We start from the raw sequence: 70,346 nt of genomic DNA, 5'->3' as shown, positions 1-70,346 counted from the left end.
ACACACACACACACACACACACACACATACACACACACACACACACACACACACACACACACACACACACGCATACACACACACACACACACATACACACACACACACACACACACACACACGCATACACACACACACACACACACACGCATACACACACGCACACACACACACACACACACACACACACACACACACGCATACACACACACACACACACACACACACACACACATACACACACACACACACACACACACACACACACACACACACACACGCATACACACACACACACACACATACACACACACACACACAAACACACACACACACACGCATACATATACATACACACACACACACACACACACACACACACACACACATACACATACACACACACACACATACATACACATGCACACACACATACACATACATATACACACACTGACACAAACACACACACACACACACACACACACGTACATATACATACACACACACACACACACACACACACACACACACACACACTGACACAAACACACACACACACACACACACACTCAGGCTTTTCGATTTGACCAAAATCTCATATCCTGATATAGGTCAATTCATGTCCCGATAACGATACTTATCACGATATAGCACATTTTCTGTAAATTCAATGAATAGTTTATATAAAATGACCACACAGAAAGGCCTATTTCTTATTACATTTAAAGTCTATACTGAGAAAAAACATTCTGAGATTTCGAGAATAAGGTCATAATATTATGAGAATAAAGTCGTAATTTTACAAGGAAAAAGTCATAATATTATGAGAATAAAGTTGTAATTTAGGCTACGTGTTATTTTAGAGGGGAAATATCAGTAGACCAGCTTGCCGCAATGTGGTGCTGATGTGCCAAAAGATGAAGTATTTCGTTATTTGTGAACTTTTCATACCTAAACCACGCCCACGTGACAGAAGTAGCAGAGGGAGCTCCTTGTTTTGTTTTGGCTGGTTGGAGTCTTTCTCCTGTTTGGAATTATCCCGTTCTGTGTCCTATTCACTCTCCTCTATGTTTGTTTGTGTTGCATTCATGCAAATGTCCTGCCTGCATCCATGCAGTGTGAAAGAACGCAGAGCGTCGTCCAAAGATGAAAAATATTGCCGTAAAGAGTGTGATTTGCAACACAGCAAAATAAACGATAATATGAAACGATAAGATGTTTTTCTATCGTCACACGATATTTCGTCATATCGCACAGCCCTAACACACACACACACACACACTCACACACACATACGCACACACACACACACTCACATACACACACACACATATATACACACACACACACACACACACACACACTCACACACACACACACACTCACACATACACATACACACTCTTTGAGGTCTACAAAACTTTAAATGTAGAAATATGAAGTGCCAGACTTCGGGCTTCTCCAGACTTTACATTATGTTTCTTCTGGACTGCCAAACATTGACTCGCTGTAATGGTGTCAGGGGAGTTACTGAGTTAAAGACAATCTTGTTGGTTAGGCCAGCTCAATGTGTGGAGCTGCTGTGTTGCAACTGTTGGAAATGATGGAGAACTGTTGGAAATGATGGAGAACTCCTGAGAATATAACTGTGACTGAGCTGAGAATATAACAGCTTGACTGTGTTGATTTTTAGGTCTAAGTTCTGAGCGTGCATTCTGAGATGTAAGTTGTGAGTATTGATTTTTTGAGGTGTCAGTTGGCTTTATGAGGTGTAAGTTGTGAATGTGAATTCTTAGGTGTAAGTTGTGAGTGTTGATTTTGAGGTGTAAGTTGTGAGGGTTGATTTTTTTTGAGGTGTAACGCTAGGCTTCCACACAGTGAAACACCCTGTGAATTTCACCCTACAAAATTTCACCCTACAAAATTTCGCTCTGGGGGCATGGTTGCAAAACAGCAAGCAAGTCACCTTGCTCAAAAGCTCAAGTGCTTAAATCAAGGTCTACAGTGGTGTATTTGCCGCAACCAGAGCCGTTGAGAGAGTTTTTTCTACTGCTCTGGCCCTGACTAAGTTCATGTAACATAGACAACACCCCGTGTTGATGTAGACACAAATGGTTGCCCATACATCTTTTAATCATATACATGTTTTCATGCTACATGTAGCCTTTAGCCTCCACCATCTTGGTCAGACTTCTTTTGTTACTCCTGCCTCTGTAGAGAACGTCATGTACCAAACACACGCTGAACTGATTGGTTCTCGCTCGGTTCTTTTTGCATAGAGTTGAGAATTCGCCATCTCAATGTGTAAGTGGTGAGTGTTGATTTTTTGAGGTGTAAGTTGTGAGTGTGAGTTCTGAGGTGTAGGTTCTGAGTCGGAGTTCTTACCTTTGCAGACAATAATGAGTGTGCCACAGACCCAGGCCTCTGTGGGCCAAATGGTGTCTGCCAGAACAGTCCTGGAAGCTTCAACTGTGAGTGCCAGCGCGGCTTTTCACTGGATCCAAGCAGCCAACACTGTGAAGGTCAGTGAGTCACAGCCTGATTACTCTGAGCCACCTCATATACATTGACGCTTCCTTTTCAAATGTGCTCAAAGTCACACCATGCGTCATGTCCGCAGTGACCATACAGACTGCATAACATTTGTGACACGTTAGAAAAGGAGTGCTTTGTTTTAAGTAAACCTCTAACCTTAAAATCCTCCTCAGCTTTAATGCACTTATATGATGTGATAGTTTGGCTACTTGATGAGCAATTGATTGGTTCATTAAAACAATTCCACTCTAGTTCCGTCTGGGATCAGCTGAAGGTAGTGATTGTTTAACCTTTGTTTGTGTGTGGCCATCACTTCCCTTCAGATATGGATGAATGTGACGGGAATCATCGGTGTCAGCACGGCTGTCAGAATCTGGTGGGTGGGTACAGGTGCAGTTGCCCCCAGGGTTACCTACAGCACTACCAGTGGAATCAGTGTGTCGGTGAGGACCTCCACGAGTCTACATCACTTTCAGTTCATCCCTTGATGAATCTGTGTGCCCATTATTGAGTTTCTCACTGAGCTCTGCCATCAGAGCCTCTCTCAGAGAAGATCAGCTTTTGATTACTTTCCTTCTCTCAGAAGAACAACACTTTTCTGTCCAGATTAATTTGAACAAAAAGGAGCTGTATCTAACGACATGTCACTCAAATTGCACATAGACATATAGGCCAACCAACCAACTCAAACTGCATAGAAATATAGGCCAACCAACCAACTCAAACTGCATAGACATATAGGCCAACCAACCAACTCAAACTGCATAGACATATAGGCCAACCAACCAACTCAAACTGCATAGACATATAGGCCAACCAACCAACTCAAACTGCATAGACATATAGGCCAGCCAACCAACTCAAACTGCATAGACATATAGGCCAGCCAACCAACTCAAACTGCATAGAAATATAGGCCAACCAACCAACTCAAACTGCATAGACATATAGGCCAACCAACCAACTCAAACTGCATAGACATATAGGCCAACCAACCAACTCAAACTGCATAGAAATATAGGCTACCCAACCAACTAAAACTGCATAGAAATATAGGCCAACCAACCAACTAACACTGCATAGACATATAGGCCAACCAACCAACTCAAACTGATGTGGTGAAGTTCTATGACATTTTGAAAGGAGTAAACATCACTGATGTGGAAAGTCTCACATGTTTGAGTGATGGTGACTCGTGTGTGAGGAGTCGTGACTCTGGTGTGTCTTTGTTTTGCTGTGCAGATGAGAACGAATGTCAGAACAGTCAGATCTGTGGCAGTGCGTCCTGTCACAACACTCTGGGGAGCTTCCGCTGCCTGTGTCCCACCGGCTTCAGCTATGAGCAGATGAGTGGAGGCTGCCAGGACGTCAATGAGTGCTCCTCATCCCAGAACCCCTGTAACTACGGCTGCTCCAACACTGAGGGCGGATACCTGTGTGGATGCCCTCCAGGCTACTTCAGGGCAGGACAAGGGTGAGCTCCACTCCCAGCCCAGCCCAACAACACTCCTCAGGAGCCATGTGTGGGAGATGTTGAGACATCTGAGAACTGATAGCGTGACAAGGAGCTAATGAAATGAGTGGTAGAAGAAGTACAAATACTTTATTTGTCACACACATTGAGCAGTGAGCACACACACACACACACACACACACACACACAAACTGAGCAGTGAGCACATGCACACATACACACACACACACACACACTAGAGCAGTGAGCACACACACACACACACATACACACACACACACACACACACTATGAGCTAGGAGCAGTGGGCAGCAGCCAGCACCGGCGGGGGCCAACTCCAGGTCTTTTTGCCAGTGCCTTGCATGCATGTCTTTGTGGTGGGAGGAAACCAGAGCACCCGGAGCAAACACGGGGAGAACTGGGATGGCTGGGATTCGAACCCAGGGCTCTTGCTGTGAAGCAACAGTGCTAAACACTGAGCCCAGATGAAATCATTGATAGCACACTTTTCAGGAGGCTCCACTGAAATTACATCTCACTTAAAGGTTTTAGAAACTTTGGGACTTTGACAATGGCTAATCTGACTAATGTCTCTTCCTCAGGCACTTTAGGCTTCTCACCAGTATCGTAGGTTAAACAGAAGGTAGACCTCTGGATATACATGTCAGTGAACACAGATGAAACTCTGTGCAGATTAGGGGGAGTTTTCTGTGAAGTCGGGGGAGTCTGATTAGTGGTGTTCCTTTGGCTCTGTTTCAGGCACTGTGTCTCTGGGGTGGGCTTTGGCAGCGCAGCCCCCACCAGCCTCCAGCCAGGAGACAGTGATGACAACTCTCTCTCACCAGAGGCCTGCTATGAGTGTAAAATCAATGGCTATCCTAAAAAGGGCAGGAGGCGCAGAAGTGCGAACGGAACCGCGGAAGAGCCTTTCGGAGATCTACAGGTAACATGTACACTTAACGCACAGACTGGTTCAGACTAAAAGCTGTGACTCAAAACTAGGAGATGGCAGTGGTTTGCTGATAAGGGAAATGGCTGAGTAACCAGAGGGCAGTGAGATTAAAACTCAAATCAGATGGCGCTGTATAAACTGTGTCCTTGAGCTAGGCTCTACTAAAGCACGTGATTTCCTCTAAAGCACGTGACATTTAATATTGTCGCTCTGGCTTACATTGTTAACTCAGTGAATAAATGTCAATGAACTGCTGTTTTATGATTATTCAGTCTATGCCTCTATATCTCTGGGAGGTACGGTCTGCTGTCCTGTCAGGACAAATGTCGAAATTATTTCTAGATTTGGCTTTTATATGTTTTACAGGATGTTCAGGACACCATCAGCCTGGCGAGTGTTGACACGGAGGACACAATTCAGTTCAGTTTGAACATCAGTGAACTGAGTAGCAAACAGCACATACTCGAGCTCACCCCTGCCCTGTCCACACTCACCAACCACGTGCGTTATATGATCGACTTCGGCAATGATGACGGCCTGTTCAAAATCAACCAGAGAGATGGTATAAGCTATCTCCACTTCGCCAAGAAAAAAGCTCTCCTGCCTGGAGCGTATTATTTACAAATCAGCAGCGTGCCTCTGTATAGGAAGAAAGAACTGGCCCATCTGGAGGACAACTATGACAAAGACTACCTCACTGGACAGCTGGGAGACACACTGAGAATCAAAGTTCAGATTGTTCTCCATTAGCTTGGACAACAGCGGAATGGTTTGGCACCAAAGAGACAGCGGGGAATACACTGGTGATTCCCAAAGATGATTCCGCATATCATAGATACAATCTCATAACATTGGGGATTTTTTTTAATCATTTAAGTATGGAAAGAAATCCTTTCAATGACTCACTTGACAATAACCAATTTGTAAGGCATTGTCCAGGAAGGCTTTGAATGAGGTTTTGTATGATGATATGTTGAATCCTAAAACACTTATTGGGGCATGTAGACTGTAAGAAGGCACTGATGCTGAGACTCTTAACTGCTTAGCAGAGGTTGAAGTTTTTGTTTAAGCTTGACAGACACCGCTTCATTACTGCTTTCTCCCATCTTTTCTGCAGATTAGATCAGTGTTAATCATATTTACTGGTGCTAATAATATGTCAACATAGATTTATGAATTCACTGTAATTTTCTACTAGAGCAAAATTCTTACTAGGAGCCAGAATGCATTTTCGGCAACTGTTTGACAATTTCAGGTGTCTTAGCAACCAGCCGAACTGAGCTCATTAGCCTCTCTGTCCCCAGTTACGCCTATGCTACATGTAAATGGAGTGTGTCTATACTGTAATCATGCCACTTTTAATCTCGGAAACATTTGTAAACAAGATAAAGCCCAAAATCTGAGGGTTTTGTAATGGTGCTTATTATGACCAACTACTTTTTAAAACTGTGTACACCATGTTGAAAAGTATCTGTGACTCCAAAATCTATGCACTGAGGTCATCATGGCCACACACGTTTTCTCAAGAAATATCAGTGCTGTCGTTCACGATGTCATGAATACCATCCTTAAGCATAAGTTCTGTGTTCACATCAGTGAAGGGTTAAATTGTAAATTCACAATAAAAACATATTTTTGGTTTTAATGTGTCTGCCTGTGTAGTATTTCATTTCTTACGTCCAAGTTTGGAGACAGTTGCCGCGTCCAAAATCACTCAGCACTCACTATGCAGTCCACCATATAGTGAGTTCACTCAGCACTCACTATGCAGTCCACCATATAGTGAGTTCACTCAGCACTCACTATGCAGTCCACCATATAGTGAGTTCACTCACTACTCACTATGCAGTCCACCATATAGTGAGTTCACTCACTACTCACTATGCAGTCCACCATATAGTGAGTTCACTCAGCACTCACTATGCAGTCCACCATATAGTGAGTTCACTCACTACTCACTATGCAGTCCACCATATAGTGAGTTCACTCACTACTCACTATGCAGTCCACCATATAGTGAGTTCACTCAGCACTCACTATGCAGTCCACCATATAGTGAGTTCACTCAGCACTCACTATGCAGTGCACCATATAGTGAGTTCACTCAGCACTCACTATGCAGTCCACCATATAGTGAGTTCACTCAGCACTCACTATGCAGTGCACCATATAGTGAGTTCACTCAGCACTCACTATGCAGTCCACCATATAGTGAGTTCACTATGCAGTCCACCATATAGTGAGTTCGCCATTTAGTAGTGCTGTCCGAATGTATACTGAGGATAATTATGCCCTATATAGTGGACCCAAAGTATCTTTGTGGAAAGTAGAGTTTCTACTAAATAGAAAACTTCCACTCTCAGAGCTTCCTTTTTCAAGTTCAAGTTCAAGTTCAAGTTCAAGTTTATTTAGAGCCCAATATCACTGTTTACAGTCTCAAAGGGCTTTACAGGCCACAGCAGTCAAATCAAAATATGACGGCACCCCCTGACTTAATCCTCATGGCGGGCAAGAAAAAACTCCCCAAAAACCCAAGAGGGAAATGGGAAAATGGGAGAAATCTTGAGGAGGACCACAGAGAGAGGAGACCCCTCCTTAGTCAGACAGGTGTGCAATAGGTGCCGACCACGTGGGCAGTTACAGCTGAAAGTAAATTGGGGCATGAACAAAGGGGATGGTGATGTAGACAGGAGGCTGACGAGGGATGGAAGATGATAACACCAGGATAGATCAGTCCAGAGGGCGGGAGGAGTCAGGATCACTGGTGTCTCAGGAGTAGCATGTGTGGCTCGACAGAGAGAGAGAGAGAGAGAGAGAGCGAGAGAGAGAGGCACATTGTTAGATGTTCATTTCCACATAATGGTTCATAGGGGGCGCTCTACGTATCATGGCAAATACGGGGAATATGGGATTCCCAAAGCTAACCCGATCTCTGCTAGCTACAGGTTCCACACGTAGATGCAACAGGTGGGCGAGTCTTTTGAGCATTTCGAAACTGAGCTAAAATTACTTGTTAAAGACTGCAACAATGCTAATAGTGATAAAATGGTCTGGGATAAAATTGTTTTTGCAACCAGTTCACCAAAAGTGCATGAAAAGTTACTTACCCACAGACCAGATTTGAGAGAAAGCCGTTGAAATTGCTAGATCACACGGATTAGCCCAGGAACAGAACGATGGGTGGCAGCCACGCCAGTGATGATTCAGCTGAACATGCCATAAATACGTTGCCCAACAGAAACGAAACAGTAAGCTACAGACACAAAACACAGTAATAAGACGTGGACATGCATGGGAGCACAATGACGAGGTCTGCTCAGCAAAAGGGAAGCAGTGCAGTACTCACTCACTCACTATCTAAGCCGCTTATCATAATTAAGGTCGCGGGGGGTGCTGGAGCCTATCCAAGTGCTCATAGGGCGAAAGGCAGGGAAACACCCTGGACAGGTTGCCAGTCCATCGCAGGGCAGACACACACTCACACACATGCATACCTAGGGGGCAATTTAGTGTCTCCAATTCGCCTAACCCGCACGTCTTTGGACTGTGGGAGGAAACCGGAGCTCCCGGAGGAAGCCCATGCAGACACGGGGAGAACATGCAAACTCCACACAGAAAGGACCCTGGAATCAAACCCAGGCCAGAGCAGAAAGGAATGATCCATTCCTCAGCTTGCTGGAAACACTCCAGTCAACGTTCCGAAGTCACCAGCCCAGCTGCTAATGAGGCGACGACTGATATAAGTACTTCCCACTGCAGGTAAACAAGTTGAGCCACAGGTCGTTTGTAGAGAGGCTGTGCATACCAGGAGAGTGCAGTGCCAGTGCAGACAGAAGCAATATTATGACCTCAGTGCAAGATCACTGTCAACATTGCTGTATGGTGCTAAAGTCAACGTCCAACAGCCAAACGGATGTTAGAAACCTGCCACTGTGACAGAGCCAGCAAGCACAGAGAGATCCTACAACATCCGCACTGATGAGGGTCAAACCTATCACCGCAATCGCCATCACCTGCTGCAGACTAAAGACAAAACTACACACACAGGGTGACCTCAGGTGGTGAGAGTAGAGAACACATCATCCTCCTCAGTCACCCTGAGCACAGGAGCCCCTCAGGGCTATGTTCTCAGCCCACCGCTGCACTCCCTGTATGCCAGCGCTTGTGTGACCACCAGCAGCTCCAACAGGCTGGTAAAGTTTGCAGACGACACGGTGGCGGTGGGCCTGATCAGTGACAATGACTAGAGGCCCTGCCTGCATGAGGTGGAGAACCTGGCCTAATAGTGTCAGGCCAACAACCTCTCCCTGAAGGTCGAAAAGACAAAGGAGCTGGTTGTGGACTTCAGCAGGATGCAGACCGGTGGCCACAGCCCCCTAACCATCAGCGGGGCTCCGGTGGAGAGGGTGAGGAGCTTCAAATATCTTGGTGTCCAGCTCACTGAGGACCTCTCATGGACAAACCACACAAACATTCTGACAGCGAAGGCAGAGCAGTGCTTGTGCTTCCCGTGTCGCCTGGCCAGGTTCAGGTTCTGCCCGTATAGAGCGTTCTGAGCACCTGTGGGGAGAGCCTTGGAGGGCTCAGGATGCTAGAGCATCCTACCTGGTAACATCACTGCATGGTTTGGCAACGCCATGGAACAGAACTGCAAAGCGATGTCCAGGGTGGTGTGCTCAGCTGAGTGTGTCACTAAGTGTCACTAAGGGAGGATAGTTAAGGACCCCCCCGTCACCCATACCACAGCCTGTTCTCAGTGCTGAGGTCAGGCAAAAGATACCGCAGCCTGAGAACCGACACTGAGAGCCTCAGGAGGAGCTTCTTCCCCCAGCTGTCCGGGTGCTAAACGAGGACGCTTCTTAGGGGCTGCACCCCCAAATCACCTCAAACTCACCTCTAGGAGGAAAATATTTCACTGCCATTGTATCGACATTGTGTATGTGACAAATAAACACTTGAAACACACGAGCTGTGAAGTGCAGCCAGGACCAAACAATGACAGAACCAGAGACATCAACAGCGAACACCCTCACACGCATACGCTACCAGGTTTGGACGCACAGTTAACCCAAGGAAGATCCTTGACCTGTAAATTTAAAGGGTGTAGGCAGAATCGCTGCCCTACGGACATTTGTAAAAAAAAAAAAAAAAAAAGAAAAAGAAAAAAGAAATCATTCCCTTGAGTCATTCTGTTAAATGTAACATTTTGAATTGCACTGAACATATTCTGAATGTAATATTTAAAGTTTATTTAGATTCTTACCTGTTCATCTTATTTGCTTGAAGGATATACCTTATTTGAATAATACTGTTTATCATGCTAAAAGAAATGGCATTGTTATGCTTACATTGTTGCCGTAACATATTGGCAGCGTTTAGAATAACATGTGCTTATGTCGACGTGTTGTTTACTTACTGGGGCAGGTGAAATTGATTGATTTAATGCCAGCGTTTTGTTATTTCACATGGGAACTTAATTTTAAGAAAGGAGATAGTATTCCTGTAACCAATTACGTTACAGTTCATCTGACAAGATATGACGTGTAAAGTATTTACGTGGGTAATGCAAAAAATCGATTTAGAGATGTCCGGAGTGAGGCAAATAAAATGAGTTTCTTGATTAAACACGTTTCAGAGATTTATTGATAGAACAGTATCAACGAATATTACTAGATGTACACAACATACGAGGGTATTAAGGAAGAGGACAGTTCCAGATTGTGTGGGGTGATAGTGCACAGGTTGATTGTAACTGCCTTACATATAATTATTTGTAGGCTCTTCATTATTGGACGGTGAGGTATGGTTTCACCGAGAGCCATGCTACACGGCTCTGGTTTCACCTTGCCGACGAAATGTAAACAGTCTTGAATAAAATGACTAAATCAGTGCCTGCAGCATCCTCGTGTGGCGATTCATTGTACTGCTACCTCATGTAATTATAAACGTAAGATCTCAAACCAAGTGAATTAAGAGTTATTAACATTTTTATTTAGATGATAACTTTTTATCTTTGGACTCGACAAATTCTTTTTACTGATTACATGGGCATCGAACACCACCGAAGACTTGTAGGTGGGGGAGGGAGGCGACTGACTGACTTATTGTACTCTAAAACAGCCAGAGATATATTTCCTTAAAACCTGAGCCGGTATGTACAAACCAAGTGAAGAGTTCAATTTTGGTCTCGAAAAATCCCACACCAAAAAATCCTAGAATTCGGGAAATAAATTTCTACGCTTTTAAGAGCAATGTATAAACATACTTCAGCCTTAAGAGTAGGCTACTCTGAACTGCCAGAGAATTTGAGTGCTTCAGACGTGTACCAAACTGCTGGGAGTCACGAAAAATAGCAGAGCTGACAGAAATATTAGATGAGCCACGAACCTTCCGCGCTAGGAAAGACGTACAGTAATGACGACAAATCGAATTAGAGATAAAATATCACCAGCAAAACCAGCTGACATGAAGGTGATCATAACTTGTCATATGAGCTATTTAAATTTTTATGGTTTTGCGTAGCCTACGTCTTTTGCAGTTCACCCAAATAGATGCAATTGCGAACGAACGGTACTACTCGACACGCCTACTACCTGACACACCCACTTCGCAGAGCCGCCATCTTGCACACTACGCCAGCCTTATTGGACTTCCGGTTTCGGCGGTGTCAAAATAAAACTCCGCTCCTAAGCACCTTAATTAGACATACCTTAAAGGGTATGTCTAATAAAAAAGCCAGTTGATCTTAATTCGCACGTCTGCAAAATCCCACGTAGAGAAAAACCAGTCTAAAGCACTTTAATTGCGATATTTGATAGGACTACAAAACGTTTGTTATAAAAGGTACAAGTGTTATAAATCAGTCGATCGTAATTTGCAAGTCTGCAAAACCCCACGTAGACAACTAATAAATAAATAAATAAATAAATAAATAAATAAGCCAATATTCAAATTTCAGTTAAGGTTTTCACACTGGTTAACAGCAAAAACCGTTTGCAGTCTTAATTTATGTCTCTGATGTAAATAATTATGTTAATAAATGTCACTGCCGCCGGAATGAAATGTCACGTGTCATTATTTAGAACCAAAACAATGAAAATGCATGTTGTCAACATAGCAGTGTAAACTGGAATTGGATTTCTTATTTCCAAATTTGCATTTTACTGTCTCTTTCACTCACACTGACTGATGATCAAACAATATAGTTGCGAACTGGCTGAATACTATTTTATAGCTATTCATGCAACCGACACCAGCTGGTGGTTGCAAAAGAATGTAGTAGAAGGATGTAGAAAATCACCTGAGAGGGACTGGAAGGTAGGCTATCCACATTAACAACTTGCTGAGAAACAGTGGGAAAAGGTTCTTGCTTGCCACATGAATTCCTGAATGTTATCCAATCCAGTAAAATAATGATGAATTGCTCTATGCTACTGGCAGCCTTCTTATGTGTGTTTAAGTAGCATATGTGACACACACACGCGCGCGCTTGTATTGAAGGACCCGTAGGACAAAAAAAACTTTGAATGAACTTCCAGAACTTTTAAATACAGTCCCATTTATGAAAACATTTCCAACGTGCACACCAGTTATAAACATAAAGTGCTATACATAAATGATGGGCTTAACAAGAAAAAACATAATAACAAGAAAAAAACAAACACATCTTTAACAAATACTAACCAGTGACAGACATAAATCAACGTCTCTTATGCATCACTTAAGGCTGGGGGGTGGGGGGGGGCACTTGGAGCCCTGAGAGGATCAGATTCGTAAATGCCTCGTCCCCCTCATCCTAATGTCCTTAACCATGAAGGTGGGGGGGGGGGGGGGGGGGGGGGGGGGGGTCTAGGGGTCATCAGCCTGAGAACACGTTCCATACCTTGATGTAGATGTGGTCATCTCCTGGAATCTGTAAAAGACCGGTAAGGATCAACAGAATGTCATTACACTCTCTCACTCACTATCTAAGCCGCTTATCCTAAGTAGGGTCGCGGAGGGGGCTGGAGCCTATCCCAGCATTCATTGGGTGAAAGGCGGGGAAACACCCTGGACAGGTCGCCAGTCCATCACAGCATGTTATTACAAAATATAGCAAATCATGCATTCAACAAATCATGCATTCAACAAATCATGCATTCAACAAGCAAAACAATGTGTGTATAGTGGCAAAATTTCGCCTCTGCATTTGTTATAATTCAGCCTCTTCGTTCACGTGGGCACAAATGGTCATTTCGACTCGCATCCGTATCCACTTTGGCTACTCACGACCACGACCAGGTGAATGTCGGCGTCGTTTATTTTCAGTTTCATCAAACAATCAGAGTCGTGTTCAGCAGTTACATCAGTCTTCCTTTAAAGTTCTTGCAACTGTGGTCATATTTACATTTCAGGATAATAATTTTACAGATAGCGGTCAAAAGGCTGTTTGCCATAATGTTAACACGTGTCCAAGAAAGCATTCACCCTGCAACAGCGTCCCTACTTTCTTACCGATCCAATCCAATCCCACACATGCGCACCAGGGGATCCACCATTAACCAATCAGAATCCACACCAATCCTGATTCCACGATTTACACCCACCTACACCTGCACCAGGCAGCACAACAAAAATGGCATAATTCAAAGCAAAAACACTATGAACAAAATAACAATATCTGGCTCTTGAGGAAGCGCGACGTGCGTGGTGTTCCGCAAGGGCAGTGCCAAGCGTTGGTGCGCTGGTTGTAGTGGACCAGCACACAACCAAGCTTTGAGTAAGTTGTTTCGAACTGGGATGTAGATGCAGGTCTTTCCCCAGAGTCACAGTCATCGTCACCGGTGTCCCGTCTGCCTCTACCCAACTGTCAGTCACCCATCTTCCTCCTGCTGTTTGCAGTAGGACCTGTTCACAAAGGTCATCAGGTTCAATGGGAAGAGGTGCACCAGTGACTGACCTTAAATGCTGACACTCATGCCCAACCAACCCACTCCTCATGGTGACCTCCTGAACCTGGTGGCATCTGTCCAGGTCACATGTTGTCGTTCTTTCATTGCCCCATGTGCACTTTTGCACATGTATGGAACGACCAATCGCTTTAAATGACCAGGACACAACAAAGAGCCCTCTTCTGGGGTCAGTACATGTAGATGGTAGGTGATAACCTGAATGTATGTCAGGGGTGGATTTAGAGTGCTTTCTCCGTATGTGTGCATTCAAATTCTTTTTATTTATAACGATATGACAGTTCACACGAGTCACTCTCTCTGGTCTTTTGTGTCGAACACAGGAAGGGCATTCGGGTATTGTGCACTCTGTGTGTATCTTGGCTTCTGGTCAGGGAGAGTCACTGACTCTGGTTACATCACGTGTTACAGCCGGATGTTGCCTTGATGACGATGAACAGTTTCTGAGGTGTTTCTCAAAAAGCTCCTTCCACCCAATAGCCCTCTGACACGTCACAATGACAGTGACCCTCATTTAAACATGCCAGATGGCACCTGTAAATGTCATATCCTGCAACCACAAGAATGAAATATTCACATCTACATAGGCAAAAAATACAGGCTATGCAAGGACACATGGTTGAAAATATAAAATACTGATTGGGGAAGCTTATGTGATCCATTTGTTGGTTACTTTTGTAAGGCACTGTACATTCACTTTTGCACAGGTATCAGTCTTTGCTGTAGAGGTCGGCAGTCTGCATATAATCACCATTCCGTATCCTCGTATTGTGCCACCGACCTCCGGTGACTTTGCAGGTGCGCAGCCACGGCAGGGTGCTCTGCTGTCCTAGGGCAAAAAGGGAATCTGACAAGTTCGCCAGTCGCTGGTTTGACCTGAGGGGGAACCCCTCGCGAGGAACAAGTCTCATGTGGCTTCTAAGCAAGAGTGCACGTTTGCATCTGATATATCATTTAGGACAAACATTGCATTGTCATTAATGTACCTTTTTAGAACAGTATCTGTAAACATTTTAAAATACAATGACTGCCACTTAACTGGACACTAGGGTTCTAAAATGCTACGACCAACGATATCTCTCAAATTAAAATTAGGTGACGTTACATCGACTGAATTGAGTTGGCTGGAAATTACAGCATGACACTAAACATGGGGATGAACACACACGTGCACGCTGTTACTCAAACTTATCACTGTCATTCCGTTCGAAATCAAAAGCCAACACTTCACAATAATTGAAATACGAATACATAAGCGAAAGCATCACTACATAGCACAACGCTAGCACGGTTCCATAATGACGGAATAAACTCCTTTTAAATCAAGCATTTCTAATCCGTTTACTACCACTTGTCAATACAGGAACGTAATGCGTTACAGTTAACAATTAAGGTAAAATTCATACACTTAATACACTAAACAAGGATTTTTCACGTTTTACCATAACAATAGCCTATGCAGGTCCTCAGGGTACGGTTCGAGAAGAGTCTAATATTCTGAATGTTTACCGGCTTTAACAATTTGCTTTTTGGACTTTTCCTGCGGTGTCATATGAAATCTGAAACGGGTGAGCCGCGTCCAAGTCTGTCGAGTTACTAATGTAAACTATCACGTTCAGAGTCACCAAAATGTCAAATGACTGTTCAAGATACAACATACTTTAAAAAAAGTGCAGTATGACAGAATGAAATTGCAGTTTGTGGTGTATCTAATCCCTACAACACGGTTTTCTGAGCCCGCTAACAGAGATAAACGATGCTTTACTTATATTGCGTCAATAAACTGATTGTAGACTCGTATCATGATACGAAACATATATTAAATGTCTATACAAATAGAATTATTGTCATACATTTGGAGTGTGTTTTATTGGCGACTAGGTGTTGTGTTGGTTGTTATTTCAGAAATGTTTTTGTTTAACCCGTAGACTCGTAACATGATTTATTCAGCTACCTATATTTTAATTCGTTGATTTTCCCACTTCGTGTCACCTAGCTACAGATGTTTAAATGTCGCAGGCCATCAAAAACGTGCTCTCAGTACATTTTATGCTACAGACCCTCTATACACAGCTTGATGGCAGGGAAAAAAAACCCCGTAAACATGCTTGCAGTCATTTCCTCACAGCTGAAGTCTTATGCTGTTTTCAACACAGACGTTAAAAGTGTAAGATCAATACACCGTTGTACTTCAGGAATGAGTCATTATGATTCCTAATGAGGCACTAAATCTATTCTGGAAGGAAACGAACCAGGCCATCTGCATGGTTCTACCAGAACATTTTGTTGTGATAATGAAGAGTTAAAACAAAGACATGCAGGACAGTGGGCCTCCAGGACTGGAGTTGAGAACCACCACATTGGCCTCTGGGAAACGTGTGAGTTTAAAGCATAGCAAGGTGACAACCCGATTTATTTGCCTCATAGATCCACAATTTATGTTTTGCATTCAGTATTACATGTAATATAGTGAATAATAGTAAAAATAATTATAAACCAAAAGGCTTCCAGCACCTGTGACAACTAACTGACCATTAAACCAAACGCATTTAACAAAACTGATCATTTGTGTCTGTCATCCAGCTTTATTATCACTCATATCATATATCACATGTAAGAACACAGATTCTCTGGCTCATATCATATATCACATGTAAGAACACAGATTCTCTGGCTCATATCATATATCACATGTAAGAACACAGATTCTCTGGCTCATATCATATATCACATGTAAGAACACAGATTCTCTGGCTTTGTGCGCCGCGCTCTCAGTTGCGTCCTGTCGAGCCAAATCCCCCCGCCCCGCGCTCCGTTTCATCCAGAGACTGGAAAAGTCAAAACAGTTTAAAATGTAATTGCAGTTCCTGGTATCAAACAGTTTTGCTCCTTGGTGTGGACAGTGCTGCTCAGCATACACACAAACACACACACACACCACTTTCAAACGCACAAGCACAAACACACACACACACCACTTTCAAACGCACACACACCACTTTCAAACGCACAAGCACAAACAAGCAAGGCCTGCAGCCACGTCAGGTGCCCAGACTATGGTTAAACACACTGAAGTGTTTGCATGTGTTGCTGATACTGTGGAAACAGATCAGGGTACTTCTGCTATACCTCTAATTGCACCAGTTCAGGATAGCAGATTTTCTCACAGATTAGCTGGGCCACGCGGTCTCCCTTTTTCACTATTAAGAGAGAGAAAAAAAAGTTCAGACCTCTGTTCAAAGAGAATCATACAAGTCTAAAGCTCAGACTCTGGAAATGACTGGTTACCTTCAAATGTCTCTTTGCTGAAGTTGAAGAGGACCACTCCAACATTGCCTCTGTAGTCTTCATCCACTACTCCAGCTGAATTGATTACAGGACAAAAGGAAACCACATACTAACTCAAATGAACATTTTTAACTCAACAATGTGGAAGTGGTGTTCACAAACAGAAAAGCAAGGCGTAGTCCATTTACCTCCAACGTCTATGAAATGTTTTGCTGCCAACCCCGATCGAGGCGCTTAAAAGAGTAAACAACAAAACAATCTCTCAGACGACTGATTATTTACAGGGACAAACTGTTTGTCAAGGAAACTTTACATTTCTGCTGTGTGTTCTTTTCACACGTGAATCTCATTCATAGGCAGTTAATACTGCTTTTACTGAACGAGGAAACACCTCAGTTTGGGTCACATTTGCACAATGTGTCAAACAGCCTTGTCAGCTGATGATTTATAGCAAATATAAGATTCTGACTGGATTTGTGTCCTCAGACAGGACAGTCAAGTTCCCAATTCTGTAAGTTGGGGTCTTGATTTGATAAAACCAGAGGCAAGCTAAACTGCAAGGCAACACATTACCTGTGCCCTAAATATCAACGTTAACAAATATAGTTTTATAACTGATCTACTAAGTCTATCCACTTTAACTACTTTGATGAAAAATTTACCAAATAGTTTGGCAATAATAATTTTTTAAACGATGTACCCAATATTATATTTTATTAACACACTTCACAGTTGATGACAATCTATACGTTACACTGTACACTCACCAACTCTACCGTAGCATCCCGATGGCACGGCGATCTGAATATCTGTCTTCACAATGACTTTGTCCATCGGTCCAACAGAATAGTCATAGGCACTGTTTGAAAAGCAAGCATGTGACGTCTGTATCATATCACAAACACAACCAAAACGCCCTTTTATCATCTCCGCAATACCGCCAAAATTAGGCCCATGCTAAGTATAGCTGACACAGAAACCACTGTTCACGCATGTCACGTTTTGTCTTGATTACTGCAATGCTCTGTACTCTGGTCTGCCTGCCTCTAGTACCAAAAGTCTTCATCCGGTCCAGAACGCTGCCGCCAGAATCCTGACCAGAGCGAGGACGTTTGACCACATTACCCCTGTCCTGGCTTCTCTTCACTGGCTCCCAATTCATGCCAGGGCAGATTTTAAGGTCCTCTTATTGACATACAGAATTCTACATGGGCTTGCGCTGCCATACCTATCTGACTTAATGACATCCTACAACCCCCTATTTTTTCCCTGTTACACCTGTTCTTTGGGGGGAGTTCTTTCTCGCCCGCTATGAGGATTAAGCCGGGGGTTGTTGTCCTGCTTTGTTTGCTGTAAACCTGTGGGCATGTAAAGCCCTCTGAGACTGTAAACAGTGATATTGGGCTTTAAATAAACGAGAACTTAAACTGTTTGATTAATCAGTCATCAAGTCTTTAAAATAACTGCACACAGCAATAAGCATACAACTGAGCAACGTTTTTTGAACTGTCAGCATGGACACTAAGCTCTTTGACAAAATTAATGAGTCAACAGTCTATTCTACTTGCCTGTAAAGATCGTAACCGGCAGCCCTAGAGGATCCTTTGGTTGGAATCGTGGCATTCTCAGATAACTTTGCAAACTTCAGCACAACTGGTGCATTTTCGGTCACCCCATCCGTCCTGCTCCTCTTCATGGGAGAGAGAGCTGTGCTATCTGTAACTTCAGAACATGGCATTTTCGGAGCCAAACTGTTGGTGCTCAGACTGTAACTTTGTTAAAGTAATAAGCAGTTCAAATTTACAGAGATGGGGAAACTGTAAATTTGGCTAGGTTCCTATGCTCCTCTGCAGCTACTAAGATGTTGTATGCCTATAGATGCCGCCAGCGCCAAATTTTCGCGCGTTCACGCTTCTATGCCTATTGGTCGCCCAAGAAATGGAGCGATACTGCCACCAACTGGGCTGGAGTGTGGAGCGATAATGGATAGAATCTGTTGACTACCACAGGAGGAATGGAAGAAACGAGAGACATTTTCTGTCAAACCTGTCTCACTTGAATCTCAGATCTCGATAACCCTACTGATTGAGCGATTCTGTTTCCGGTCCACGGAGAACATCTCATGTAATTATGCTCTGTGGCTGTGATGAAGCTACTCATTTATAAACACGTTCTTCGGTTAGATTTGTATTTTATTTATCTCTGTTCTTAGTACTGCATATAGAACCAACTAGACAGCACTCTATAAGTAAACTGCCACTACAAGGTCGACGTTACCCAGCGTTGCCAGATTGGAAATGTCAAAATATCGTACCAGACGCTTAAAATGATTGTATTTTGAGGAAAATCATCAGTCATAATCAAGAGAACAAATAGGCGTAAATGTGTAATTTCAGAAAACACGTTTTTACTGAGAGGAACAACTATTTGACATCGCCTACAAATCTAGCCTTATTGGCGCAAACTCTCAACTTGTAATATTAAAACGATGACCGAATTGCACTGGGTAAATACAATGCTGCCCGCAAGCTACCGCATTCAATATAAATACCTAAAATCTCTGATTTGTAAACAGTATTTGATTACTGGTTAAGTTAACGACAGCAGTGCTCGTGAATCACGTTCATCATCACAACAAGCATGATTGGCTGGAAATACGACACGTGAGAAGAAATGCGTAAACACAGACGTAAGATTCATATTTTGCTATCTTGATTGTGTCGGGAAATGAATTAAAATGAGATGGTATTAGTAGTTGTAATCAGTCTAGGCCAAGTGTCACAAAATGATGAAATTATCGTACATTATGGAACTTTTGGCATTACTGATCGTACATCGTACAGTGAGCAAAATTATCGTACGTCTGGCAACACTGACTGACTGTCGCTCAAGTAATAAAGTGGGTAAATCCACACAAGCCATTTGAAAAGTGGATAGGGCCATTAGTAAACCATTTGAAGCCCACAGAAAATGAAACAAATCTACTTCAAAATGACCAGTGCCTCTTCCCTGGCATTTCTGGTTTTGTCTTATTACGCATCAATGAACAACGCAAGGGTAAGAGTCGTACATTTTTCTGACTTATCCTATATGGAATAAACGCCCTCGAGAACACGACCGCTTCCTGTTAGCTTGCAGCTAAATGACAGATGCCTGCGCCATGGCCAGAAACTCAGGTGTTTCTTTCAGTTGCTCTAGACCAACATATAAATGCTTCTGAAGCAAAAGAAATTTATTAGCCGTCACCTTCATCTGTGTGTGAACACCTCATTTGTCCGACGATTCCGTTACGGTAACGAGGACTCCTTTTACGAAGAAGACTGTTGCAAACAATTCTGAAACATTTAGAGGATAAGTAAGCCATCTAGGACTTCTCCAGCTTTACTTGTGTCACTAGAGACTCATTTCCCTGTATCCCTCTCTTTGGACTGACAGAAGTCACACACTGGGGTGTATGGTTCAGCTAGTTAGATAACTTCATAATTCACAGTGTAAAAGCCTTGCCGGTGCGTTTCTGCCATGTTGATGTGGACAGTGATGCGTTCAAGACGTTACAGTATTTCGAAACGTTTGAAGCATTGCGTTAAGAAATGCAACACCGTCGTTAAGAGCCTCAGCAGAAACAAACGACCCTTATCCAAACAGAAAGTGGCTACACTTTTACTCACAGCCCAGCATAAATATGTTTTTTTTTTAATGCAAAAATCTGTCAGACTATCACAATTGTACACAAACGATTACGACCGTTTCAGAACCCCAATTCACAGCCTGTTGACGTTAACTAAGTCAGGTATCATTATCGAAAAATAAATCCGAACTGGACCCCGACGTGTAGCGGAGGAAATGTCGAACCTCCAAACGCTTGGATGGCCCATTCAGTTCAGAGGAACTTTCTGCAGCTTACGGAGGAATCGTGTAATAAAAATGATCACATCTTGGAAGAATTTTGATTGCGAGCTATATTCGCATCATAATACGGTACCATGGGAATATCGTTAAGACTCTCATATCATTCACAATGCACTGTCGGCACTTAACCGCCGAGAACGAACACACAGATTACACCCTATTTAAAACCAAATAAACTGTTTATATGAAAACGATTCACATAAAAGTCGTAAAAAAAAAATGACAGTCCAAGTTTAAAGGCCTAATGAAACCTCTGTGACCTTCAGTCATACAAGATAGTATTTAATGGAATCGATCACGCTGGCATGTGTAAAATTCTTACGTCTTTATTTTTAATGTTATTACATAAGAAGGATTGCTGATGAAAAAGACCTATGTTATACAAAAGAAAAATATCAGCCCACCATAGAAACAGATTAGATATTGGTTTCTTCTTAACGTGATTTTTTTGGTTACAAATTTTACTGAGTCCACTGTGAGAATTATGCATACAGTACATTTCTGTTCCCTGGTGTTACATGACAAATTAAAGTGGAATATCCCATATCACTATAAAATAAATAAAACAGTTATAATCACAATTACATGAAATGCTGCATAAAAGTGGATCATTGGCAACAAGATATATTATATTGTCATGCTGATGAGAATCATTTATTTTATCTCTCTCTCTTACAATACAGCTGTGCATATGTACATAGAGCTGCTTGAGATGTATAATTACAAGAAAACTTGCTAGAAATATACAGCTCCAGCAGATGGCAGCATTTTGCTTTCTCTGTAACTGTTATCCATTGTTTTGTTACAGGCTCAGAAAAAGACATTGGCATTTTGTGAGAGGCTCAGGAATAGAAGGTCAGCACACTCTTATGGTTTCCTCTGATCAGGATGGTGGGTGGCAGGTTCTTGGTGAGGACGTCCAGCCAGGCCATGTACAGGTGGTCAGAGACAGACCCCTTCCGGGCAATGGGCATGCTCCTGCAGGCCAGGGGTGTTATGTCACTCAGTTGTAAGAAACACTTTGACCTTGCAGTTCTCATTTAACATATTTTCAAAGCTGTTTATGACGCAGGCTAGAGGAAAGCACTCAGTAAGGTTAACAATACTTACACAATGATCAGTTTGGCCGCCCGGGAACTCTCCTGCAGCAGTTCGTTCAGTCTCACCTGAAGGTATGTCTGTGAACGCAGGCCAGACAGACACATGTTAAACTGCACAGACACTAACGGAGGCTGTGTGTCTTCCACTGCTTTAACCTGCATTTACCTTCTCCTCAAAGTTCTCCAGCTCGGCGTCAGTAATCTTCCAGGGGTTCTCCCTACGGAGGGCTTCTGCTTCAGCGGCTTCCTTCTTCCCCTCGTGGAGACGGAACGGCTCAATCATGTCCTCAAAGCTCTTCCAGCTGGAGGAACGGGGCATATGTGATGTGTTTCATACGTGACTCTTACAAAAGTGTGTGGGTGTGTGTGTGTGTTTGTGTGTGTTTGGGTGTGTGTGTGTGTGTGTGTGTGTGTGTGTGTGTGTTTATGTGTGTGTGTGTGTGTTTGTGTGTGTGTGTGTGTGTTTGTGTGTGTGTGTGTGTGTGTGTGTGTGTGTGTTTGTGTGTGTGTGTGTGTGCGTGTGCGTGTGCGTGTGCGTGTGTGTGTGTGTGTGTGTGTGTTTGTGTGTGTGTGTGTGTGTGTGTGTGTGTGTGTGTGTTTGATGCAGTTACCTTTCTGCACTAGGTCTGACGTTTATGTCTGGAATTACATTGATGTCGGCACATCTGATTCTGAATTTTTTTAACAGCAACTCCATCCTGAAAGACCACGCAAATTCTGGTTAAACAATGAAAAATGACTATTTCCCAATGTTTGAAATGAGAGTTTGGTGGTGCTGTGTGTGTTTTGCTATCAGCAGGGCTTCTCTGTGTTCACATACTCCTCTTTGTCCTGCTGTAGGCGCCCAGGTTGTCCAGCAACGAATATCCTCATTTTGCAGTCCTTCCATTTCTTACGGGTAGTGAGGATGTAGGGAAGCAGTAGAGTCAGACCTGATCCCATGGCATCCAGAGAGAGAGAGACAGACAGGGTGTTACTCACACAGGAATCAGCCTTCGTCGGAAAGGGCGAGTGTTACTCACACAGGAGTTATCCTTCATCGGAAAGCCATCTAAACAGTGAACTAACACGATTAGATTAGACCCTTTCAGAGGAATCATTACTTAGGGCTGCTGTTCAGAGGCAGGTCTATGAGTGGGTGGGGGTGTGCCCAGGCCCGCCCAGATTGAAAGCTGACCCACCCATTCAGATTCATGAAAACAAATAATTTTTTTATAATACAATTTTTTAAAAGTTTAATATTCACTAATTACAGTGAATATGAATTGTTTTGTCTTGGGAATCATTAGAATTATGAAATAATAATAATAATATTCATAACTTTCTCTCATATGTTTGTTGACTGACGTTAGGCTACATTACATTATGTTAACCTTAAGTGACGCCAATAGTTCTGTCAGAGTTTCACGTAGCAGCTGCTTGGCAATTGTTAAGTGCAACTATGGCTGAAAAGCTATCACTGACCCATTTTCTTAAAAAAACAAAAACAAAACACATGTCTAGAGGAAGGTCAGGCCAATACAGTTTCCTGTTTAGTGTTAAGTCTGCTCTTTATGTAGGACACTGCCACAATGACAGTCATGGCTGTATTATTGTTTTGGTCAGCACATTGTAAATATCTAAGCCTGCTGAAGAAAAGGTGCAGTGATGAGCTTCACTCAGGCCCATGCAGACTTTTCCAGGCCTGCCCTTCAGCTACTTTCTGTATCCGCCACTGCTGCTGTTGTGGTAATCCACTTGACTTTTAGAGTAAGTCTAATTAATGGTCAGAATGTTTATCACTGAAAATGCGGTTTGTCGTACTGTCAATGCTGTAGGTCTGGAGTTACATTTACTACACATTTTAAGAGATGTTAAACTTAAGATTTTTGGTATTTGACACTTGCTGTCATACCTCCGTCATCAAACAGCCACCAGATGTCGATGGTCCCTTTGCCTTGTTTCTTCTTAAACTGGGAGCTGGCCTCCACCAGTCTCTGGTTGATCTGTGCAACATCTGAGGCCTGGGGCATGTTCACGGAAACTGACAAAATAGAGGGAAAAATTCTTCAGTGGACTGTCAACTAAAACATGTCAGTCTTCACCCGATCTTTACATGCATGTACCACTGTTATCTCAGCATGTCTCTGCTTATGATTAAAGTTTTGCTGTTATGTCTGTCCTGCAAAAACTAAAATGTGATATACTGTGATAGGGAAATGCTGCCAGCTTTAATGAATGTATGGAGACGGCTGCTCTTAGCTTGGATCCAAGAAAGCGCAGAATGAAAGTGACCACATAATGAGATTACCAGAGCACAGACATTTTATAGGGAACATTTAATCAGATTTTATTGTATTGCCAGGGGTTGTCTGATTGTTGAAGATCTATGCAACACTGCTTTCATTTAGCAAATGTACCCTTTGGTCTGAAAGCCCCTGAGAGAAAAAGCTCAGCTAATCTGTGAGGCTTTTATGGAAACGTCCTCAGAGGGAGCGCCCAGACAGTGTGGCTCAGGTCTCCTCCGAGACATTCAAATCACTCCCACTCTGAAATGTGATTGGACCACAATGATAATGCTGATTTCTGCCTGAACTCTGCTTCCACAGAAAAAAACCCAAGAAATAAGTCTATTTTTGTAACAAAAGTCTGTTTTTGTAATAAAAGCAGGTCAGAGGCCTACCTCGGCTGGTCAGCACTTGTTTGGAGGTTTTTCTGGATCGTTTGAAAAAGCCTTTGCCTCCCTCCTCTTGGATCTCTTCGTTTTCCAGAGCCTGTTGCTCTAGTATCAGTTTATGCATTTCCTCTGGTGAAGAGAGCAGCAAATGTTGAGTTTCTTGTAGAACAGTTTCATTCTCATACCTTCTCTTTCATATGTAATGCACCATATAGTCAAATCGAAATCCCAAAACCTAAACTTCGGCCTGATGCAAATGCTTTGATCCCTTTGGGTTTTGCTCTGTTACTTAAACCCTCTCAAATCTTATTGTTTTGTTTTGTAATTTGCGCTTACATTTGCTCTGACATTGTACTGTGTGTGTTACGGGCTGTGTGTGTTACGGGCTGTGTGTGTTACGGGCTGTGTGTGTTACGGGCTGTGTGTGTTTTGGGCTGTGTGTGTTACGGGCTGTGTGTGTTACGGGCTGTGTGTGAGAGCGTGTGTTAGATCAGCATGTAAGACTGATACATGCCGAGTTATGGGAATGTGTTTTTTTGGTCAGGTTTTCCGACGGATGTTCGCACCTTCGGCTTTGATGACGTGGGAGATGTCGAGGCCTTGGCTGATCCGCAGCACGAGCGTTCCGTACTCAAAGTCAAAGGCATCGCTGGAATAAAGAGGACAACAGGTCATTATCATGCCTGGCTCCTGGACCCTGACAGAACTGTGTTTTGGTCCTGTGTGGGAACTTACTGCAACACGCCAACATAGCTCTTAATGTCTGGAACCTGTGCTGTCTTCCAGTCTCGTTTGAACCCGATCATCAGTGTGTTTGGCTTCAGTCGGCCGAGACCTGAGGCCTGGTGGGGGAGGCGAGGACAGGCTTTATGGCACTTTAATGACTGTCTTTTTGTTTGAGTCACTTTTGTTTACGCTCCAGCTCTGAACAAGCTGCCCTGGTTCTTAATCTGCTCTGTTTGAAGTTCGCAATCCTGGCATTGCAGTTCAGACTTATCACTCAGTGATAATGCAGGCAATAATAAAGCTGTTTAGCTTTGTTGGTTATTAACTCTGCGGGCCTGGTTTGGTATTGTGTACTGACCTGCAGCAGACTCTCTGCCCCCTCTCTGAAGCTGCTGCTGGCCACTGCTGCGTAGAAGGCCTTGCGTTTCTGCTGTTTCAGCCAGGCCTGGTTCACCTCCATACCAGTACTTAAGTCTGGGAGCTTCTCCGACCTTTGGCCCTGATGGACATGCATGCATAACACAGTTACGTAAGTACAATATTTGGTGGTTTGGTTTGGATCAGTGGCTGGAGCACTGATGGAAACCGATTGAATAGTTAAATAGCTGATGGTCTGTTGATTATCTGTAGGATAGGTCTCCACTGCTCGAGTGGACAGTCTCTCACCACAAACACTTCACAGGTCAAACACAGGCCGTAGTTCTTTGTGAAGGAGTGCGCCAGGTCCAGGAGAGCGGGTCTGGTTCTGGGAGATCCTGTCAACACGATACACTGAGGCCTGAGAATGAGAGAAACTTTTAAGACTCACAGATCTGAGGACGCTTACATCGCATTCCTGCATCACTGTCAATGGTCTTATAATGTTCTTATAACGTTCTTATAATGTTATTTCCAAACATTGTGACAGGCGCTTTCCAAGAATGTGTCTCATAAAAAAATCTTGTGGAAATATTCTATATCAAGTTTGTGAGTAATTCTGTCATTCCATTTAACATTATTGCATCTCCTCAACGTAATCACATTTTATGAATCTCCAGAAAACTGCAGAGAACTTCTCTTAAAAGTGTGAGATTTATATGTAGAGTCCAACCATAATGAGTCTTCTCAGAACGCGGCCTGTTAACCGGAGACAGTGATCAACCAGAACCTTCCATTGCACAATTATTGACCGAAACTTTGGAATGTCACACTAGGTAGCCATGGACTTTGTGCACCAACAATAAATTTACAACAAAACGTTTATTTAAAGCAGCGATAAGCTTTGCCACAGTTCTCACCTGAAGTTCTTAATGTGGTCGTCTACTCCCGATAGCGTCAACGCGTTATTCACCGCGTTTACAAACGTCACCGCCTGCGTGGACGACCCCCAATTTACGTCTGAGGGAAACACAACCAGTGAGCACTGACTGAGAAAACAAGCTCACACAGGTAGCAGGTCGTGTAAAAGGTAGCGTGGCACCACAGAATTCTTACTTGGTTTCTTCACAGTGACGTATACGTAGAGGAAAAGCTCTATGGCGTATGTTAACAGAGCCGCCCACCAGTTTATAACGAACATCACAGCACAGCACAGGACAGCACCAAACAGAGACAGCCACATGTTATAGTATTTGTATCCTGGTCTCCATCCTGCAGACACAGTTACATAAGAAAACAATGTAAAAACGACAAAAGTGCATATGAATAGTTTTGAAAGCTTTGAGAAAGAAGTGATGAGCGACAGTGAGGTGTGAGTGGTGCTGAAACAGCGAATGACCTGGTGACTTTGCGTATGAGGCATGGAAGCAGGAGAAGTTGATGAGGGCATAGGAAGCCAGGAAGAAGTTGGATATAATGGGGGCAATTACGTTGAGTTGTGCTAGAAAGAAAAAAAGTAAAATGTTAGAGACATTCATATGAGAAAGCAACGATGCCGTGAGATGAATATCATCAGAAGACTCTCTGAAGCGACAAAGATAGCGTTGTTTACAGTAGAACATGTTTGGTATAGTCACCTATCAGTATAAAAGCCACGGCAATGATGAAGGTTAGCACGTAGCCACGGATGGGCTCATCATTCTTCCCATAACCCTTTGCAAAGAAGTATAACCCTTTGTAGATTTTGTCCTTACACAGCGCCTGAGGGAAGGAGGGTTAAGAAACCGAATCACTTTCCGTAAGACAACCTGCCCTCCTCAGAACAACTCAATCAGCCATTGTTTGAGTTTGTTTTATTGACTGTCAAATATAAGAAGGGTAAGCGTGCGGATCTTTCAATTAGGGATTTATGACTTAATAAACGACACTCTTATTGATTAAATATGCGTAAATGTTATCATAACCTTTTAACTTTTACTGAGGTGTGTTCGGCTCTTACACCAGGGCGCTGTACATCAGAGCCCACATCACCTCTTCGTGGCGCTTTAATGAGACGGTTACAGGTTTCCGGGGCAGGGCTGTGTTGGCTGTCACTCACCTGGAAGACCTTGGGTGCGCTGACGAGCGAGGCCAGGGCAGAGGAGAGCGTGGCGGAGAAGGTTCCTGCGATGATGAGCGGCCCAAACCCAGACGCCAGGGTCATCACCTACGGGCAAACACAGATTTACCCACAGCATTGACTGCTACTCTTCATCTCTGCATGTGTCTGATCTGATGAAGTTTGTCTCACAGCCTGTGTGATAGGCCAGCCAAGGCTGATGAATAAGCCTGTACCTGAAAGTTGTTCATCAGGCCGAATGAGCATTTCTGAGTGGCACAGATGGAGAAGTCATAGCCAAAATCACAGGCAGAGGAGAACTCACAGGGGCCTCCGAGGTTTGCCGTGGTGTCGTTGCTGTTCCCAGTGGCATCGCGAACCACTGTGGCAGCTGGCAGATGAGACAGAACCAAACACAGTGAGAGCAGTTCGCCTGCTGTAAAAAAGTGCATCTGGGATCTTTTCAAAGGTTCCCACGTTGTAAGTGTTCCTGTGAGTGATTTGTAAAACTGGTTTTGTCTGTCATTTCCCTGACTGCTATGGGCTTTGATTCATATGTTCTCTTGAGAAGCCTGTGCCTTCCAGCAGAGACACCCATTTGACTGTGTAGAAGTCTTCACTGGTGCGGGACAGCTCTGGTGCTCTGGGGCTGTTTTAGGCTGGGCTGTTTTAGGCTGGGCTGTTCTAGGCTGGGCTGTTTTAGGCTGGACTGTTTTAGGCTGGGCTGTTTTAGGCTGGACTGTTTCAGGCTGGACTGTTTTAGGCTGGACTGTTTTAGGCTGGACTGTTTTAGGCTGGGCTGTTTTAGGCTGGACTGTTTTAGGCAGGGGGCCAGGTTTGTGAGTGAAGCAGGGGGTTTATGAGCCTGTGTGGTATTTATTGATTTTGAAGTCAGATATAGAGACTTTGCCAAGATGAAGCCAGTGTAGGAATTGATTTGTCTAAACTGTGGTGTAATCTGTTTGTCTCTGAATAGCAGCTTCTTCGGAAATGTGTCAGGCTGTGTTTGCTCTCTGTGACTGGTGTTTAGATAATGCTTTCACACCAATGGGACCGTCATGGAGAGAAGATAAGATAACTGGATATTTATACTTTCTTTTTACTTTCTAAATGAGTTGGGTACTTACAGACGCACAGGGCGACGGCCAGGTAGGTGACACCTGTGATGAGGATGGCCAAGAGAGTTCCTTTAGGAATAGCAGCCTGTGCATCCTAAAAGAGAGCCAACGGGAAGACGAGTAAACAGACGAGTAAACAGACGAGTAAAGGCTGATCGTAAAAAACGAAGGACTAAGAATCATAGTCATAAAAAAAGGCAATCAAGGTTACTACATAGTCTAATGCTTACATGTGTCCAAGATTTTAATTCACTTGTTTAGAAACTCTCTAAAGAGCCTCTCTCTCTCTCTCTCTCTCTCTCTCTCTCTCTCTAACTCTCTCTCTCTCTAACTCTCTCTCTCTCTCTCTCTCTCTCTCTCTCCCTCTCTCTCTCTCTCTCTCTCTCTCTTTCCCTTTCGCTCTTACCTTAAGATCTCCAGAAATATTTGCTCCTGCCAGGATACCTGTGGCAGCCGGGAAGAAAATGGCAAAGACAGAGAAAAATGTCTCCCCATCGCGGAAGTCGGGTCCAAAGTTTTCCTCCATTATCGATGCTGTGACGTAAAATGTAATTTTTATGTTTAAATATAAATTTAGTTGCATATGTGATAAATTTGGTCATTTTTTACCATGTTACTGTATTCCATTGTCAGCAACTTACACAACACACACAAATCACCACATCACTCACAGACCCACACAACACACACAAATCACCACATCACACACAGACCCACACAACACACACAAATCACCACATCACACACAGACCCACACAACACACACAAATCACCACATCACACACAGACCCACACAACACACACAAATCACCACATCACACACAGACCCACACAACACACACAAATCACCACATCACACACAGACCCACACAACACACACAAATCACCACATCACACACAGACCCAGTTCGTTCTGTCTCAGTGTAGCTGAGGTCCGTTTACAAACACTCTGTCCCTCACCGTGATAACCGAAGAATCCCTTTGAATTTTTGTCAGTGCTCGCAGGAATGAATGTTCCCACAAAAACATTGACAATGGCCACCAGCAGGATAATCAGCAGGACGATCTGGGCCTGCAAAGAGGCACAGTGCCTGTCAGCGCCTCATCAACGCTTTTCATTTGACATTTGCCATTTCATTTCATTTTCTCTACATAATATTCAGCGATGACTCATCTCTCACCTTGGCCTCCCACTCCATGCCTGCCACGGATATGCCCAGGAGCAGGACCACCGTGATGCAGCCCACGATCCTGATGTCATTCACCTCGTCCACCATCAGAACGTCATGCTCCTGCAAAGGCAGACCAACAACAACCATAAAACTTCACTGATGTGTGTTAACAGTACATCACAGGTCCTTTACGGAACCTTCAAGGTCACAAGGTCACACTGGTGTGTGTTAACAGTACATCACAGGTCCTTTACGGAACCTTCAAGGTCACGGGCGGCCTCTTTGGACGTCATACCTTTAGAAGGTCCACGACTGTCTCGGCAAAGCCAACCACGTACATAGCCACACCCACGGCATTGGCAAAGGCAAAGATGAGTCCGATGGAACCTCCAAACTCTGGTCCCAGACTGCGTGAGATGAGGTAATATGCCCCTCCTGCAAAATGGTTTTTATTTAACAAACAACAGATCTACCTGGGTGTTATGCGTGTGTGCGTGAGCAGGTCCTGTGTGTGTTAGTGATCTGTCGCTCTGTGTGAGAGATGAGACGTGTGCTGATTACTCACCTCCTCTGACCACTCCGTTAGTGCAGATGGCTGACAGGGACAGACAGGTGATTGTTGTCACGACCATGCTCAACAGCACAACCACAATCCCCAAGCCTGAAATCAGGAGAACACATTCCACACATGTTTTTATCGAAACGTAAGGCAATCATGTCAAACACATATTTGCTATTGGGCTTGAGATTAAGGATTGGTCACACAATGACTCAACACTCAGATTGTATACTTGAATTCACACACACACACACACACACACACACACACACACACAAATTAGTTGGCCAGGAGAAAAAAATAGCTGGCGGCCTGTGTTTTTTGTGATGTCTTTGAGACAATATGAGACAGTCACATGTTCAGATGCCTGTCACCCTTAAAGAGTCATGTTACTGCAGTTTCTGGACTCAACCAAACCCGAAGTCTCGCCCAACACCCTCATGAATAAAATACACCAACTGACTCTGAAATGGCCCATTCTGGGGACTGATTGTGCCCTGAGGTCTTGAGGCAGGAGTCAGTCCAGAGAAGCTGTAACCCTGTACCAGGAAACCCAACCCATCAGTCACGCGTCATAAAGCCCGTCCTGCAGCCGTGGCTCTGATCATCTGGACTTTACACTGACCAAGCGTAAATAACACAGAAACCAGCCAAAAACCCAAGAACCGGTCTGATTAGTTCACTAATGGCCTCTCAGTGCCAGCTCTGCTAAGTGCCCCCAACACCTTGAGTGTGATTATTGCCCTCGGTCATTTCCTGTGGTTTAAACCTAAACTGAAGGACTTTTGAAACAGGCAGTGATTAGATGAATGTAAACTTCCATTGCTGAACACAGTGTAGGATATTTTATGTCCCTGCAGCCCAAAACATCTCTGAACCACACACACACACACACACACACATTTACCTTCCCTAAAACCTACACTGAACCACACACACATATTTCTGTTCTTTACGAGTGACAGGCCTTTTTCTGCCCTCTTCACTTTGTAAAATTACAGAAAAATTTCAACAACAGGAAAAACTCTGAATAAAATGTAGGATCAGTGTCACACGTCAACAAGTTTTCATTAATCAGTATTTATCAGTGGGTTTTAATTAGTGAGTTTTAATACACTGAGGGGCTAAACTGTTGTGACCTGGAGAGAGAGTTTAAAGCTGTTGAGAAGATGGAGAACACACCCACCTGCGCCAGCCTGACCAAACACCCAGGACAGGCGGATAAATAACATCACTCCCCAAATGTTCAGCATGCATCTCACCTGGAGAGACAACGTTAACGGCTTAGACAGAGCGAGATGACGGCCTGTTCTCCAACCGTACGCTTCACATTCAAAAACCTCATTATGAGCACTTTACAGAGAGGAGAATACACTGATTCTGAGCAGGAGTATCCCATAATCCTACTCACCAAAACTCCTTTTATCCAGCCAAACTTAACAGCTCCGCCCTTACTCGGTGGCAAGACTGACTCAACGTCATCGTTTGGAGTACCAACGCTCTCTCCATCATCAATAGTGTCTGGAATATCGAGGCCTCCGTTCTGTTCAAAAGGAAACGACATTTAACAGCGCAGTGAGTTTAAGAGGAATCCAGAGAATTCATTTTGTCTGCAAAAACACAGTACTAGCACAGACAAAATATCTCTGCTTCTGCAAGTGAATTTTATTACCTGGGACCATTAGACCAATTCTTTTTGACGCTATTAAAAAAAAGATTATGGTATTCTAGGTTCCCTTTATCCAAAGTGAGAGGATTTCTGCATAGTTTCACGGTCTAATTCTAAAGAGGACTGTATTATTTAGGGGGGTCTTAATTTATTTAGGGTAAAGACATAGATTTCCCTGCTTTAGGTGATCAAACCAGATGTTTCTCAGTGGCTTTCATATTGTAATGCTCTGCTAATCTGAGAGCCGCTCATGTTGTAATTCTCTGCTAATCTGAGAGCCGCTCATGTTGCAATATCTCGTCTCCGTGTTTGTTTGAATTTCCCCACATAAGTAACAACCAACCTTCACAAAAAGCTTAAAGCCAACATGTTTCTGTAATCTCTCTGTCCTCTCTGTGCATATCTCATACATGTATCTATATAAAAATAAAATAAAGAACAAAGGTAGATAAAAGGGATAATGGTTTAACACTCACTATAAACTCCACTCTCTCTTACATAAGATGATATTTATTTAAATAAACAGAGCTGACTCTTCTGTCACTGTCAGTTATCAGCAGCTTTACACAGAGAGAAAATACTCTCAGCGTCCTCATATTGTTCATTGTGCATATTGCTCATATCGCTCATATTATTCATATTGTGCATATTGCTCATATTATGCATATTGTTCATATTGTGCATATCGCTCATATTATTCATATCGTTCATATTGTGCATATTGCTCACATTGTCCATATCGTTTATATTGTGCATGTCGTTCATATTGTGCATATGTCGTTCATATTGTACATATGTCGTTCATATTGCCTATAGTCTGCTTGTAAATGATCCTGTATGATTTACCTCAGGAATGTTAGAGTGTTTGTGCAGAGGTGGCACTAACACTGAAACTAGTGCTAAGCACGAAAATCCTTTGTGTTGCATAAAATCACAAATATCTCTTTTAAAATTTTGCCTAAAAATCATCATCACGTGTCAGAAAACAGACACATCTGATTTGGAGAGGCGGCTGTCTCTCTGGGTCTCAATGCTGTCGGTGTTTAATAGTTGTGAGAATGACGACGAGCCCTTTTGGGTCTTACCTTCTGGAAGACATCATGAAGCTCCTGCAGTGAGGGGCGGACAGCGCGGTGCCCGCTCACACTGCCTGCGTTTCGGTAGAAGTCGATGTTGGGCACACGGTCCAGAGTGTCATGACCAAAAGCACTGACGACAGAGGGCCTGACTTCCCTGCGTTCTCCGTTGGAGTAACCGTTACCAGAGAAGGATGTCTCCTCATAGTGAGGAGGGTCATCTTTGGACGATTCGAACGCGGGGTTCACGTGCTCCCCCCCGACTGAGGTGTACCTCTCCATCAGAAACTTTGTGTTAATTCCTCTCTCTTCACTGTTTAAGATTTCTGCTGGATTCTGCAATAGGACCACGTAATCATCTAGGTAGTTAGTTATTTCAGCTCAATTCATGGAAGGTGCTGTATCTCGGGCAGGTTTGAATAGGTTCCCTGTGCGGACACTTTGTTTCGATGGAGACTGGCCCTAAACATCTGCTTATATACTTTCTGTGTCTCATAGCTGTTCACTGGAAGAAATCTATTGGCTGAGAGCGAGGATCTACCCTAGACCACTTGAGCAAAGGGGTGTCAGATATGTCCTTGCTCCATCAAAGAGCACACAGGGCAGGTGCTTAAAGATTAACTGGCAATAAAGGCCAAGAAAAGATAAAGAAGTATGGTTTGTGCTTTAGATTATTGATTATTAATAGTATTGTCAAAGTGCCATAAAGACAGCACATGCTGTCCTTCCTTTGGCAATTTTTATGAGTTCTTATTTATCATTGTTCTTGAAGAGTTTGCCAGTTCAGATGAGTCATAAAAGCTATAGTTGAAAACCCATGTGAGTTTGTAAAGGAAGTCTTGTTCTATTGATCGTTTCCAATCTTACAGTCGACTAAACTCCACCTGCTACAGGCCATAAATGAAAATGTTCTGAAAGAGAAAAATTTCCATGAATGCTAAATTTTAAAACATTAGTTTAATCCTTTAAACTTAATTTCTTGAGTTCTTAGTTATGACTTGTTTTATATCTAACAACAAAACTGAAATAGTGTAATTTAACTGATATTTTGTTACATCTCTGTTTACATTTGCACATAGAAAATATTGCATAAATTATCACAAGATGTTCAGTTTTGTGTTTTCTAATTTTAAAATGTGTTAAATAATGTTTTATAATCTGTCTGTTTTTGCAGTGATAGCTCTTTGTGCTGATGGTTGTTAAGGTGAAAACTGACGCCCGTCAGGTGAAATTTTTCACAGGTGTTTGAGGAAGTTAATATGAAGCCACAAATAATGGGAACATGCTTAGGGCACTACTCTTAAAGCCACATGACCTTTCTGGTCCTTTAATGAGAATTACAGGAATACTTCCTTATTACCAACCAATCACTGGACTTTTACAATTCCTAGTGAATCTCAAGAATACAGCCCTCGAAATGACCTTGAGAATTGTGCACTAACTGAGCGAGTGCTTTTAGCAGAGGGACGGCTCGTGAGGTTTAGTGAGGAGGGAGTTGCGTGCAGCTGACATGGAATAATGGAATAATGGAATAATGGAATAATGCCTAACGAATTTCTCAGAGCTTAGCAGTGAAATATAAAAAAATCAGACAATCTCTGTTTGGTAGAGAGAGCGTCACTACTGTCTCGAACGCTTCCCAGTAAAGTGTCACTATGGCCTCGAAAGCTTCCCAGTAAAGGCCAGTGGCCACATGAAACACAAGGTCATTATCATGGGTGTGCACCAGACTGCAGGGCAATGCTTTCTCATAATAGAACAAAACCAAAGGGCCAGAGTTCAGATTAAACAACAGAGTACTGGCGTTCTCAGCCTCCGCCAGTCCACACCTACCTCTCCCCACAAAAGGCCTCGCAACTACAGCAGCGTCTAACAGGCAGATGGAGAACTGTCAGGCTGACAGGTAAAGGTATATCTGAGGTGGACAGAGAACTGTCAGGCTGACAGGTAAAGGTGTATCTGAGGTGGACAGAGAACTGTCAGGCTGACAGGTAAAGGTGTATCTGAGGTGGACAGAGAACTGTCAGGCTGACAGGTAAAGGTGTATCTGAAGTGGACAGAGAACTGTCAGGCTGACAGGTAAAGGTGTATCTGAAGTGGACAGAGAACTGTCAGGCTGACAGGTAAAGGTGTATCTGAGGTGGACAGAGAACTGTCAGGCTGACAGGTAAAGGTATATCTGAGGTGGACAGAGAACTGTCAGGCTGACAGGTAAAGGTGTATCTGAGGTGGACAGAGAACTGTCAGGCTGACAGGTAAAGGTGTATCTGAAGTGGACAGAGAACTGTCAGGCTGACAGGTAAAGGTGTATCTGAGGTGGACAGAGAACTGTCAGGCTGACAGGTAAAGGTATATCTGAGGTGGACAGAGAACTGTCAGGCTGACAGGTAAAGGTATATCTGAGGTGGACAGAGAACTGTCAGGCTGACAGGTAAAGGTATATCTGAGGTGGACAGAGAACTGTCAGGCTGACAGGTAAAGGTATATCTGAGGTGGACAGAGAACTGTCAGGCTGACAGGTAAAGGTATATCTGAGGTGGACAGAGAACTGTCAGGCTGACAGGTAAAGGTATATCTGAGGTGGACAGAGAGCTGTCAGGCTGACAGGTAAAGGTATATCTGAGGTGGACAGAGAACTGTCAGGCTGACAGGTAAAGGTATATCTGAGGTGGACGGACGATGGAGGCATCGGTGGGTGTGCAGTTGCTGAGTGACAGGCTGTGCTGACGATTCTACACAACACGCCGTTATCAGGTGGCCGACCACCACGCTGCTGTCTAAGAGTAAAACCTGTTTCAGTGGACACGGCCATCAGCACGGCCACTGCACAGAGGACAAATACACATTTTCCTGGTCTGGTATCTGTATTTCAGCCCAAACCCTCCGAGTTGGATGCATGTTTCCAACTAGTGTATTTCTAGCTGAGGAGTTTAGATAGAATCTGTTTGTCTTACAATGTTCTCATCTCTATGTGTTTGCTCACAAAGCCCATAAAGAAGAGAGGGCCAATAAAATGAAATGGGTTAAGAAGCCTCTTTTATTCCACAGGATGAATACAGATCCATAGCAATGAGTCGCCCCTCACACCAAGAACACAGGAAACAGATGAAGCGAGAGGAGCAGAGACATTTAGCAGTCAGGGCCAGAAGACTTCTCTCCAACATCTCTACACGAAGGCACAGAAAACCCGTCAAGGTCACAGTAAGGCAAATTCACTGCACTAGGAACTACTGAAATGATCTTCACCGGACATGAGTGTGTGTCCTTTACCTTCCTCACACAGACGGTAAAGCACTGACCGGGATTCTCAGTCTCTTACACAACTGACCGCCTGTCTTTTTTATCACGCTGATGACACAGTTTCTCCTCTGAGAAAAGAGCTCAGAGATAACATGGCATCTTTAAACTCTGACATTATGAGTGAGGAATCAAACGCCGTCAGTTTCAAACGCTCACTTGTGCTTTATCCAAACGTGGCGAGTGTACACATTACAGCTGTTTTACCATAGAAACATATACTTCAATGGCAACATGGTTTTCATCAGTAAAACTGTAATACTAAATTTGGCTTCTGTGTCCTGCTAAAACAGGAAAGGCAATTAGATAAAGACACACAGCTTGGTAAAAACGAGACAAGATAAAGACAAACAGCTTGGTAAACATGAGACAATTAATTTTAGGGTCTTCATGACATGAAGCAGTTATTAGGAGATTCTGGAATGGTATGAACAGATTGTACTTGTACATACAAACAAGAAAATACCCATTTGCCCTGTTTGCATTTCTGTGAAGTGCTGCATGTTTCTATGAGACCTGTGTAAGCCGAGAGTAAACAACTTCTCAGCTGTTGTCTGTTTCCAGATGCTTCTCTCTTATCAGTCACCTTGGTTCACGGGACGTCAACAGACAGAATCAAAAGTAAAAGTCATACGACAGGATGTTTGTTTATGAGCGTACAGTCCTCAGTCTACTGGAAGTCGTCGAATCGCATTTTCTTCGTGTTGAGTTGGATGGAAAATTCGTGCTGTTTTGAGCGGCAGAGTTTCGGAGGTTGCACCCTGTTGGTGTGTGTGGAGACTGTGGGCTGGGCTCTGAGCTCAGGTCAGGGCGTACTCAAACGTCCCCTTCTCCAGACCCTCCACCCCATCACCCCAGTGTGAGGACGGCATGCTGCTATAGGGGTCCAGCAAGATTTTAAAACATCGCACTATGAGTAATCCCAAAAACACCAGCAACATCCCAACAAAGGCAAAGGCAGTCTTCTGTTCCAGAGTCAGAGAATACATCCTCATGTCGTTTCCGTTCAGAGCGGCCAGTGAGTGATTGTAATGAACGCTACACATGGTAAAAGAGAAACTCCTTCATCCTAATTTTAATTAAGTCATGCTTGAAAGAGCCTGCATGTCACCTGTAATTTAAAAAGATTCAAATCAGTTTTAAAGGACACATCTTTTTTTCAGTCCATCGTGTGACGTCTGCAGAACAACATGAAAAAACGCAGTGTTTTCAGACATAAACATAAAAAAGAAACATGGATATTATACTGATTATCTAACTACATTAGCATTAAATCATTCCTGTTTATCTAATCAGACCCAGATAAGACATGTCATGCCAGAGCGCTGAACACACACATCTGAACGCTGAGATTTCACAAAGCTAAATTAGCTTACAGGAATAGCTTTTACAGCACTGCAGCAGTAATGCCAGCTCACATGAACAAATCTTATTCCATAGGACGAGGGCTCAAACGCCGTCTCGGTCACAATCACAGCCGCAGTCTCACACAATAACCACAGATTCTATTTTAGATTCTATTTTAAATGGTTAATTAGAGAGACGGAAATAGACCCGAGGTGACAGACAAGCCGTGGCAATGTTTGGTACCTGTTGCCGTGGCAATGTTTGGTACCTGTTGCTCAGAGGCATCTGTCAGTCAGAGACGGCTTTTCATCAGCCGAGAGCGAGAGGAGCGTTTGTGGCAATAACACAACATTACAAAAATGACAGGATTGCCACGGAAGAACGAATCGGTATTCCGCGGATCAGCCCCGGGACGGCAGCGGAGAAGCCTGCGGTGCGGCTGCCGTCTGCCAGAGCCGAGCAGCAGGTGTACGAGGAGCAGGGCAGATGCCGTGTTCACTGATGAGGCTGTGTGATCAGGAACACCAAGTCACTCTCCTTCATTTCAGCCTCATTCACTCCAACCTGTTGCGCGTCATTCTGTCAGACTCCTGTTTGGCTGAGAAAAGAGTCACAGGATGTTTTATTGATTTCCTCCCAGCTGTGCACCGTAGCCTCCGGTCTGACTGTGTGGCTGGTTTGACTCACACTGGCTGAGCCTCAGCGGTTTTCAGAGGCGCCTGTTAAAACAGGCTGTGTGTGGTGTAAGGAGAGCGCAGCTCACTGACCACAGACGATTTGGGCTGAGAAAAGCTCACCCTGTGGGTCCTCTGAGAGGCTCCTCTCGCCTCTCACTGCCGAGCCTATCCTCACTGCCTAGCCTATCCTCACTGCCGAGCCTATCCTCACTGCCTAGCCTATCCTCACTGCCATGCAGTGGCTCTGCCCGCGCCTGTGAAAGCATGCGCTCTCCGCATGGCAACCACTTGTCAGTCCCAGCCAGCTCGTCTGCGTTCTCATTCATTGATAAAATTCCCACTCCACGCGTAGCGGGGCACCATGCAGGCAGGGCGGCTTGTCGCAGGAAGAAGCTCTTGTTTATTTGGTTGTTTTAAAAATGATTTCCCCAAAATGTGACAGGAATCTTCCGGGTTTTCCTGCTGGCAGAATGCTGTGTTTGTGAGAGCGTGCTGCTGTGTGGCTGCGTTAATAAAACAGTGTCATCTCTATTTGATGTGTTCTGTAATTGATACTGGAGGCTCTCTGTAAGATTAAAATAGTAACTCTGAGTATTGATTCATTAGTAAATAAATCACTGTTAGCCCCTTAAAGGGGCCATCACACTTACTGATCTTTCTATCTGTCTGTCTGTCTGCCTGTCTGTCTCAATAAGACATGCACACACATAAGTACATGTCTTTTCATTTCAGCATTTTTATTCTATTCTTACAGGCTTTTAACTTTGTTTTGTTTTTAGGTTAGAAGTTTGTAGCTGTTGTCATGCATGTGTCCATAGAACTGTAAGTCTAGATGAGCCTGGGTAAACGTAGAATAATTCACTTATATCTGTTTTGACCTATTTATTCACCCTGCGAATGTGTTTTTGATGACCCTGAGGGGTCAGATGACCTTCTCTGGCAATGAAGACCAGTCATCCCTTTAATCATTGTGTTTTAATGATCTGATGATATAATCACCTGGAGTATGAATGCTGGTCAAAGGACACATTAACAAAGAACTGACAATGTAACAACTGAGGGAGGACTTAGGACAAGAAACTGATATAATACTTCTGCTGATATAATAATGATGTATAGAGTTTAACCCATTGGTTTCCATGTTACACAAATATGGACGCACACTTTGTCACCAGAGGAAACATCAACTTGTTGATGACACAGATTCTCTTCCCCCCACAGAATGTTAATGCTTATTCCATCTCTTATCTTTATTTGCATGTCAACTTCAAAGAGTTCAGTTATCATCTTTAAAACAGGGACACAGAATAACTTCTTGCTTTACTCTCAAACCAGGAAGGAAGATGCTAAAAGGTTCCTTTACTTCCACGCAGACATTCTTTTGTGTTTGGTGATATATTAAGAAATGTCTCCGTTGGAATGTTTCCCAGCGAACCATTACAGAGGGCCGTCCAAACCATTAACGTAGATTAGCCGAGGAAAATGGGCTGCATGCAGACCGGTCCCACAGAGTCTTCTCCTGAACCAATCCACCGCACCAGTACTCCATTTATTCAATCATTACATTACCATGAACTTTTGTACAATCTGCCACACCAGTGACAACGCACTAAAAGATTTGTCTGTGAGTCTTACACTAATGAAAGTCTAACATCCACATATTTGATTGCCCTGTCAATTGGCTTTGGGAGGGTCAATGTTACACAGGAGCCTGATAACAACTGTGAATTGCCAATCAAGTTGCTAAAAATATCCATTCCCTCAGATATCGTCTTCACAAGGTCTCCAGTGTTTTTTCATTAAATGCTGTTCCGTTCCCACTCTGGGACATACAGGGCTCTTCATAACACGCACCCTGGGTTATCCTAACAGGGCTGGGACACGGGTGAGGATCCCCACGAGATTTTTAGAGGAGCACAGTATAATAACAGTAATCGTCTTTAATAATAGTATTGATCTAGACTGGGAAAAGTAATAATCTAGATCTATAATTGACATTCAGACGGAGACAAAGAGCACATGCTGTGTGGTTGTGAGTCAGTCAGAGGGACGTATTAAATAACGACAGAACAGACCAAGACAACTGAGTGACAGCCTTCACTGCACACAACGCTAGTTCAGGAGCAATTATTTTTTGGCTTAGAGTATTACAATGTTGTTTTTAAAAAAGTGAAGCTGCCTGTCCTGTTAATTATTAATTATGGTTATGGGTTAGAAGTGATTGCCTCAGGCACCTAGTCCTAAGGGTTGTTTCTGATGGTGGTTTTTGTGTTGCATTCTGTACTTTAGAGTTGCCTTGTTCTTTTTGCACCTGTAAAAGAAACCACAAGTACATATTTCTTCATTATACATCGTCTTTTCACGACTGACCTATGAACTGGTCCACTTAAAACCACTGGTCCTCTTAAAACCAGCCTATTTCAGCAGAAGTGTTTGGCCTCTTTTCCCTATTGTCTCCTGATGAACCATCTGTGAAAGGTCCATCTTAAAAATATTTTTACAGGTGTAAATGAATTATGTTAATTTTTCAAATCATTTTTTTTAATCAGCATTATTTGTAAACACTTAGGTAAAATATCAAATTTTGCTTGAGTCAGAATGAAACATTAATCTTTCTGTTTGGTTTAGAAGGTCGGTCATCTTTCATTGTAACTGCCAAAGTTTTCTGGTGGCATCCACAGAACTAATGCTAATCTGTCTTGAACGTTTGAGTGCAGGTCAACTGTTTGACAAATAGCTTTTGAGTATTTCTCATGTATTATTTTAACATTGAGTCTAAGTTTTATATTCATTCCAGCCCTGTTTGTATAGAAATGTATATAATCCTATAATTGATTTCAGAACTGAACAGGCAGCTAGTCTAACATCTCACACTGATCATCGCGTGGACAAAGGTTAATAAATCACCTATCAATGCACTTCATCTGTCTCTACCGCGGATTAGCCCACCTCTCCTTTCGTGTCCTGCTCCTACAAGATTCTGTGGGAAAACTTTTTCATTTGTGTTTTCATTTCTTTGTCCAGGTGAAGTTTACTGCAGATTCAGCGATGATTGTTGAATTCTGTGTTAATGAGCCCAACTTTAGTTCCACATTTTATGATCATCTTTCTGCCTTTAGCTGAACTGCCAAGCAGATAAGTCAAAAGAAGGACACAACTTGGGACAACTTTCATTCATGAGTCAGCTTATGAAGCCTTATTTCACTTTAAGCTTATTTGGTTATATTTGTGCTGTTGGTTTGCTATATTTGGTCTGGGGCATTTTGTCCATTTTTCTTTGGAGAGGTTCTCAGGTTCTGCTGGATGGGTTGCAGTGGTCAGAGAGCTGGATCGAATCCATGAACATCAGTCTGAAAGAACTGCCATGGGTCTTTGACTGAGGCACTCGACAATGCCCCCCCCCCTGTTGTTCTGAAGACACTTCCGTATTGCTTTGGCTCTGCCCCGGGGGCTCTTTGTCATACAAAGTCTTTTGTCACAAAAATCTTTACCCCAGTCTGAGGCCTCTTACACACTGAAGCAGGTTCTCCTCCAGGATTTGCCTGGACTTGGCTCCATTTAGTGTTCCCTCCTCTGAGAGCGGAGCCTCTGCCTGTGCTGTTGATAAACTTCTCCAGAGCTCCACCACCTTGCTTTATGACATGCAATTTCAGAGGGTGATGAGGTTTCGGTTTACTCTAGGCTTTTATATCCACGCCAAAAAGTTCAGCCCTTGTCTTATCAGAGCACAGAGGCTTTGGCATAGGTCTCAGGGTCTACCACATGTTCACACTCCAAGCCCCCCGTGTGCTCTTCTGTGTTTTCATATTATGGTTACTGCAGGGTTCACAGTCACTTCCACCCAAAATCCCTCTTGCTTGGTTTGGGCTAATGAGCTGCTCCAAGAACAGTCCTGCTGATTCAGTATTGTGTTCTTTTCTTTTTAATGGATCTCTGATATTTTTTAATTTTTTCATCCCTTCCATAATGTTTACATGCTATGTAAATGGTTTATTGTTTGATGCAAAAGGTTACACCTGAATGAAGGAGTCAGTCATTTTAGATTAAGGTAACGCAGAAAACTTGCTACATAAAAAGAGGAGGATGTCTGTATGTTCAGCTGCACTAAATGAGTAAAAACAGCAAGTTTTGACGTTGTTAAATGGGGGAAAATTGGCCAGTCGATAAAGATATGACTCAATTTTCATTATAAAGATTCTCGTTTTTTTCCTTCTTTTTGTAATACCACATAGCTCTGTGTTCATCAATGTTCAAAGCAAAGTTCCAAAATTTCCCCTTTACTGAATGGAATTAATTTCTTTAATGAAAACTAGACAACCGTTGAATGAAAGTAAGATGAAAAGATAATCCTGACCTGCAGGGCCAGCGCCACATATTACACGCGCATCGCGCACCGTGCGTATGGCACCAAAACACTCAGTGTGTGTCGTGAGATGGAACGTAGAGCTAGAGTTTAATTTTGGTTAATGTCAAAAAACTCATCATTTGCTGCCATGGAATCAGCCATTTGACAATATGACGATAATTCTGTCCTTTGTTTGGACGGTGGCTTAAAGGTCTTAAATATCTCCTCACCTTCTCGCTGTAGATGGTAAAGTACTGGTAAAATGCCTGGTTTGAGATAGGTTCGTAGAGCGCTCGTCATGTCAATAGACTGACTAGAGCAGTGTGTTCACAATACTTTGTGATAATAATGCTACTGAGTTGATGGTTCCCCCCAGAAATTCTGTGCTGTGCTTCATTTTTCCTACAGGGTGGGGGCAGCAGTGAATTTCATAATACTGAATAAAAATAACATATACATATTTCATCTTTGATAGAGCTGTGCACCGAACAATTTCATTTGCTCCGGTCTGAGGAATTGGGCAGTATCCCTACTTATCGTAGTATTTGCTTACGTTCACACCAGCGATTCCCGCGATAAGTGAAGCTTCGGAAGCTTGTCGCAGGATTTGAACCGCTCTCTCTGAACTGCGCAGTAGAAAAGGGCATTTTACAGCGGGAGGAATCTGCAACAATGGCCGAGATTAACCAGGAACCCGAGGAAAACGTTAACAAAGAGGAAACCATCATTGCTCCGGTCAGCGAGGAAGATGTTGAGGCACTACAGGAAAGCGCGAATGGCGTGAAAACGTAACCCTAACATTTATTTCTGGGATGTTCAAGAAATAGCATTAGCATGGGACCTGTTAGCTATTCTGGTTTACCGCCGGTTAAAGATGGAGGATAGCTATGACCGACTAGCTTACTTTAAACATGTCATTAGCTTTTCAGCAATCAAGGGGTCTAACAATTAGTCTTATACCTGTCTAAAATGACACACATAATGTCAAAATAGGTTAAATTTACGAGGTAATCTTGTAACCGTAAATTCATAACATCCATTAGCAGTGCTAGACCCCGGTAGATCCCGTTAGCCGCTCGTCAGCATTTAGCTAGAGCTGGTTAGCATACAAATAACACACACATAGCGAAGGCCTAGGCTTTGGCTATCGCCGGGCACGTAACTAAGTATTGTGTTCCTAAGTATTTTATAGTTTTCAGAGCGTCGTGTTAAAGAAGTCTGATTAAATTCAGTAATATGCCATTTGCGAGATTGCATTTCCCTGCAAATATTACGTGTGCAATCCTGGTAAACTAGCTTGTTTATTCAGTCAGATTGTAGCGTTAGCCAATTGCTGTTTCCAGCTAGTCATTTAACATTGATAGTCAAACGGTCGTCGGTTACTGTGATTTAAACTATGCTGCCAAATTATTTACTAGATTACCTTAAATTATTTATGAGACGCGAACGTTAGTACTATCCAGGCTAGCGTTTATTGAAACAGCACTTTGGTTTTCTCTGAAGTTGTTTAACATGCAAGGTATCTAACGCACTCACCGTATGATTTTCAGTTAACCACACTGCAGTAGTTTTGTAGTCGTTCAGTACTTCTAAAGTGAACAGTATTTACAGTTTTCTTATATCCTATGTCGGCCTCGCTTGTTTTGTTTCCCATCATATATTCAGAAAGATATTGTTCATTGAAAATGGGATGCTTAATGCAGGCGAATGTGTTTTCAGTGATTTAATTATTGAACATTGACCACATTCAAAACGTATAATGATGTTTATGGGAGGTCGTGTTTCCTTGGTGTCAGTTATATGCATCAAAAACATGATTTTCACGGTAACACAGTGTAATACCATTCTCTACAATTGACTTAAATCTGTATGTTTTTTTCTTAATCCAGTGAAAGTGATGATGTTCCAAAGGAGAAAGCAGAGCAGAAAGACAAGTCGTCCGCCGGCAGAAAGTCAAACCGCTACCACCCCTATTCTAAAGACAGGCATGGTGGCCCGGGAGACAAGAAGGGAACCCACAAAAACCGAGTGTTCATTAGCAATATCCCTTATGATATGAAGTGGCAGGCAATTAAAGATCTAATGCGAGAGAAAGGTAAAGCATCTTTGAGGTTTGTGACAGCGCTCACTAAAGTCGTCCCTCTCCCTTTGCCACTTGTTCTTGTGGGTTAGCCACAGTGCAATCTTTGGACAATATGATGGATGAGTTCCCTGCAGCTTCTAGAGAGCAAGTTGAAAGTGACACATGTGGATTGGTCTTCACTTCCTCAGGGCAGGAGATTAATATTGTTTGGTCTGAAATGTTCAGATAAAGATACCTTTGTTAATTTGGCCTTGAATGTGTTCAATTTTGACAGCTCCTACCTGTAACCTCATAGTTTATGTAGATGTATTCACTACTCAATTGTGTTGAATGTGCTGTAAGGTGATGCAGATGAGGCATACACAATGAAAATGCATTTACTTGCTGTGTACTGACTGGTTTTCAAATGTTTCTGAGGGATGGGAAAGGTGGACAGTCATTTCATAACAGTTATGTGTTATTGTTTTGGAAACTTGATATGAACTGTTTATTTTTAGCCATGCTGAAGTATTATCAACGTCATAGTTGAATGTTGAATCTCTCTTTGTTCATGGCTGATTGGTGTTGTGCAAATGAACCGAATGGCTTAGTGGTGTTTAGTGGAATTGGTCTGGGTTTTGACTGACTGATTAACTGGGCTTTTTTACCTGTAGCGTTGTACCAAGGCCATGTGTGAAGAGAAGACTGGAGTTTTAAATGCCTTGTTTTTTGGTATTTTCCCTTTGTATGTCTCATGTAGTCGGTGAGGTTACATACGTGGAGCTCTTTAAGGATGCTGAAGGAAAGTCAAGGGTAAGTGATGTGGACAATTTGCTGCACGAGGTTTTAAATACCCTCAGCAGTTTCACTTTCTTTGTGTTTTATCCGGTAAAGATGTCTCAGGTTCTTTGTATGTGAACTGCTACTAAAACTAGAAAGGTTTTGTGGTTGGAGCCTGTTGACTGTGGACATTAGATCTTGGTATGGTTTGTTGATGTTACCTAATATGAAATTGGGATAAACTAACATGTATTCATCTTTGCATAGCTCACTCAAGTTTATTTTGCTGAACTTTTCAACTGATGGTGTAAAGTCTGGCCGATCACTTTTTCAAAGGAAACATGATGATGATGATGAGTTGCTTCGGCAGGTGCTCCGGTGATTGTGACCATTCTCTTAAATATCTGATGGTTTTTGAATGGCCTGTTAAAGTCTCCAGTACTGTACACACTATCAGTGCTTTGCCTCTTTGGACCATAACTTGCTTCTCCTTTCAGCTGCATCCCTCACCACCCCCCATCCATCAGAGAGGCCTTTTTCCTCCTGCTCTCCATGAGTGTCAAACACTCAAATCCTCCTCTCACCTTTTACTTCCACACTGTTCTCAAATGACATGTGTCTCTCTTTTTGGCTTGCCAATGGAAGACCCCAAAACAGCCAGTAAAACAGTTATCTAACTTAAATGTATACAAAGCAATTGAAAATAGCATTCTGTTTCAAACCTGTACAGTGTTTTTAATAGTAGTGAATAGTACTTATATTGGTCAGTGTGTTTGATTACAAAAAAGAAATGATTGATCCTGTCTAAGCCTAAGACAGAAATCTAGAGAGACAGAAAAATCAAAGTTTCCAATACAATGATCTATTCTGATCTCAGGTTTAATTTGGCAGCATTTTCAAATGTGAATTCTGAGCAGGATGTAAAAATATAATGCTAGGCTGTGTTTTAAATCTATAAAACGTGGTTCTAATGATGTATGTTTTCCCCCTGCCTGTGATCACTGCCACCGGACGCTGCCCTCTCTCCCTCAAGGGCTGTGGGTGAGTCTCCCTCCTTCAGTTTCCATCAGTGTCTTTCTCTGTCTCACCACGCACTGCCTCTGTCTCACCACTCACTGCCTCTGTCTCACCACTCACTGCCCCTGTCTCCTCGCGCACTGCCTCTGTCTCCTCACGCACTGCCTCTGTCTCCTCACGCACTGCCTCTGTCTCCTCACGCACTGCCTCTGTCTCCTCGCCCACTGCCTCTGTCTCCTCACCCACTGCCTCTGTCTCCTCACCCACTGCCTCACCACCCACTGCCTCACCACCCACTGCCTCCTCGCGCACTGCCTCTGTCTCCTCGCGCACTGCCTCTGTCTCCTCGCGCACTGCCTCTGTCTCCTCGCGCACTGCCTCTGTCTCCTCGCGCACTGCCTCTGTCTCCTCACCCACTGCCTCTGTCTTCTCACTCACTGCCCCTGTCTTCTCACTCACTGCCCCTCTCTCACCACTCACTGCCTCTGTCTCCTCGCGCACTGCCTCTGTCTCCTCACGCACTGCCTCACCACCCACTGCCTCACCACCCACTGCCTCACCACCCACTGTCTCCTCGCGCACTGCCTCTGTCTCCTCGCGCACTGCCTCTGTCTCCTCGCGCACTGCCTCTGTCTCCTCGCGCACTGCCTCTGTCTCACCGCTCACTGCCTCTGTCTCACCACACACTGCCCCTGTCTTCTCACTCACTGCCTCACCACTCACCGCCTCTGTCTCTTCACGCACTGCCTCTCTCTCATCACTCACTGTCTCTGTCTCCTCATGCACTGCCTCTGTCTCATTTATTGCGTCTGTCTCCTCACTGCCTCTGTACTGCCTCTGTTTCACCACTGTTTCATTTACGCTGTTCTGAATTTGACCAGAGCTCTGTTTTCCCCATTAGTGTTGTGGAATTCAAAGATGAGGAGTTTGTGAAGAAAGCAATGGAGGTCATGAATAAATATGATCTGAACGGCAGACCACTGAACATTCGGGAGGTATGAAACCCTAAAAAAAAAAAAAAACACACAAAATCCAGTATGTCCTCTTCATGCAGATTGCTTTTGTTTAGAGTGCAGTGGTCTGTACACATTTGTTATTAAGCTGTGTGTTCTGGGTTTGTTTTCCTCCAGGACCCTGATGGAGAGCATGCGAGGAGGGTCCTGCAGAGGGCTGGGGGAATGTTTCCTGGGGGGCGTGGGCAGGACGGAGGGCCGGGGGGGATGAACCTGCCCCCGTCTATCGCCAATAACCCCAACATTCCCCCTGAGATCCTGAATGCTCTCCAGGCCGGCAGACTGGGCTCCACAGTATTTGTCGCCAACGTAAGGACTGCGTGTTTACTGTCACTAAAACCCCAAATCCCATCCCTGTCCCCCACCCTGCAGACACAAACTCAAGTCTGTTCACACAATTCACAGCACACACTCTCTGGAGCCGAGGGCTTCACTCCTCTGCACTGTGCAGTGCCGTGGTTTATTCCCTGCTCTCTTCCTGCAGCTGGATTTTAAGGTGGGCTGGAAGAAGCTGAAGGAGGTGTTCAGCATGGCTGGGACGGTGAAGAGGGCCGACGTGAAAGAGGATAAGGATGGCAAGAGTCGCGGCATGGGGACGGTCACGTTTGAGCAGCCGCTGGAGGCCGTCCAGGCGATCTGTATCCTTTACCTCTGCCTTGACTGGGCTTCACTCTGTTTATTGGGGTGTTTTAAATTTAAGATGGGCCGTAGTGTGTTTATTGGGGTGTCTTTTAAATTTAAGATGGGCTGTAGTGTGTTTATTGGGGTGTCTTTTAAATTTAAGATGGGCTGTAGTGTGTTTATTGGGGTGTTTTAAATTTAAGCTGGGCCGTAGTGTGTTTATTGGGGTGTTTTAAATTTAAGCTGGGCTGTAGTGAGTTTATTGGGGTGTCTTTTAAATTTAAGCTGGGCTGTAGTGTGTTTATTGGGGTGTCTTTTAAATTTAAGATGGGCTGTAGTGTGTTTATTGGGGTGTCTTTTAAATTTAAGATGGGCTGTAGTGTGTTTATTGGGGTGTTTTAAATTTAAGATGGGCCGTAGTGTGTTTATTGGGGTGTTTTAAATTTAAGCTGGGCCGTAGTGTGTTTATTGGGGTGTTTTAAATTTAAGCTGGGCTGTAGTGTGTTTATTGGGGTGTCTTTTAAATTTAAGCTGAGCCGTAGTGTGTTTATTGGGGTGTCTTTTAAATTTAAGCTGGGCCGTAGTGTGTTTATTGGGGTGTCTTTTAAATTTAAGCTGGGCTGTAGTGTGTTTATTGGGGTGTCTTTTAAATTTAAGCTGGGCTGTAGTGTGTTTATTGGGGTGTCTTTTAAATTTAAGCTGGGCCGTAGTGCGTTTATTGGGGTGTCTTTTAAATTTAAGAAGGGCTGTAGTGTGTTTATTGGGGTGTCTTTTAAATTTAAGATGGGCTGAGGTGTGTTTATTGGGGTGTCTTTTAAATTTAAGCTGGGCTGTAGTGTGTTTATTGGGGTGTTTTAAACTTTGTCAAACTTGCTTCCTTCACCCACTGTGAAGCCATGTTCAATGGGCAGATGCTCTTTGATAGACCCATGCATGTGAAAATGGTAAGAAGAATGAAGAATGTTTCTCCTAAAATTAGCAGGGATTGTGTGCACACTGAAATTTCTGAACGGCTTGTGTAAATTTATTTGTGTGTGTGCGCGTGCACTTGTGTGAATTTATTTGTGTGTGTGTGTGTGCGCGTGCACTTGTGTAAATTTATTTGTGTGTGTGTGTGTGTGTGTGTGTATGTGCACTTGTGTAAATTTATTTGTGTGTGTGTGTGTGTACGTGCACTTGTGTAAATTTATTTGTGTGTGTGTGTGTGCGTGTGCAGTTGTGTAAATTTATTGGTGTGTGTGTAAATGCACTTGTGTAAATTTAATTGTGTGTGTGTGTGTGTACATACACTTGGTTTTCTTCTAGGACGACAAATCTCTTCCCCCTGATGATTTTCGTCCTGTGGAGAAAGCACCTCAGCTGCCAAGTAAGGGAGCTTTCCTGTTGCGTGTGTCTGTCTGTCTGTCTGTGTGTGTGTGTGTGTGTCTGTCTGTCTGTGTGTGTGTTTGTCTGTCTGTCTGTCTGTGTGTGTGTGTCTCTGTCTGTCTGTGTGTGTCTATGTCTGTCTGTCTGTGTGTGTCTGTCTGTCTGTGTGTGTCTGTCTGTCTGTGTGTGTCTGTCTGTCTGTCTGTCTGTCTGTGTGTGTGTGTCTGTCTGTCTGTGTGTCTGTCTGTCTGTGTGTCTGTCTGTCTGTCTGTCTGTGTGTGTCTGTCTGTCTGTCTGCCTGTGTGTGTCTGCCTGTCTGTCTGCCTGTGTGTGTGTGTGTGTGTGTGTGTGTTGGGGTGCTGTCTGGATGACAGGCTGTGTTGTCTCTGGTAGGAGGCCTCGGAGGGATCGGAATGGGGCTTGGCCCAGGAGGTCAGCCAATCAACGCAAACCGTCTGAGTGCTGGAGGAATGGGGGCCATGGGTCCATCAGGTCAGTGTTTGTACCTTTCACCTCTCTACAATCTCAGACTTTCACCTCTGTACAATCTCAGACTTTCACCTCTACAGTCTCAGACTTTCACCTCTACAGTCTCAGACTTTCACCTCTAGTCTCAGACTTTCACCTCTACAGTCTTAGACTTTCACCTCTACAGTCTCAGACTTTCACCTCTACAGTCTCAGACTTTCACCTCTACAGTCTCAGACTTTCACCTCTACAGTCTCAGACTTTCACCTCTACAATCTCAGACTTTCACCTCTAGTCTCAGACTTTCACCTCTACAGTCTTAGACTTTCACCTCTACAGTCTCAGACTTTCACCCCTACAGTCTCAGACTTTCACCTCTACAGTCTCAGACTTTCACCTCTACAGTCTCAGACTTTCACCTCTACAATCTCAGACTTTCACCTCTAGTCTCAGACTTTCACCCCTACAGTCTCAGACTTTCACCTCTACAGTCTCAGACTTTCACCTCTACAGTCTCAGACTTTCACCCCTACAGTCTTAGACTTTCACCTCTACAATCTCAGACTTTCACCTCTACAATCTCAGACTTTCACCTCTACAGTCTTAGACTTTCACCCCTACAGTCTTAGACTTTGGAATGTTAATACAAGTGTTGGTAGAATAGTATAAAATGGTACTATAATGTGATTTCATTTAAGTTTAAGTTCTGGTTTATTTAAAGCCCATGGTCGGGGTGGGGGGGGGGGTACACCTGGGAGGAAGACAGCCACGCTCATACAAGGCACTCATGCTCAAGCATATGAGACACAAACATGCAGAAGATGAGTTCAGGGAAGAGGACCTTACAGAATGCCAGGGCAGATTTCAAGGTCCACTTATTAACATACAGAATGGCAGGGCAGATTTTAAGGTCCTCTTATTAACATACAGAATGGCAGGGCAGATTTCAAGGTCCACTTATTAACATACAGAATGCCAGGGCAGATTTTAAGGTCCTCTTATTGACATACAGAATGCCAGGGCAGATTTTAAGGTCCTCTTATTAACATACAGAATGCCAGGGCAGATTTCAAGGTCCACTTATTAACATACAGAATGCCAGGGCAGATTTTAAGGTCCTCTTATTGACATACAGAATGGCAGGGCAGATTTTCAGGTCCACTTATTAACATACAGAATGCCAGGGCAGATTTCAAGGTCCACTTATTAACATACAGAATGCCAGGGCAGATTTCAAGGTCCACTTATTAACATACAGAATGCCAGGGCAGATTTCAAGGTCCACTTATTAACGTACAGAATGCCAGGGCAGATTTTATGTTAATAAGAGGCCATGACAGGTGTAATGTGGTCAAACGTCGTTGTTCTGGTCAGGATTCTGGCAGCAGCGTTCTGGACCGGATGAAGACTTTTGGTACTAGAGGCAGGCAGACCAGAGTACAGAGCATTGCAGTAATCAAGACAAAACGTGACATGCGTGATCAATGCATGAGCTATACATAGCATGGGCCTAATTTTGGTGATATAGTGGAGGGGATAAAAGGCTGTTTCGATCGTGATTTTTGATATGAGTGATTGGCAAGAGAGCAGTGTCAAAGATTTGGGGGGGGGGGGGGCTGTTATGGTATAAGGTAGTATAAACCTGCCCTGGACACAGGAGAATATTGTTATTTGTTGATCCAAATGAGCAAGTTTAGCAATGGTTAACTTCATCTTTGAAGCTGCATCTGATAAGATAAGATAAGTGATTACCTACTTCTTCTGCGTAAACAAGAGAACATGCAGAACACGCGGTTTCCCATAATGACTTTCTTTACCTTGGAAAACACACTAACCCACTTTTACTCTTCCTTTAATGTCTCACCCTGGGCTTGGTCTTCCCGCAGGCATGGACGGGCCTGGGTTTGGGGGCATGAATAGAGTGGGAGGTAGGACATCCAAATGCTGATTCGTTTCATTTAAAAGCTGTTTTGGGGCGTTTTAAGTGGTGTCCATGATCGGATCGTCCCTGCGTTGTGTTCCGTAGGCATGGGAGGAGGATACGGCGGCATGGACGGGATGGGGAACATGGCGGGATTCGGCGGGAGAGACATGGCAGCGATGGGCCGAATGGGAGGTAAAGTCTCCAGCGCCGTCTGTTCGCTCTGACTCTCACGTAACCTGAGAACAGGTGAGTAACACGCTGTGTTCTCCTCAGACATGTATCGCTCAGGAATGGGAGGGATGGAGCGGGATTTTGGCAGGAATGACGTGGGAATGAACCGACCTTTTGGAGACTCGTTTGGAGGATTTGGTATGGCGTTTGTTTCCTCTTTCTCTCTGGTCACAGTGTTGGTATCTGAGTGCTCCAGTTGGGGGGGGGGGGGGGTGTCATATCTGAGGAGAGAGGACAGTGTGCTGTGTGTTGGAATGGTCTGAATGGCAGTGAATTCTCTCTTTAGGAGGAGGAATGGGAGGCTTCGGAGGAGGAATGGCTCCCATGGGCTCTGGATTAGGTACGTGACATCACCTCCTCAACACTCCCCTTACTCCACTCGCTCATCAGCAGCATTCATGCATTACCCTTTCTGTGTGTGTGTGTGTGTGTGTGTGTGTGTATGAGGGTTGTAATCCTGTGGGTGTGTGTGTGTGTGTGACGGTTGTAATCCGGTGTGTGTGTCTGTGGGGGTGTATGTGTATGTGTGAGGGTTGTAATCCTGTGGGGGTGTGTGTGAGGGTTGTAATCCGGTGTGTGTGTGTGTGAGAGGGTTGTAATCCTGTGGGGGTGTGTGTGAGGGTTGTAATCCGGTGTGTGTGTGTGAGGGTTGCAATCCGGCGTGTGTGTGAGGGTTGTAATCCGGCGTGTGTGCGTGTGTGTGTGAGGGTTGTAATCCGGCGTGTGTGTGTGAGGGTTGTAATCCGGCGTGTGTGTGTGAGGGTTGTAATCCGGCGTGTGTGTGTGAGGGTTGTAATCCGGCGTGTGTGTGTGAGAGGGTTGTAATCCGGTGTGTGTGTGTGTGTGAGAGGGTTGTAATCCGGTGTGTGTGTGTGTGAGAGGGTTGTAATCCTGTGGGTGTGTGTGTGAGAGGGTTGTAATCCTGTGGGTGTGTGTGTGTGTGAGGGTTGTAATCCGGTGGGTGTGTGTGTGTGTGTGTGTGAGGGTTGTAATCCGGTGTGTGTGTGTGTGAGAGGGTTGTAATCCTGTGGGTGTGTGTGTGTGCGTGTGTGTGTGAGGGTTGTAATCCTGTGGGTGTGTGTGAGGGTTGTAATCCGGTGTGTGTGTGTGTGTGTGTGTGTGTGAGGGTTGTAATCCGGTGTGTGTGCGTGTGTGTGTGTGAGGGTTGTAATCCGGTGTGTGCGCGTGTGTGTGAGGGTTGTAATCTGGTGTGTGTGTGTGTGTGTGTGTGTGAGAGGGTTGTAATCCGGTGTGTGTGAGGGTTGTAATCTGGTGTGTGTGTGTGTGTGTGTGTGTGTGTGTGTGAGGGTTGTAATCCTGTGTGTGTGTGTATATGTGTGTGAGTGTGAGGGTTGTAATCCTGTGTGTGTCGGGCAGGTGGAGGAATGGGAGGAATGAGTATGGATCGTGTGGGTTCTGGTTTTGATCGTATGGGCGGGAACATGGACGTGAACTGCGGCTTCGGGGGCTTTGGCTCCGGTTCCTCTAACATGGGCGGCGGAATGTCGGACAGAGGATCGGGATCCAAAGCAGGATGTCAGATATTTGTGCGAAATGTAGGTACCTAATAATACTCAGTGACAGATTCTCTCTTCAAAGCTTTTTGTACTCGATGTGTTAACTGTGTTAATTGTATTAACTGTGTTAACTGTGCTGTGTACCTGCTCAGCTGTCATACGACCTTACCTGGCAGAAACTGAAGGAGAAATTCAGTCACTGTGGTAAGCGTTTTACTCACATCACAAATTCAGCTCCACTCACACACTGCACCATTATGTCACATGTTAAAAAAAGAAAGAAAAAAATGTACATTTGACTAACGGCAACTTCACGTGGTCCAGGTCAAGTTTTGTTTGCTGAAATAAAAATGGAGAACGGGAAGTCAAAGGGTTGTGGGACTGTTCGCTTTGACTGTCCTGAGAGTGCAGAGCAGGCCTGCAGGCTGATGAACGGTACCAAAATCAACGGCAGGGAGGTGGACGTCCGCATCGACCGAAACGCTTAACTTCCCGTAGTGACTGACACCCTGTGCCCTCCTGCACTTTTTGTTTTGTTTTAAAAACATTTCCAAAATTCTCTACTGTCATACCACAAAATTTCAGTGCAAGTCACCAGCCTGTAACTGGATGTGTACAAGGTTTGTTTATATACCGTGACATTTTTTTTTTTTGTAAACCCTTTTTAATTTGTGGCTCACCAGTTTATTTGAATGACAAAATAAACTTTTTAATTTTTAAACGTGGTTGTTGTATGTGTCCTGCGTGAGACCAAGGTTAAGGTGTAGTCAGTGTTGTAAAACTTAAATAAAGTTTGCTTGTAATTTTAGAGTGTAACATTAGCTTTCTGGTTATAGTGCACACTGGATGACTAGTGGAAAAATTTTAGTGGGCTTTTTTTTTTTTTTTATTTGTTGTAGTGGGAGGTGGGGGGGGTGGTAACCCAGGGATCGAAATGGAAAATTTTGCCCGTCAGTATATGACCCTGTCCCATTCTGCGGTCTGTTCTTCTGTCTGCTGAGTCATTGCCCATAAAGGCTTATCAGTGAGGAGCTGCCATTCCTGCTGCTCTCCGCTCGCTCCACGCCCTCCACGCGTCCACTCGGCCCTGAGCTGGACTCACCTCCGCGGGTTTACGCCGATCAGTCGCTGCAGGATCTAATGGGGCTATTGCCAATAATACCCAGTTCATACAGGATGGATAACGTGGCAAACAGAATGTAACAGAACAGTGAGACAAGGCCGAGCTTCCAGTCCAGCTTCCAGCCGTTCACGTGCACGGCCACGAACAGGAAGACGATGGACAGAAGTAGGGTGGACGAGGTGAAAACCAGTCCTGTGCTGTTGACCTCCACCGGCGAGTCCGTGTCCACAAACACGGTCTTAATAAACCAGGGCAGTCCCAGACAGAGCATGTCGAAGACGTTAGACCCCACGATGTTGGACATGGCCATGTCTCCCTTGCCTGTATGAGAAAGCAGGATGATGTTAAAGAAGGTCGTCTTTACGTGTGAGAGGTCTAATGCTGCTTGAAGAGAGGAGCAGTCGACTTGTGCTCTACCTTCTCGGGCCACCATAACACTGGCCACCGTGTCTGGAATACTGGTTCCTGCAGCTAGAAGTGTGAGACCCATCACAGTATCTGGAATCCCCAAAGTTTCCCCTAAACATCATAAAGAAGCAACCTTCAGGCATGTGTTCTGTTAATGGGTTCAGTAAAACAGATGATGTTACAGACGTTCACTGGTCTGTCATAGATATTAAAGTCTCAGTGCTGCATGTTCTTAGTCACTCCGTTACTCCAGCAGAATGCTGAGTGCCTACTGAATAAAAAAGACAAGCCCACAGGGGTAGAACACGTACAGGCACAGTTTGTGTTTCACAGTACCAGTAAAGACGAGCGCTATGGTTCTAATAGTAATGACTCTCCTGTGTTCCTCCCTCCCACATGTTTCACTCATGTGAGCTTTTATGGTGGCGAGCAGGATAATAATCCTATTATACTCAGCAATGTCTCTGGGCATCACATGGTTCTCATGGTAACCCCGGGGGTGAAGTCGGTCTTAATCCTGTGTTGGCTCGGAGTCCTGTCTGACTCGGGAAGGTTTTCACTAATCCCTTGGGATACATCAATGGCATTTCAAAAATGACACAGAACATGTGACTCTGCAGTGTGCAGCAGACCTCTCTTTTCTTCTATGAGAACTATTCACCAGTGAAGATGAGTCTACGACATCAACAACCCAACTAATCAAACTTATCCTCTGATAAGACATCCATGATATTTACTGTGTACACAAAACAATTTCAATAAAATATAATTGAAATGTGATAAAATATCGTAGACAGCAGATATAAACAGGGTTTATTTACCGACAATGGTCACCATCCACACCAGCACGTAGGTGAAGGCTGAGATCCAGACTGCAGACATGAGGAACGTGATCATGTAGCATTTTTTCCACAGACGCTTACGGCAGTCAGGCACGGTCACGTAGAGCAGAGCGGTCACGGGCAGAGACAGCACCCACAGGATTCTCTTCAGGTCATTCTCTGGCATCGTGAACACGCTTTTCTGCTCTGGAAAAGAGCCTCTGATTGTTGCACTGATGGTGACCACACACTGACATATTAGGCTTCCCAGTACAGGTGATATTTTGCCTACCTTCCGTGATTTCATTCAGACCGTGGAGGCTGAGCGACAGGTGAGAATATCCAGAGTCCTCTTGGAAAATTCCGCTGTCTGCACGGGAACGCTGGTGGACCCGAAGACTGGTGTCGTTGTGCCAGCCGACCAGCGGCTGCTGCTCGCTCTGCTCCTGGGAACTCTTCCTCAGACAGGCACAGCAGGGACTGAACCTCCGCATCATGTACTCACTGATGCGGATGTCAAAGCAAAGCACCACGATGTACAGGCCGTATACCAGCAACAGACAGGCAGCGTCGTACCTGTGGGGCGACCGTCACTCTTACACCGACACAGAGTTCAACCTTCAACCTTTATTTTGGATCCACTCACCGCTTCAGCGGTTTCATCAAACAACAACGGAAAACCAGAGCAAAACGTAGCTTTAAACAACTTGTTAAATTATTTACTTAAATAATTATTAAACAAAACTAATTTCATAACATATTTTAAACTGGGTGAGGCAGCAATACAGTGCAGAAAAAACTTATTCAGGGATTGATAAAAACCAGTATACGACAGAGAGAAAAAAACAGTATATTACAGAGAGAGAAAAGACAGTATAGGACAGAGAGAGAAAAAACCAGTATAGGACAGAGAGAGAGAAAAACCAGTATAGGACAGAGAGAGAAAAACCAGTATAGGACACAGAGAGAGAAAAACCAGTATAGGACACAGAGAGAGAAAAACCATTATAGGACAGAGAGAGAGAAAAACCAGTATAGGACAGAGAGAGAGAAAAACCAGTATAGGACAGAGAGAGAGAAAAACCAGTATAGGACAGAGAGAGAGAAAAACCAGTATAGGACACAGAGAGAGAAAAACCAGTATAGGACACAGAGAGAGAAAAACCAGTATAGGACAGAGAGAGAGAAAAACCAGTACAGGACACAGAGAGAGAAAAACCAGTATAGGACAGAGAGAGAGAAAAACCATTATAGGACACAGAGAGAGAAAAACCATTATAGGACAGAGAGAGAGAAAAACCAGTATAGGACAGAGAGAGAGAAAAACCAGTATAGGACAGAGAGAGAGAAAAACCAGTACAGGACAGAGAGAGAGAAAAACCAGTATAGGACAGAGAGAGAGAAAAACCAGTATAGGACAGAGAAAGAGAAAAACCAGTATAGTACATAGAGAGAGAGAAAAACCATTATAGGACAGAGAAAGAGAAAAACCAGTATAGTACACAGAGAGAGAGAAAAACCAGTACAGGACAGAGAGAGAGAAAAACCAGTATAGGACAGAGAGAGAGAAAAACCAGTATAGGACAGAGAAAGAGAAAAACCAGTATAGTACACAGAGAGAGAGAAAAACCAGTATAGGACAGAGAGAGAGAAAAACAGTATAAGACAGAGAGAAAAACCAGTATAGGACAGAGAGAGAGAAAAACCAGTATAGGACAGAGAGAGAGAAAAACCAGTATAGGACAGAGAAAGAGAAAAACCAGTATAGTACACAGAGAGAGAGAAAAACCAGTATAGGACAGAGAGAGAGAAAAACCAGTATAGGACAGAGAGAGAGAAAAACAGTATAAGACAGAGAGAAAAACCATTATAGGACAGAGAAAGAGAAAAACCAGTGTAGGACAGAGAGGGAAATTTGATGTGCCACGTTATCATCAAAGGATATCTGTTTCACTAACAGCTGCACTTCCCAAAACACGTACTGTAAACAAACAGCTTGACTATATGGTTATTGTTTTTCCAGAACCCAAACATTAATTACGAGGAGGTAACATTTATGCAATTACCTGCACTGTCATGGTATTGAGGAAGTAAACACACACTTACCAGTACACTCTGTTATCAGAGATAATGCCAATTACAGCAGAGACACTGACAGCATAAGCCAAGCAGTCTCTAAATAACGGCCAACATGTGAGACGTGCAACCTATAACAAGGAACAAACAATACACACCTACATCCCAAGATATAAAAACATGACAAATGAGGCAAAGTATCCTCAGTAACCCAGAAAAGGGTCAACTATAATGGGTCATTATGTGCGCTCTTTTTACACGCTGGGTAATCTGTCACTCAGGCTAAATGGAACGCAGCCTACCACCGAGGTTAAGAGTCCACACGCTGCACAAATACCAAGGAGGTTGTACACGGCTGATCCTACGATTGTGCTAACACCAATGTCCCCTTTTGTTACAAAAACTCCTGAAAGGAAATAAAACACATAACAAAAGATGCTGGGTTTTAGAGAGGTGACGTATTGCCGACAGGAGGCCTACAGGCAATAAGTCTTCTTTGACTGTGCTATGTGTTATTACTCTGTTAAAAAGTTAGGTTACAGAAATGATCGTGCATTTGAAATCACAAAATAATCAGCTATTACCTAGAAATGCAGTGACAAGTTCTGGTGCCGAACTTCCAGCGGCCATAAACGTTGCCCCAGCAACATCTTGTGAAAGTCCAAGACCTGATAAATAATAACAAGGGCTGAGCATTCAAATTCATGTAGGCTGAAGTTCATACGGTGTTAACAGAATACCCTGCAATCAACTTACGTTCGCTTATAACCTCAAGCGATGGTAAGAAATACTCGTCACAAACTAAAGAAACTGCCAAAAGCATGTAAAATATGATCATGAAATATATAATGATTCCCCCGTCTTTTCGCTCCTGCACTGTGAAGAAGCCCTCAGGAAATTCCGACGACTGTGGAGGTATGCATTCAGAGTCGTTATCTTCAAAACAATAAGAAAAGAGTGTCTGAGTGTAAGCATATTACTGAAACACCATATTTAAAAGAGATGAACGGATGGATTAAAGACAGTTACATTTCAAAGAGATGAATGGATTGATTAAAGACAATTAATTTCAACATGTTAATATCAGCCATCAGTACACTGAGGTTACGGGGCGGCAATCCGTCTCTGAAAAAGTTATTTTGAAGTTCACTTACCAACGGCCCTGCGTTTTCTTGACGGATTTAAGTCCTGAGACAAGTTTGTAATATAGAATAATAAGTGTACCGAGCAATATAAAATTATAATGATTCCGGTTAAATAAATTAGAACATGTCTTTTTTTCCTTTTGCACGCAATTGCGTCTTTAGTCATCGTCACTGGATTTCTAAACTTTTTTTAAACTATGAAATAACTAGAACGGTCATAAGACGAGTATGCTGGTAAACTGCACGATTTGCCGTGCTCTAAGCCTCTTACCTATTTCTAGGCTACTACTGTACCAATGCTTCACCGACACGACCACTGAGAGAAAACCATCACTGTGGGCTACGCTATTATACTAAAGCCCGTAAATCACGAGACAAATTATTTCCAGTGAACAGGCCCCGAGCCTCAGGCAACCCCGTGAACGGAGCCCATAGTGGACGAAATGCGCTGTAATAAAACATTTTCATGCAAAATAACTGTGACAATTGAACTAAAAAATCGAAGGTTTACCATGGAACCTATACAGTCAGCATGAACATTTTTCTCTTTCTTTCTTTCCTTCTTAGTAGCTGTGTGGTTTAATATTTGATTTTGGAAATATTAGGCTACAGGTTAGCAGCTACCCCCAAAAAACAAACAAACAAGCAAAAACAAACAAACAAAAAAGAAAAACAAACAAACAAAAAATCCCCAAAACGAAAGCGGATTTGAATGGAAGAATACATCAATAAGCGAACAATTTCCTTTCCCGTTATGTTTTCATGTGGAAAAATAGAATAACAAAGCAATGGTTTTCCAGCCGTAACGGGAAGCACTTGCGAGCTCATGTGGAGACATAAACATTATCTAAAAAGACAATCCAAGTTTTCTTAAACTACTCAAACTAAACAGTCATTTCATGATATAACACGAATTAAAATCTAAAGACATTCTTGTCTGATTGATCAGCCTAAAACAGAGGGAAGGCCATATACAAGAGGCTGACATGCATTTAATTTTATTTTCCAACAAAATTGTCTCGCAACCTCTATGAAATTGTGAGTTCACGGTTCGGTCTGCCTCAGCTCATGTCGGGGCATGTTCCAAGGACAGGAGAGGTAGCTTGCCCTCACTAGAACAGAGCAGAGAAGACATGTGTTCTGGGAGGTACGGCACCTATCTTCTGTTTTAAGCTCTATATTGTTATAAATTTTACCACAAAGGGCGGATGTTTTATTGATCAACAAATTTTTTAAAGGTAGGCTAAGCCGTCATGCTTGAAGTCTTGTATAATCACGTGTTGACTGCAGATAGATGATAATCGTTTGCCAAACGAAGCTAATTTTTGACACAGCAATCAGTGATACAGTATAACGTTGAGTCTTTATGGTCTGAACTGGACGATGTTAATATTATTAAATTCGAGGAAGAGATTAGCCTACTGGTAAATTTGACAAAATTTAGGTTGCATTCCAACTTAAATAATTCCAATAATTACAGAGTAACTGACCACGTGTTCATTATGTCAGTATTTCTGCAATTATTTGCAACTTGAATTTTCTTTTTTATAGGCTCTAAGGTGTCCACACATTCCTGGGCTGCAGCAAAACACTCACAATACAGCGTAGAAAACTTATGGTCGCAGTGACACCATGCGTGCACAATCAGACTTACAACAATTTTCAGAAGTTGTTCAGTTAACATGTTGATTTTGGGCTATTAACGCCTCACTGCCACAAGATCTTTGCATTTGAGCTCTCTTCGCAATTTCCACATCGCCCTTTAGGCGCTAGTGACAGGGACTAGTTTTCTCCGTCGTTATTCTAAAGAATGTCACAGCTTTGACCGCTAGGTTCAAAGCCGTGGCATTCGGCCCTGACAGAGGAGCACTGCAAAGACGGAGGAAATGAAAAGTTTTATTTTAAAACTGGATGAACAGGACACAGAGATCACACAGCTTTCGTGCCCTTATAGCAAGATTAGATACCTGAATTATTTGGGATAATCTTTGAAGTTTTACAACTAGGCCTACAACATTTAAAATACGTTAAAAATAGGGCAAAAACTTGTGAGAAAGCATAAACAAATTATCATTTAAAACAATAAATTATTCGTGTAACCCGTTGATGGTATATATATTTTGTGCATACGTTTATTAAGGTTATCCAAATAGTCGTTCCATGTATTGTATTTGTTCTTCCCTTCTCTCTTAGCCTGAGCCGCTGAGACAGAACATGTAAACATGATCAGGGTCGTTCTGTGTAGCATAGCATAGGGTAGACTGGGGTTCGGTGAGCCAGTGGGTAAAATGAGACACCCCTTGTTTCTAGGCAACTGAACACAAAGTTGGTCATGTGACTACACTCTCACACACCGGAAGAGTCCATCATTTCACTCTTACCTGGGAGTTTCAATGATTTATCCATCAAAGACCATCTTTTCATTCGTCTGCTTCCTTTAAATGAAGCACAGAGATGAACAAGAATCCTTTCTGCATTACAGAGAAAAAGAGTCACGTGTTTACAAACAGGGATTCAGCTGCTCTGGAAGACAGGGAAGTCTGGCTGCAGGCAGGGAAGTCTGTATGTCAGGCAGGGAAATCTGTATGTCAGGCAGGGAAGTCTGTATGTCAGGCAGGGAAATCTGTATGTCAGGCAGGGAAGTCTGGCTGCAGGCAGGGAAGTCTTACTGCAGGCAGGGAAGTCTGGCTGCAGGCAGGGAAATCTGTATGTCAGGCAGGGAAGTCTGTATGTCAGGTGGCAGGAGAAATGAAAACAAGCAGAATGGCCCTTGGTTCCGTGTGAGAAGGGAGAGGTGGTTCTGTTCTTGGTTCCGTGTGAGAAGGGAGAGGTGGTTCTGTTCTTGGTTCCGTGTGAGAAGGGAGAGGTGGTTCTGACAGAATGCTGCATGGCGGCAGAGAGACGGGCGGTTGGTCAGTGCAGAACTGGAGGAAGATCTGAGTGAGCATCAATCACATAGTCTCTGTCACAAAGATCCAGGAAACGGCATTTCCATTTGCCAGACATAATAATATTAAAGTTACTGAAAGTTGGACTGAAGAAGGAAAAGCAGGCACGGTGGTGGAAAAGCATTATCTTTGTACAATAGTGAGAAAGCTCTGTCTTTTCTCCCAGTGGTCCTGTCGGTTCTAGAAGAAGAAAAAGCAGGTAAGGAAGGTAGAAAGCATGGAGCCCATGTTATCTTTTCTTAGTTGATACTGTCCAAAAGGGCAAACTGATCAAATTCGTCCTAACAGAGGGCAAACCAATCCAAAGACCCCTTTTTTTGGGAGGCCATAACTTGAAAACTGTTATTAGGAGAAGAATTCTGTTGTCATGCTCAAAATATATGTAGATGATTTTGTTGGTATGGCTATCTCTACAGATGCCATATTCTACCAGTAGATGGCAGTAGCTGTTCGTAGTTTGACACTTCATTCAAATCCTCACTCCTTTATTGTTCTGCATAAAATGTTGATCAGCTGCGTTGATTTTTAGACACGGGGTATTTTACACAGTATTTCATTAAGTAATAAACGTTCTGTGAAGAAAAGTGACAAAGGACTGAGGCCAAGCTTCACGTTGTGTAAAATTTTCCTCTCAAAGTGACGACTGAAATGTTTATGAGTTAGTTTATCTGTGAGGCTTAAGCCATACAGGCAGTGTGCTGAGAGGCCAAATGTCGTGTTTCTCAGTAAAGTCACATAATCTGTTACTGAGCTGGGATTAGGGCTATAAGTGACCTGATCAAACGGGAATGAGCGGCTCTACAGAGAGAGGCAGACGCTCGCCGGTCTGCAAACTCACACACAATATTACCCCCAGTATACAGCTGATGGACAACAAATTAATAATTAACAAATTATTGGTGAACCACTCCATTCAGTCAGCCGCTGTTCTCAAACTGCCCAAACTGTGATAATCATCCTCTGAACTACTTTATCAGTAGGCTGTATCACAGCAAATTATCCTTATGAGCTTGAACTTAGCATCTTAAATGTTGACACAATTAGGCAACATGTACAATAATCCCAAAGTCTATGTTTGACTAGACTCCCTTATTGTGAAACTGGGGGGTCACTTTCAAGTCAAATTGTGAAATGTCATTTCAGACATGGCCTCCTCAGCGTCTCTGAATCTGAGACTGGGGACAGTGTGGAGATGATTAGTTTTCACCCGACTTCTCCAGAGGAGAGACCGTAATTACCTCTTGGTGGGGCGGTGAGGGTGTGTGTGTGTGTGTGTGTGTGTGTGTGGAGGCGGGGGGTCACAGTTCTTTCACACCTGTCTGCTGTGGGCTTATATTTCCCCACTACTTTCCGTGGGCCCCCCCATCCCCCGCGGAGGTCGCTAATAAAACCCTGGCCATTAATTACTGAAAAAAACACAACAGACTGGCTTCCCTCTCTCCACAAAGAGCCCTCGAAATCTTCTGTGAATCTTCGGTCGCAGACACTTCAAGTGTGCGACGTCGCGTCATGTTAACATCCTTAGGGCTAAAGAGGTCGTCAGAGCTAAGCCCGCGTGGCCTAATTAGCCTCTCTACGCTTGTGTGGTTTTCATTTGCTGGCCCATGCCGGGAGCATATCCGTGTGACATTAGTGAGATCGTAAAGACACTGGACCTGGGGAGCGACTGGGTTTAGCGTGCATGATTCTAAAATTCGGTGAAAATAATTTGTTTCCCAGTGTAGTGATCTTTGAACATTTTCTTTAACAACATAGTCTTTACTGAGTGAATTCTGCTGTGTCAAACAGCCAGCTGTAACAGGCACACAAACACTCAGACATGGTCTTTACTGAGTGAATTCTGCTGTAACAGGCACACAAACACTCAGACATGGTCTTTACTGAGTGAATTCTGCTGTGTCAAACAGCCAGCTGTAACAGGCACACAAACACTCAGACATGGTCTTTACTGAGTGAATTTTGCTGTAACAGGCACACAAACACAAACACGGACAGTTGATGTAGAATCAGCCAGGCGAGTATGTGGCGAGTTGAACTAGTGAGGTCAGAGGTCAGGAGAGTGCTGTGAATGTGATGTACCCCCGGCTATTTCATTTATAGTATCACCCATATTTTAAACAAAGACATTTCCGACACCAAACAACCAAAATAATTCCATTTTATTGAAGTCTATCCACTTAAATCTGAGGATGATTCATGACCTCACAGCGACATTTGTGGTGAAAAAAATGTGTAAATTGAGGGTCCATACAGCGTTGCTAGGGAGCATTGTAACCCAACAATTCTTGTCAAGAAAAACGTCCTTTGCTGGCTATGTCATGAGGATGTTCCCTGACACAGGCTCTCGTCTGAAAAGAGCTCGGTGAGTCAGGATTCACCAGCCTGATCTGTGCTATCAGTGTAAGGAAAACAGTCTGATGTTTTCCTCCTTTCTAGTCTTGTGGGTCTGAATGAAAGTGAGGCTGAATGTGATGTATTGGTTCCCATGTATAGGGGCTGCTGGGGGCTCAGGCTGCTCTTGCAGAGTTCCTGTCAAGTGTAATAGTTCCTCTGGGGAGAGATCTCTTTTCCAAAGTCCTTTGATGTCTTACTTTCTATGTAAGCTGTTAGTCTAGTCTGAAGGACTGGAGTCTGGTATACAGAGCTACAGTAATCATTTCCGGTCTACCCCATTTCCAGCCACCTGAGACCCATCTGCCTTGTTTATTCCAGATTTGTTATTGTTTACCCTGCCACCTAGTGGTCATGTAATGTCATAGGCAGTATTCGATGAAAAGGCGTCGATTGGCTGTGTTCAGATGAAAGCAGCCCCTGAGGTGAGGTGACACCAGAAAAAACAACTGTCTCAGCTCCGCCCGGCTATAGGAACATAGATCTATATATGGGAATATATTTTTAGACATTCAGCTTCTGTCTTATTAATAAGAATATGCAAAGGTAAATGATACACATGTGGTTTATTGAATAAGGTAGTAAGTGAGTCATAGGTTCTTGTAGTTTGTCAGTTCACTCCTGATTCAGGTTCTGCTGATGCTCTGTGTAAGTTCTGAGAAGAAAGCGGCAGAGACAGATGACAGGATTGGTAGACCACCTCTGATTCACAGTGAGTGTGCAGTCGGGGAGTCTGAGACTGCTGGTTTGATCCCTGACATCCCTCCCAGAGTTACACAGGAAAAAGCTGCAATTTGTTCCTCTCTGCCCACGCTAATGTCTTTTTGTGGTGATTCGCATTGGGACATGCTGAGGCGCGTGTTCAGTAGAGGGCCCTGTATGTGTCAGCACAGGAGTTCACCTTCCCACCCAAAAGAGTCCGAACCCAAAGACCTCTCCGTGGTTCTCTTCCAGTCAGAATGTCGCGAGGCTCTGACACTCTACGCCTACTCCTGTTCTCTTCTTCTCTAGCCGCTGGAGTCCCGGATCAAAGTCTATTTTTGTATATAGAGTTAAAATTGACCATGTTATATTTTCCCAAGATAAGAAACAGAAAGGAATTATTTCTTAAAAAGTGCTTATGTGAATGTTTCCAGCTGCTCTTTCAGAAACTCATGATTATGTCAGTCTTGTTTTCTACTTTTTTGTTTCTCATCTTGCCAGTGAATCAGTTTGAGTTTTGGTGCCTGTAGCCGGTAATTAATTGCTAGTTTCCCTAATAACAGTCAGTCAACGGAGTGACAGTGCTTTGGGAGAGTGTGTCATAGCGGGCCTGAAGCCTGCCATATGTCCGATTATAGCAGTGCCGGCTGTCTGCACGATTCTGGCCAAGCAGGTTTTAATCCTACAGAATTCAGCTGCTCAGTGCAGTCCTCACGACTGATCAGGTTGTGTGGATGCTGGTTGATGGTGTGGATCTTCATTTCATCTGGTAGCAGTGTTAATCCTGAACATTGGAGTGTTCAGCTGGTAGCAGTATTAATCCTGAAAATTAGAGTGTTCAGCAGGTAGCAGTATTAGTCCTGAACATTAGAGTGTTCAGCTGAACTGCTCACTCTAATCAGAGGCAGATCAGCCAAGTATGCATCACTACATCATTTCATGAATTCTTTATGAAATTCCCAGGGTGTCAAATGAGCAGCAGCTCAGCAGCACTATGAAGAATGAGCTCCATGCCTTTGGTTAATGAATGTGTCTCATTAGAAGCTTAGCAGAGACACGCCCTCTTTGACCTCTGGATGGATTGACCTGTGGCAGAGGTCAAAACAGAAGATGACCTGTTTTATGGTGCTGAAAAGGCTCAGAGCCTGGATGTTCCTAGAGCTGTATGTCTGTGAAAGGCTGTGAGTGTGTGTGTATGTCTGTGAAAGGCTGTGTGTGTGTGTGTGTGTGTATGTGTGTGTGTGTGTGTGTGTGTGTGTGTGTGTGTGTGTATGTATGTGTGTATGTGTGTGTATGTATGTGTGTATGTGTGTGTGTGTGTGTGTGTGTATGTTTGTGTGTGTGTGTGTGTGTGTATGTGTATGTGTGTGTGTGTGTGTGTGTGTGTATGTATGTGTGTATGTATGTGTATGTGTGTGTGTGTGTGTGTGTGTGTGTGTGTGTATGTATGTGTGTATGTATGTGTGTGTGTGTGTGTGTGTGTGTGTGTGTTTGTGTGTGTGTGTGTGTATGTATGTGTGTGTGTATGTGTGTGTGTGTGTGTGTGTGTGTGTGTATGTGTATGTGTGTGTGTGTGTGTGTGTGTGTGTGTGTATGTATGTGTGTGTGTGTGTGTGTGTATGTGTGTGTGTGTGTGTGTGTGTGTGTGTATGTGTGTGTGTATGTATGTGTGTGTGTGTGTGTGTATGTGTGTGTCGATGAATAGGTGCAGGCTTTGTTTTATTATGCAGTGGATGTGTAGCCCTTTTGTGATGCCACACAAGCTGGAAGAATAACCGTCCAATGACTGTCTCTGTTTCTCTGTCTCTCTCTCTACCCATGGGCTGAATCAGCTCTTCTGTCAAAGCTGATCTGTGAAGATGAACCATGGCTGAGAATGTTCTTTAGGGGATTTAGAGATGTTGAGCAGTGACATCTGCCATTTATTTATCGGTTATTACAGTGGGCCCACGGTTCGGTATGTATCACGGTTTTTGGGCCACCGTAATGGTACGGTCTCTGTATCTTAATATTTAATCACCTTTTAAACCACGAACTCTTTTTTGCCTATAGACAAATAAAACTTTCCATTCAGAAAAATGGCAGCATGACTGCCTGGGCCGACAGTGGCAAAGCGATGCCTGCAGACTGGACTGTGTTTGGCAAAGCGATGCCTGCAGACTGGACTGGGTTTGGCAAAGCGATGCCTGCAGACTGGACTGTGTTTGTTTACGGTCCTCTTACCCGTGTCATCATACTGAACGCTGAAGCCAGTTTCCAGTTTGTTCCTGTGTGACTCCACTGCTGCTCTACTAGTGAACTGTCTAATGTAAATACAAACGCCTAATTTAATACCAATCAAATCTCCGACTAAGGTATGTCAAACACTCACTATGGCAAATACTCAGCTTGTTCAGTGTGTCGAGTGCAGGATGTTTAGCCATTCTTCCTCCGTCATTAATAACAGCTCTGTTTGTACAATTTACAATTTTGTTATTTGGCAGATGCTTTTAGCCAAAGCGACTTACAATCAGTGCATCAGTGGGATTTCTAATACCTCATGAGCAGAGATCACAGTAAGACTGAGCGTCAATTTACCCCTTCGTATTGCGCCCCTGGAATACTTTGACAAACACAGATACAAGACAAGGTTTTTTTTTTTTTTTGTTTTTTTTTTTTAAGGAAAGGGAGGGTTAGGCAGTGGGGGACAGGTGGGTTCTAAAGAGGTGGGTTTTCAGTTTCCTGCGGAAGATGGTAAGAGATTCCGCAGTCCTAACTGCATGAGGGAGGTTTGTGCTAAATGTACATTAGTTAGCTCCCTGACGGAGAAGATTGTAGCATTAGAGATGCGCATCCAGATGCTAGAGAGGGTTAGCAAGAGTGAGAATAGCATAGTTTCTGTAGAGGAAAATCTGGATGGCTCAGGCTGAGTTAACAACCCCCTGACTCCGGCATTAGAGCCTTCACAGCGGGGCGAATGGGTGACGACTCGGAGGCATAAGTACAAAGCCAAAGCTAACGCTAAGGCTAGCCCACGAGAGACACACCACTCCCTGCTTCACGTGTCAAACAGGTTTGCCCTCCTCAGTGAAACACCCGCTGAGAAACCTGAAAGAGCTCTGGTTATAGGAGATTCTATTTTGCGGCACGTGAAATTAGCCAGACCTACAGGGGCACCAGCAGCCTTAGTTAGCTGTGTACCGGGAGCCAGGGCGCCAGACATAGCAAGTAATCTTAAGGCTGAAGTATATGTTTTCAAAGATAGATTTTCATGTGGGAGCTAACGATATACGCCTTCGTCAGTCAGAGATTACTAAAAGTAATATCGTAGAGGCGTGTAAATTAGCGAAGGCGATGTCCGATGCAGTAATATGCTCTGGCCCCATCCCAATCCGGCAAGGCGATGTAGCTTACAGCAGGTTATGGTCGCTGAACTGCTGGATGTCCAGGTGGTGTTCTGACAATAATAGGGGCTTTATAGACAACTGGACCTAGTTTTGAGGGCAAGGCTGGCCTCTTAGGACGGGACGGTGTCCATCCCACTTGGGAAGGTGCTGCTCTCATTTCTTGTAACATAGCGCATAGTCTCAGAACAGTTAATCTGTGACAATCCAGAGCCAAGGCCAGGGAGCAGACAAGCAGGCTAAACCGACTCTCTGCTAGCTGAGTTGGCACTCAGGTTCAACTATATTGAGACTGTGTCTGTTCCCCGACCTATACGAAAATGTAGAAGTACTCAGAAAATTTGTTCTAGTAACCTAATTAACATAAATTTAGATCATACTGAATGTCCAGCCAACACCTTTGATCTAAAGCTAGGACTGTTAAATATTAGATCTCTTACACCTAAAATTTATTACTGATCAGGAGCTTAATGTACTATGTTTAACAGAAACGTGGATCAAACCAAATGAGTATGTAGCATCAAATGAAGCTAGTCCTCCCGGATACAGTTACATACACCAGCCTCGTCTAACTAGCAGAGGAGGAGGTGTTGCAGTTATTTATAATGATAACCTAGGCATCATACAAAAACCTCTACATAAATTCAATGCGTTTGAAGTTCTTTATACAAACATAACATATGTAGCCACAAGTCTACCCAGTCTATCACACTAATTATTATTTATTGACCCTCCGGGGCGGTACCCTGTATTCCTTTGTGATTCTGCAGATTTCATCTCTAACCTCGTTGTTTTTTTGGCAAAGCTCCAATTGTCAGAGACTTTAATATTCATTTTGATAACCCAGAAGACCCTCTGGGAACAGCGTTCGTGTCCATTCTAGATTCAGTAGTGATTAATCAGACGGTCATCGGGCCCACTCATAATGGTGGTCACACCCTCGATCTTATACTAACACTCGGATTTAATATAGAAAGTATAGTCACACTTCCACAATCTGAAGCTATCTCAGATCATTATCTTATCTCATTCAAAATGTTTCTTA

At 43.6% G+C, this 70,346-nt stretch overlaps 6 protein-coding genes across 7 annotated transcripts in view; 2 read left to right on the top strand and 4 right to left on the bottom strand.

Annotated features, from left to right (window-relative positions):
• Window positions 1-6,609, top strand: part of fbn1 (fibrillin 1) — a 68,298-nt gene extending 61,689 nt beyond the window's left edge. Inside the window, exons 62-66 of the mRNA XM_030793300.1 lie at window positions 2,397-2,525; window positions 2,862-2,981; window positions 3,781-4,012; window positions 4,772-4,955; window positions 5,331-6,609. Coding sequence (XP_030649160.1) covers window positions 2,397-2,525; window positions 2,862-2,981; window positions 3,781-4,012; window positions 4,772-4,955; window positions 5,331-5,714 — 1,049 coding nt within the window. The 3' untranslated portion in view covers window positions 5,715-6,609. The remainder of the gene's footprint in view (window positions 1-2,396; window positions 2,526-2,861; window positions 2,982-3,780; window positions 4,013-4,771; window positions 4,956-5,330) is intronic.
• A 9,882-nt stretch (window positions 6,610-16,491) lies between these two features.
• Window positions 16,492-20,700, bottom strand: dut (deoxyuridine triphosphatase). The gene is made up of 7 exons (XM_030766318.1): window positions 20,447-20,700; window positions 18,769-18,916; window positions 17,968-18,059; window positions 17,389-17,433; window positions 17,201-17,275; window positions 17,042-17,112; window positions 16,492-16,740 (listed from the first exon to the last, which is right to left on the bottom strand). The coding sequence occupies exons 1-7, from the start codon at window positions 20,562-20,564 to the stop codon at window positions 16,684-16,686; spliced, it is 606 nt and encodes a 201-aa protein (XP_030622178.1). The 5' UTR covers window positions 20,565-20,700; the 3' UTR covers window positions 16,492-16,683.
• A 1,251-nt stretch (window positions 20,701-21,951) lies between these two features.
• slc12a1 (solute carrier family 12 member 1) lies at window positions 21,952-33,922 on the bottom strand. 2 transcript variants are annotated; one of them, XM_030766758.1, is made up of 26 exons: window positions 33,650-33,922; window positions 32,307-32,438; window positions 32,082-32,157; window positions 30,902-30,997; window positions 30,632-30,771; window positions 30,346-30,456; window positions 30,125-30,236; window positions 29,571-29,698; window positions 29,174-29,258; window positions 28,283-28,437; window positions 28,047-28,154; window positions 27,586-27,709; window positions 27,348-27,449; window positions 27,065-27,220; window positions 26,869-26,968; window positions 26,258-26,369; window positions 25,950-26,090; window positions 25,601-25,707; window positions 25,432-25,514; window positions 24,872-24,994; window positions 24,104-24,232; window positions 23,030-23,141; window positions 22,821-22,907; window positions 22,376-22,511; window positions 22,220-22,287; window positions 21,952-22,087 (listed from the first exon to the last, which is right to left on the bottom strand). In XM_030766758.1, exons 1-26 carry the CDS (start codon window positions 33,920-33,922, stop codon window positions 21,952-21,954), a joined length of 3,132 nt encoding a protein of 1,043 aa, XP_030622618.1. The 2 variants fall into 2 exon arrangements, with proteins under 2 accessions (XP_030622618.1, XP_030622619.1); XM_030766759.1 differs by having other exon boundaries at window positions 24,878-24,994.
• A 3,815-nt stretch (window positions 33,923-37,737) lies between these two features.
• ctxn2 (cortexin 2) lies at window positions 37,738-37,983 on the bottom strand. Its single transcript, XM_030766880.1, has one exon. It carries the CDS (start codon window positions 37,981-37,983, stop codon window positions 37,738-37,740), a length of 246 nt encoding a protein of 81 aa, XP_030622740.1.
• A 5,962-nt stretch (window positions 37,984-43,945) lies between these two features.
• On the top strand, window positions 43,946-55,025 carry myef2 (myelin expression factor 2). Its single transcript, XM_030794339.1, has 17 exons — window positions 43,946-44,094; window positions 45,196-45,401; window positions 46,129-46,181; window positions 47,182-47,189; window positions 48,067-48,160; window positions 48,296-48,487; window positions 48,663-48,816; window positions 49,694-49,743; window positions 50,105-50,165; window positions 50,558-50,656; window positions 52,519-52,560; window positions 52,659-52,748; window positions 52,830-52,925; window positions 53,074-53,127; window positions 54,165-54,343; window positions 54,457-54,508; window positions 54,629-55,025. Exons 1-17 carry the CDS (start codon window positions 43,979-43,981, stop codon window positions 54,790-54,792), a joined length of 1,710 nt encoding a protein of 569 aa, XP_030650199.1. The 5' UTR covers window positions 43,946-43,978; the 3' UTR covers window positions 54,793-55,025.
• A 400-nt stretch (window positions 55,026-55,425) lies between these two features.
• On the bottom strand, window positions 55,426-60,043 carry slc24a5 (solute carrier family 24 member 5). Its single transcript, XM_030793064.1, has 9 exons — window positions 59,887-60,043; window positions 59,489-59,668; window positions 59,317-59,400; window positions 59,035-59,138; window positions 58,763-58,863; window positions 56,949-57,232; window positions 56,657-56,863; window positions 55,845-55,946; window positions 55,426-55,748 (listed from the first exon to the last, which is right to left on the bottom strand). Exons 1-9 carry the CDS (start codon window positions 60,041-60,043, stop codon window positions 55,426-55,428), a joined length of 1,542 nt encoding a protein of 513 aa, XP_030648924.1.
• Window positions 60,044-70,346: the final 10,303 nt, after the last annotated feature.

Source organism: Chanos chanos, chromosome 2 (genome assembly GCF_902362185.1).
Source record: "Chanos chanos chromosome 2, fChaCha1.1, whole genome shotgun sequence".
NCBI classification, from domain to species: Eukaryota; Metazoa; Chordata; class Actinopteri; order Gonorynchiformes; family Chanidae; genus Chanos; species Chanos chanos.
Note: the sequence above shows the minus strand (reverse complement) of the source record. Positions and strands in the feature narration are given on the sequence as shown.

Excerpts from the sequence above, each read along its gene's own strand:
- dut (XM_030766318.1), bottom strand. The coding sequence starts at position 20,564 with ATGGCTTACTTATCCTCTAAATGTTTCAGAATTGTTTGCAACAGTCTT. Across the intron at positions 17,434-17,967 it reads GGGATGCTACGGTAGAGTTG|CGCCTCGATCGGGGTTGGCA; the intron begins GTGAGTGTACAG and ends TACTCTTTTAAG. Across the intron at positions 17,276-17,388 it reads ACATTTCATAGACGTTGGAG|CTGGAGTAGTGGATGAAGAC; the intron begins GTAAATGGACTA and ends TAATCAATTCAG.
- slc12a1 (XM_030766758.1), bottom strand. The coding sequence starts at position 33,922 with ATGGAGAGGTACACCTCAGTCGGGGGGGAGCACGTGAACCCCGCGTTC. Across the intron at positions 27,221-27,347 it reads CTCATACGCAAAGTCACCAG|GATGGAGACCAGGATACAAA; the intron begins GTCATTCGCTGT and ends CTGTGTCTGCAG. Across the intron at positions 23,142-24,103 it reads GTGGCTGTTTGATGACGGAG|GTCTGACTCTACTGCTTCCC; the intron begins GTATGACAGCAA and ends CCATGGGATCAG.
- ctxn2 (XM_030766880.1), bottom strand. The coding sequence starts at position 37,983 with ATGTGTAGCGTTCATTACAATCACTCACTGGCCGCTCTGAACGGAAAC.
- myef2 (XM_030794339.1), top strand. The coding sequence starts at position 43,979 with ATGGCCGAGATTAACCAGGAACCCGAGGAAAACGTTAACAAAGAGGAA. Across the intron at positions 52,561-52,658 it reads GGGCATGAATAGAGTGGGAG|GCATGGGAGGAGGATACGGC; the intron begins GTAGGACATCCA and ends TGTGTTCCGTAG. Across the intron at positions 54,509-54,628 it reads GGAGAAATTCAGTCACTGTG|GTCAAGTTTTGTTTGCTGAA; the intron begins GTAAGCGTTTTA and ends CACGTGGTCCAG.
- slc24a5 (XM_030793064.1), bottom strand. The coding sequence starts at position 60,043 with ATGACTAAAGACGCAATTGCGTGCAAAAGGAAAAAAAGACATGTTCTA. Across the intron at positions 56,864-56,948 it reads TCTGAATGAAATCACGGAAG|AGCAGAAAAGCGTGTTCACG; the intron begins GTAGGCAAAATA and ends GCTCTTTTCCAG. Across the intron at positions 55,947-56,656 it reads GTGGATGGTGACCATTGTCG|GGGAAACTTTGGGGATTCCA; the intron begins GTAAATAAACCC and ends TATGATGTTTAG.